The 70,013-nt window shown below is 43.4% G+C and overlaps 2 protein-coding genes across 5 annotated transcripts; one reads left to right on the forward strand and one right to left on the reverse strand.

Annotated features, from left to right (window-relative positions):
- The first annotated feature begins 16,263 nt into the window (after nt 1-16,263).
- On the forward strand, nt 16,264-19,590 carry LOC136528871 (NEP1-interacting protein-like 1). The gene is made up of 5 exons (XM_066521868.1): nt 16,264-16,812; nt 17,662-17,840; nt 18,519-18,602; nt 18,690-18,860; nt 18,982-19,590. Exons 1-5 carry the CDS (start codon nt 16,623-16,625, stop codon nt 19,102-19,104), a joined length of 747 nt encoding a protein of 248 aa, XP_066377965.1. The 5' UTR covers nt 16,264-16,622; the 3' UTR covers nt 19,105-19,590.
- Nucleotides 19,591-22,507: 2,917 nt separating this feature from the next.
- Nucleotides 22,508-27,182, reverse strand: LOC136527417 (probable protein phosphatase 2C 60). 4 transcript variants are annotated; one of them, XM_066520141.1, is made up of 6 exons: nt 27,023-27,182; nt 26,592-26,674; nt 25,731-26,095; nt 25,230-25,597; nt 23,976-24,212; nt 22,508-23,227 (listed from the first exon to the last, which is right to left on the reverse strand). In XM_066520141.1, the coding sequence occupies exons 3-6, from the start codon at nt 26,047-26,049 to the stop codon at nt 22,979-22,981; spliced, it is 1,173 nt and encodes a 390-aa protein (XP_066376238.1). In that variant the 5' UTR covers nt 26,050-26,095; nt 26,592-26,674; nt 27,023-27,182; the 3' UTR covers nt 22,508-22,978. The 4 variants fall into 4 exon arrangements, with proteins under 4 accessions (XP_066376238.1, XP_066376235.1, XP_066376239.1 ...); XM_066520138.1 differs by having other exon boundaries at nt 25,731-26,157; XM_066520142.1 differs by lacking the exon at nt 26,592-26,674 and having other exon boundaries at nt 27,023-27,181.
- Nucleotides 27,183-70,013: the final 42,831 nt, after the last annotated feature.

Below are 70,013 nucleotides of genomic sequence, written 5' to 3' on the forward strand. Positions count from 1 at the left end.
TTAGCTGATTTAATTACATCCCTTTCAAATGCCCAAAAAAATAAATAGATGTTATATCTATAGAATGTATAAAATTGCTTTGGGCGGCCTTGAAGGTACTAGTATAAGTCAGTATCATTGACCATATAGTCTTATCAATCTGTGTATTTTTTTTTAATAATTATGATAAAGCAAACGCTTATAGTTTTGACAAGTTCGTTTCAAAAGGCAGTTTTTTGTTTCGACCAAAGACTTTTGGAATGGGTTTTTAAAAAATGGAATTGTTTGATGTTGCCTTCCATTAGAATCAGAACTTTGGGCAAAGAAACAGTGGAGAGGCCCAAACTAACACGGCCTTATAGAATAAATAAAAATAGATAAATTGAGGTTCTAGGCAATATACCTATATTATAAACATTTGTGAGGAACGATTGACCACATATGTGACCTCATGGGAGGAGGTAATTAGGTCGCTTAAACTAACGTAGCGACAAAAAAACTATGCTCAATGATGATCTTATCCATTTTCATCTAGATGTGCAAATAACATTGATCTTGTGTTTTCCTCACCCACAAAACAAGTTATGCAACCAAGATCAACTAGCAACTAGCGTAACAAGGTCCTCTTAGAAAGGTAAACACACACATGCAAGTGTACATGCGGTAAGGTGATGATCAAGAGGATCGGACGCTCTCAAGACGAAGGATTTATTGTGTGGTAGAGGTGGACAAAAGCAACTCTTTTAGTCCATGTTTGAGCTCCACCAAAGATGTGCTCCCAATCATCAAGTCTCTTTAAATCAAGGCAGTGGACTCGTCATAGAGGTTCACGCCAAGCTGAATGAGCAGCTTGCCATAGAGGCAAACCCCACCTCAACCTCTTCCCCAGTTACCTTGACGTGATGTCTGCCCTAGAGTTTCTACACCAAGAAAGGAGTCTTCTCGTCCCCCAAACAAGTTGTTGTCGCCGCTCCACACCGAAGGGTCAATGAGCAAGCCACTGAGCCAACAAGTCTCGAACCATCCAGCACAAGTAGAATGGAATCTTGATGTCACATCTTGAACCAGTAGAGACTCAAGTTCACACTCTTCTCTAGACATTTAACACTAATCACACCTAGCTCTTGTGGTAATTTCATTGAACCATTTTTGAGCACTTTGGTGGCTAGGAGCTTCTCTCAAGTGTTTAACAATTGCCTTAAGTCTTAAGAAACTCTAGCAACCCCAAATGGATCAGGAGGTGGGGGTATAAACTGGTTTAATCACCAAGTTAGCCATTACAACTCGTTTGATAGAAAATAGTGGTTGAGATTCAATTCCAGCAATCCTCCTAGGCGTCGAGGTGTGGCCAGTCATCCTAGCACCATAACTCACACAGAGAACCTTCAAAACAGATTCTCTGGCCCTGTTTGGTTGAGTTGTGGCTTTTGCAAAAGCTGCTGTGAGCTGTGGCTTTTGAAAAAGCTACTGTGAAAAAGCTGCTGTAGAAAAGTTGAAAGCCTGTTTGGTCGATCAGTTGTGGCTTTTGGAAAAGCCTTTTTCACTTACGAGCGGACCCCACATGTCATAGACAGCAACCATTCATCTTCTTCTTTCTCTCGCCGACGAACAGAGAAGGAATCGGCCATGGAGGATGGAGGATGGGGGCACCATAACTCGGGCCGAGCTAGCCGCTAGGGGCTGGGGCGCTGCCGCATAGACCGCCGGAGCAAGGCCGCGGAGCCGCCGCCGGAGCCGTGCCCGCGTGGTCCGTGGGGTTAGATGCGAGGAAGACGATCCCACTCGGGAGAAAAACAGTCGCTCTGCGAGAAACAAAGAACCCAGCGAAGGGGTATGCTTCATAACTAGTGCAGGTGGGTAATTTTTGAACCTAAAAGTAGATGAAAGCAGGGAAGGCACTAGTAAAAAAGGACTTCTATTTCCGACTGCCAACCCCCTTTATTCCCGGTTACGCAACCGGAAATAGGAGTTCGGGAATAAAGGGTTAGTAGCCGGGAATAGAAGTGGACCTTTAGTCCCGGTTGGTGATACCAACCAGAACTAAAAAGGTAGCCACGCCAGCGCCTGGGCTGGCCCCTTTATTCCCGGTTGGTATTACCAACCGGGACTAAAGGGTCTTTTTTTTCTTTTCCTGCTTATTTCAATTGATGATTCTTTTTTGTTTTAATTTGGTTTTCGAATACGCATTATTCGCTGCAAAGTAATATATGTATACGCGCGCGTACTGTAAAGTTTTTGCTCGATCAATGCACGCAAGCAACACAAGTAAAAGTAAACTAAAACATAATATTACATTTCATCATCCCATGTAAAGTTTGCATTAATTGTACATTTCATCATCACATGTTCTTTGGATCAATATGAAATTTGGCTTTCATCATCACATATTTTGGTCATAGTAAAACTCGCCGCCGGGAGTTAAGACCTGATCATTCAGAAATCCACCTATTATCTCTTGGATTGCTTTGAGATGGTGTGTGTCCAGTGTTTTTTTCCTTCAACCAACGAGTCTTCAATTTGAGATATGAGATAAAGAAAAAGTATATTAGTATATATATATATATATATATATCAAGAATAATGATAAATAAATTGTATCTATCACGAATATATATATATATATATAAATATATGTATGAAGAATATATATATATATATATATATATATATATATGTGTGTGTGTGTGTGTGTGTGTGTGTGTGTGTGTACACTTACCCTTTTTTCCTCTAGACTAGTTCTTTTTAGCACACTCTCATGAACTCGCAAACATAGTATCCATAGAGATTGGTCCCCTGTGGCTGCCGTAGAACCCACTTTACGAGAAAAAGATTCGTCATCGTCCGAGCATAGGGAAATTGAACTAAGGTAGGTATATAGTACTTACTTTGTATAATACTACTTTCAGTGGCACTTTGCGTTTCATATGGTGTTCCTGACAAACCTTTTCCCAACAACTACCAAATAACATAAAAAATATTTGGACCATTAATTTGCATGCATAGAGACTATAATAGTTTTGCTAGTGAGACTACAATTACCTCTGAATAATATCTATCATCTCTTGGAACTCTTTTTGCTCTTTTCTCATCGAGTCCCAGATGCCTAGATGACCTTTCTCCAGATTGAGTTCCATCAATATCCAGTGTTCACTGCCATGTCCATTAACACTCATTAATTAGCTAACAGGTACAGTGAACATATATATATATACACATTAATTTTATACATGTATACATTAATTGATATATATATACACACACACATGCGAGGTGGGCGGCGTCGGGGCTACTCCGGCGAGGTGGGCGGGCGTCAGGGTGCCCTCCTGTGAGGAAGGCGGCGTCGGGGGTGGCCGGGAAGGCGAAATCGGTGGCGGCGTGGCGCGCGCATGGCGTCGGGGGCGGCTAGGGGCTCCTCGGTGAGGGGCGCGGTGTCGGGGCTACTCTGGCTAGGTGGGCAAGCCTCGGGGTGCCCTCCGGTGAGGAAGGCGACGTCAGGGGTGGCCGGGGAGGCGAATCGGCGGCGGCGGAGCTCTGGGGACATGCTGAAGACGAAGACGATCGATGAGGAGGAAGAGAGAAGAGAGGCGGCGTTATATAGGAAAGGGACCTTTAGTCCCGGCTCCATCCACCGCCCGGGACTAAAGCACCTTTAGTCCCGGCTCCTGCCACAGCCCAGGACTAAAGCACCTTTAGTCCCAGCTCCTTCCACCAGCGGGGACTAAAGGTCACCTTTAGTCACCTTTAGTCCCCGCTGGTGGAAGGAGCCGGGACTAAAGGATTTTTTGGTGGGCCGCCAAATGCAGCCCACCTTCAGTCCCAGCTGGTGGCAGGAGCCGGGACTAAAGGTGGGCTACATTTTCATTTCCCGTCAACTTTTTAGCAGATCAGTTTATTTTATATATGTTTTGTATTTAAATGTTTAAGTCTTATTATTTGTGCAGTAAATTCAATGCTAGGCATAAATTTTTTTAGAAAAAGTAATAAACTTTATTTTCATTTACTGCACAAAAAAAATATGTGACCTAAACTATTGTGTTTTTTTATTATAAATGTTGAACATAATGCAACTAATACTCACTATTTTCGTTAATGCAAAAATGTAGACTTTAATTGAAATTATTAAATTTATTGGTTTTCGACAGGAAATTAGTTTTCACATAATTGTAACGTAAATCTTTAGGTTCTTCATTAATCATTGTATAATTAATCGGTGAGTTCGGGCAGAAATTTAATTAAAGTTAAAACAGTACCAAACCACCTCAGAAAAATCTCAAAACTTGGTGGTGGCTACACATAAGGCATTTGTAGTCTTGAGAAAAAGTTTGAGACCAATCCGGCACTGGAAAGCAAATGGACTTCAGAGTCCCAGAGAACCTAGGTATATAGATAGGGTTCGACGAAAGGTTCTATATACCTCTGTGAAGCACATCGACTCCGCCTATGTCGAAAAAGTTTGAAAATTTTTTGGCAGTCATTTACACCCAAAATATGGCCCCACATAAGATCTTAGATTTTTCTGATAATTATTTTTATTATTACATTTTTCTTTGTGCCGCGTGAGACGAAATACGGTGAATTACATATTGAAAACAATATAATTTTGCATCAACCTCCACAAATATTTGTCTCCTAGGGCACAATAGACCATTTGGCAAAGTTTGGCACCATTCCGGATCATTTAGGGGGTGGACCCAGTTCAATGTATAATTAATCGGTGAATTCGCGCGAAAATTCAATTAAAGTGAAAAAAGTACCAAACCACCTCAGAAAAATCTCAAACTTGGTGGTGGCTACACATAAGGCATTTGAAGTCTTGAGAAAAAGTTTCAGTCCAATCCGACACTAGAAAGCACATGGACCTCAGAATCCTAGAGAACCTAGGTGTATAAATAGGGTTCGATAAAAGGTTCTATATACCTCTGTGAAGCACGTCGACTCCCCCTATGTCGAAATAGCTTAAAATTTTTTTGGCAGTCATTTACACCCAAAATATGGCCCCACACAAGATCTTAGGTTTTTCTGATAATTATTTTTATTATTACATTTTTCTTTGTGCCGCGTGAGACGAAATACGGCGAATTACATATTCAAAACAATATAATTTTGCATCAACCTCCACAAATATTTGTCTCCTAGGGCACAAGAGACCATTTGGCAAAGTTTGGCACCATTTCGGATCTTTTCGGGGGTAGACTCAGTTCAACGTATAATTAATCGGTGAAGTCGCGTGGAAATTCAATTAAAGTGAAAAAATTACCAAACCAATTCAGAAAAATCTCGAACTTGGTGCTGGCTTCACATTGGGCATTTGAAACCCAGATAAAAATTATGAGATCAATCAGGCACTAGAAAGCACATGGACCAGAAAATTCAAAGTATAGTTAACAAAAGAATATAATCAATTAAAGGGTCTTCTCTCTTATTAAATAAATGTTTGGGTGCTTTCTTGTCGAGAAAGTGACTTAGTTCAGATGGCTAGCTAGTGCGCTGCGGTTTGGACCTTGGCTATGAGGTCGTGGGTTCAATGCCTGGCTGCTCTAACTTTTTTGTCCAGCGCGACTATATTATTTTATCAAGAAAGATTTTATCCCGGTTATATCTCAGAGCCGGAACTAAAGGTCATCCTTTAGTCCTGGCTAGATCCTCACACCAGGAGTAAAGATTTATTCCCGGTTGGAGGGTACAGCCGGGACTAAAGGATAACCTTTAGTCCCGGCTCTGGGCTATAATCGGGACTAATTGTTACCTACCGTCGCCACACACTTGGGACATGAACTTTGTATCCTTGTTTGAGGATACAACCGGGACTAATAGTCCCTTTAGTCCCGAACACAAAAATACCGGGATTAAAGGCAAAAATAGAGGCGGGATGAAAGGTCTATTTTCTAGTAGTGAGGGTTGCTTTCAGTTTTGTATTAAATCAAAAGCAACTTTTGGTCTAAAGTAGCTGATGCTTTTAGACCCTTTGATTGACCTTTTGGCTTTTGGGGACAAAAGCCATAGACAAAAGCCCAACCAAACATGGCCTCTATTGTCTGCTCTATCTCTCAGTATTCTGATATGAAAATAGTGTTCGGAGATCCAATTTTGGGAAACCTTCAGGCAGACAGTGGCGACATTCAGGGCCAATGGGGAGTGCCAAGAAAAGAAAATGGTGCCAACACCGATAGGGTGTATCGACGATCCACATATCATTGCACGTGGATACCTCAATTTTTTTTTCCAAACACTGATAGATTGGGAGTTACATAAGGAGTTGTAGGAGTGGGTTTTTCCCATCATAGCAAAAACAAAAAAGATTGGGAGTGAGTTTATCAAACCGATAGAGATGCTTTTACATAGAATTTATGCCAGCTGATGCGGTAGGGTGCATGACTCCATGGAGGAAGGACACCTGCAATCAATCAAACATACAAAACTATTTTGCAAAATATATTTGAAGAAAACAAAAAAAATGTCGCAATGCGTGGGTCACACGGTGCTAGCGGTCCCATACTTTATAGTTAAACTCATAATAAACACAAACATAAATCCTTAGAGGACCTAGGATACACCGACGAAGGACATACAGGTCACCTCACGCCTATACACGGCCTACACTTGGCTCACATCCATTTGCAACTGTTTCATGTGCTTCTAATAAACGCTCCATGGACAAATTCTCTTTTGCCTTCCTACTTCCTAACCTGATTATCAGACGTGTTAAGTTCCCTTTGGATATATAACCGATTAGTTACTAGCTCAACTGATTGATGGTGACTGAAGGGCAACTGATTAGAAAGCTAGTAGTGTGTGCCATCAATTTGGAAGATTACCAGGCTAATCCCTGCTGTTCACAGCTAAGACGATAGTAACAACACATCCTCGTCACCTAAACAGATTTTCTCTTTTCAGTCTTGGCCCACCGAATGCCTGAATTGACATGAAATCGTCAATCCTGTACGTCGTCATGTCATTTTCGAAGCTGGCTGGCAGCGATACATATATAATTAATAACCACCTGTATATCCTATCCATAATCGGCGACCTGAATGAATCCAAGAGAAGAAAGGAAGCAGGCGGCTAATTGAGCTTTGCTGACAGCGACGATGGCCAGTGAGAGTGATCGATTGACCACTCATTAGCCTGTTGCTAATGGCAAATTGAATCACTATAGCTTTTAGTTATTACGGGCAGCGATCAATGGCCCGGACCTGCTCTTTCCCTCTTCAGCTACTCTTGGAGGGTACCCGCCTGTGTACCGTACGTGCGTTGCTTCAGATATTTTGACCTAGCCATTACTCCCTCCATTTCAATTTATAAATCATTTTGATTTTTTTGATACGTCGAATTTGCTATATATCTAGATATAACGTAGTCTAGTCTAGATATATAGCAAATTCGATGTACCAAAAAAATTAAAGCGACTTCAGAGAGGAAGTATTATTTAAGGCTTCTTTTCTGTTCAATGCACCTAATAGTAAGTATTAGCAAAGTTTTTCTTGTTATTTTTCCAAAGAAAGGTGAAGAGTCCGTTTGGATCCTAAGCTAATAGATTAGTTAGTGTCTTACCATCACTTAGCTCAACTAAAAATTAGTTGTTAGCTAGCTGGTTTATTCTAGCTAACACATAAAACTAGTATATAGTTATCTATGTTGATGATCTAAACAGGGCTTTACTAAAATTAGAGCTGGTCCGTATAATCCTCAAACCCCTTGGATTGGAGGGGATCGAAGAAGATTAAATTCTCTACAAGTCAAAGTCCTCCTTTAATCTCCTCCAATCCCTCTAATCCCTTTGGTTTGAAGATTAACCGAATGAGGTCTCTTAGTGTTTTCATATCTAGACTAGAGATACAACCGTGTTTTTTTCTATGAGCTTGCACATAAAGTGGTAGGAAATGAAAAGGCTATGGATCGATGCTTTTTTCCTACTGGAGTTCCATTTCTCCTGACACCACGCCAATTCTTGGCGAAGTAGCTATCCTACCTCTAAGGAGGTTAGGGTCTGTTGGGTACTTTTTCTTTGTTCCGGCTCCTAAGAGGTAACGTTGAGAAACTAGAAGAGCCACCGATGCCACAACTTTTGGGGGGCGTGCTTGCTTCTCTTGCCCAACCCTATATAGCTTCGTTTAATGAAAGGGCATCCGTTAATTGACAGAAAAAACTTGCTTTGCCAGGCAATCTCGATCAGTTTAGTAAGGATTTTCTTGTCCGGTGAGGCGAGCCAAATTGGCTCTCCTATCCGGACAAGCTCACTTGCCGCGTCCGAACCCCTGCTGCTGCTACTATACGACCAAGCAAACCAAAAACTGAATCATTATCGAGCTAGTTTATCATGTCTCTGTCATGTATGGTGACCCAACAAAGGTTCCCCTTGCTCTCCACCAGCTTCATTGCAGCACTAGAGCTATAGTCATAGGGAGCTAGGGCCGGCTCTAAGGGGAAAGAGGTGCAACCGCTTGGGGCCTACGCTGCTGGGGGGGGGGGGGGGGGGGGGCATGAGCATATATGTATGTAGTACATATATATTGGCCCATTGAAATGAGCCACTGAAGGACCATGTACTCGGGTCGAACAACTAAAAAACATTTGAAAAAAATTAATTTATTTTTTATTCAACTCGAAAAATCTAAAGTCCTTGGATGATATGCTAATCTACGTAAGTGTTGCACTACTTTGGTAGAATCTTCGTCTCATGACAACAAGTCTGGTTTTGAGTTAGATGATTTTTCCTGAAATAAAAGTGGTGCAAGTATCTTTGCCAGATGAATTGATGTCAGCACCTAAGATTCTTCAGTTTATTAATATCCGAATGTCTTTGTTGCATATAGGATTCTCTTAAGTGTGATCATGTGACAAGTAGCATCATCCGAAAGAAGTTTCTCCAAATTAAAACTATTGAAAAATTGTTTGAGGTCAAAACTATGTTAGAAAAAAAGTTTGAATAGCTCGGCTACGTGCAACATTGACTATCGAGAATGATGTTTCTGGACGACATTGATTCTGATATTGTTCTTGAAGATTTTGCATAAAAAATGCCTCAAAAGGTTTTTTTTACAAAGCACAGAAGCAGCATTGTTTCATTTGAAATAACTATAGTTGTTATTTTATTGTTTTAGTTTCTTTGTTGTATCTTATATATTATTCTTTTATAAACTAAATATATGCTGCAAGCCTGCAAGTTAACTCTTTTTTTTTTTGCGAATTACACAAGTATAGACGCAGATGCTCAACACGTAATTATATATTTTAATTGTCATAAAAAATTAGTTTAGTGGGCATTTTATTGTTTTAGTTTCTTTGTTGTATCTTATATATTATTCTTTTATAAACTAAATATATGCTGCAAGTTAACTCTTTTTTTTTTTTGCGAATTACATAAGTACATACGCAGACGCTCAACACGTAATTATATATTTTAATTGTCTTAAAAAATTAGTTTAGTGGGCACTTGCTGTCTTATATTTGTCCAAGAGCCCTTAATGTTGTAGAGCCGGCACTAGCTGGATGTAGAGGTAGGCCAAACAAACGCTTAGGATTAGCGGTTAATTACATTAGATTTTGGAGACGGCCGGCCATGTCGCAAGAATCTGATGGTGAGGATAGACGGAACACGACGTCAGCAGGGCATGCCTAATTAACATGTAGCACACCGTGGTTGACACGGCCGGTGAAGTTGCTTGCTGGCCAATTAGTCAGCAAATTCAAATTTGCTCACTGGAAAATGAAGTCAGAAAGCTCAAGCGCCGGTTGCTTTAGCGCCATTAATTTGCACGCCGAACATGTAGCACGGCGTGGTTGATGGATTCACTGGAAAATGAACACGTACTACTCTCGATCGACTCGATCTCCTGATGACTCGGCAGGCTCTGAGTACTGTGTACAGCTACAGAAATACGTATATGTGTAGTATTACGGTACATAGGTAAAAACCTGGGGAGGTGAACAACGGAAGGCAATAGGTAATTAAAGGTACGGAAGCGTAGACGACCGTGCTGTCGTGCGGGCCATGCTCATGCTCATGCACTGCACTGCACACATGCATGCACGTGGCGTTAAAGCGGCCAAAAATATCTACTACTCCGCCGCCTACACCACTACACGGTCGCAGTATTAGAGGCTTCTCTGGTGGCTTTTGAAAACCCGGTTACTCAACTAGCCGTTGTTTCATTACTGCACCTGCACGAGTAATTTCACAAAATACAAGCAGGTAGAAATGCTCCCTCCTCTCCGGTTCATAAAATACAAGCAATAGATAAATTGCTGACCCAGCCTATCTCACAAAACACAAACAGGTACACAAATCACCTCTCCTCTCCATTTGAGAGAACACAAGCCAAGTTTGTTGAACTCTTCAACCTCAAGCCTAGAACTTCAAGGACCACAATGTGACAACCAGCAGTATCAAAATATTTTTTTAATCACTATGAATCGCCTCATGTTTTTTAATCGACTCCTGACACCTAGCTTCCATGGGTTGGTGGTTCTCTAGTGGCCATGAGTCCGACTCATGGTCTGCCACCTCAGTCTATGAGTCGGTTTTCAAAAGCCACTGGAGAAGCCATAAGAAGTGTAGGTAAGAATTGTAAATCAACGTGAGACACATGGGAGGAGAACAACCCCGATCCAACTCCGTTTAGAAAGAATCGAGAAACTAGAGGAGCCATGTAAGCTACAATTTTAGGACTCATCAGCTTTGTTAAAGTTAGCACGGAAGGTAGAGCATCTTCAAGAATCTATTTTAAATTTATTCAAAATTATTATTCGGAGAGTTATTTTAAAAAATGTTCTCTATATCCTTTTTTTACCATGCGGTAATTTTTTTTATCTTTTGTGCGTACTTTAAAGAACTAGCCCATTCAACATTTTTAGTTAGCGAGAAATTCAAAATAGGAGATGACTATATCAAAAGATCTTATGAAAAAAGATATTAAAAAATATTTTATTTACTAAAATCCCTATTTTTATCGATTAGGAAGTATATAAAATGACTCGTCGATCTTTAGAATGGGCCATCTCGCAAGAATCTAGTGAGGGCAGACAAAACACGACATCAGCAGGGCACATACGTACGATGGTAGTGGTAGCGGTGGAAGTTGCAGCGAACTTCGAGATAAGATAATGCTTTCAACTTGCATGCATGTCTTTAGCCCATCGCTACCGCTCTCTATCCTTCCAACAGTTGACACATGAGTATCTATAGTTCATACTGACCCTTCGCTACCGCTTTCCTTCGACAAACTACTCCGCCTTGCCAACGCTGTCTTACCGCTTGCCAAAGGTTATTTTCTTTTTAGGATTTGCGATTAAAAAAATCCATAAACTTGGTCCAAACAAGCAACGGACTGAGAAACTAGCGCCAAAGCCATTACGCTAACGTGCATCCTCTCGCTTGCTTGGCTTGCTGAACACTACCCCAGAGCAGAAAATTCCTGACGGCCAGAAACCATCAGGAAAAGCCTAAAAACCATCAGGAATCTACACCGACAGGAACGACTCGATAGGAAAGATGAATATTTTCTAATGGTCAGCCGACAGGATACATTTCCTGATGGTTCTAGTTTGACCATTCAACCCCTGAAGCCTGACTGTAATGCCGTCGGGAATTCCCGACAGGAAATAGTAACAGACATGAATCCCTTAACTATTCTTGACATTCAACCGACAGGAAAAAAATGGTCAAGCCGACAGTAAGCTGATTTTGGTAGTATAAAATTCATATGCACCAAGGACATGATCTATCAATTCTACAAATTGATTTGTCCACTCACAAGACACAATACACGTTAAACCAACAAGTAACTAATAACTAACACAAGTAATCCATCAAGTAATTCATCGCATTCATGTGCCAAAATCCAAACACCAACATATCAGTACATATTAATTGTTTGCGACACTAGGAATACAACAATATGACAGCTAATAAACTGTGGATTCAGAGCAGTATGCAAGTCAACTACAAAGTAAGTCCAGTATGTACAGGATACCACCAGAAAAACGTCAGGCCCAATTTTTCATACCAATATGACCTCTTTCACATGTTTTGATGTAAATAGGGACACAAACAGGAACAAAGAACACAAGGGAGGGTATTTGTACTTTTAGTTCCACTTAAGTCAATTAATACAGCATAGATGTTTTTTTCTCATTAAAAATGTCATTGTGTGGTAAGTCATGCACCTGGTACTGTTTGTCTCTTGCTGCTAATTTCTCACTGATCATGCATCTTAGAGGTTTCTTGGTATGCAAGTCCTGCAAAACACTGTCAGCTCTCTGGACAACTTCATTTGGAACACCTGCCAACCAGGGAATGTGCTCAAAATAGTAAATTAGTTTATCATTTTACTGAAAAAGTAATCATGTTATCATGACATGCTAGGTGATTAGAAATTCGTCCAGGTGCATGACTTAAATTTCAAGAAGAAGCAAGTACTGTACGCAGTTTAGTTTAGACATCAATTTCAACTTAAATTTGAAGTAGCCTTTGAAGCCTGCTGCTAAAGACAACCGATGAAACTCCATACAGTGTACATAGGCAAATTTGGGGGAAAAAACAACCTGACCTATTAGTTTCCCGTAAGGGCATCAGGCAGAGGTCAAAAGAAACAATCCAGTTTCTCGAACCTAATGACAGAGAAAAGAATGTGCAAATGAGCAAGCACAGGAGTCACAAATTGCTATATTTGAAATTACTCGAACCCCGCTCCATTTTTCTGCAGCCTAGGAAACCAAACCTGCAATGAGACATAATGAATCGTAGTAGTAGTAGTTCAAAATTATGCATTTTCTCCTAAGATTGCATCTGTCTGCATGAAAGGACTGCGGATGCTCTGGTTTTTGGAAGATAGCATCAGGCAGAGACAACTGGGTGTGCCACTATTGGTCAGGCACATCTACAAGTATGCAAAGGTTTTTTATGCAGACCTTACAGAAAGATCTACACTCTTCAAATGACTCGTGGAGAAGAATTGTATTGTCATGGTTTCTTGTGCATACCAAAAGACAATTAATTTCTATACAAGCAAGCTACTACAGTAATGTAAGTAGTGCTGCTACACCATGCTGCCTAATTTCAGCATAAAGAAGGCATAACAAACAGTGCTAAATTTCACATCATAGTATAGGAACAATGTATTAGAAACAAGAAATAATATCTAGGAAAAACAATTACAAGCCTGTGTGAATTACAAGCAAAGCAACAATGTTTTAAAGCCAAATATGACTCCTACTGTACATTGAGTTGTTCTATGACAGAGCTATGAAAGGCCAATTGAATTATGATATATAGAGATAATATTTTCACCAATTGCAGGACTCTTGTTTGGTTATCATAACATGACCAAAATAGAAAAAGAATCTGTAGTGCAGAAATAAAAAGAAATAGGTTTCTTTACAAAGAATTGATCTTTTCAAATTAATTGTACAATTGCAGGATGTTAGTTTCATAGAAACATAATGGAAAAAATTGACCTGATTTTCGTTTTTTTATGCAGAATAAAGTAGACAGCAGCAAGGATATCAACACGACCATATTCCATTCTAAACTAAAACATCGATCTTGTCATTTTTATGCAACTGTGAACATAGATCCCTTGCAGGAATGGAAAGAGAGAGCAGATCTGAGAGGGAGATTGGGAGAGGGTGAGAGAGAGGGCACGTTGCGCAGGTTGGGACCTGGAGGGGATAGGGTGGCAGCGCGGGCATCGGGGAGCCCCATTGGGGAGCCCCTCGGGGCGGCGGCTATCGGTGGCGCGGGCGTCAGAGAGCGCACTCACGGTGGCGTAGGCGTAGGCGTTGGATTCCCTTGGGGGCGGCGACAACGCGGACATCGGGGAGGTACGGTGTGGGAGGAGCCCGGCGGCGGCAGGCATGGGAGTGGGAGGATAGAATGGGGCAGGTGTGTGGCTAGGGTTTCACGTTTTTATTTATGCCTCCACGTGGGACCCACAATACAGTATTAGTAGGCGCGTCTTTGAGTTTTTCGCCCGGGCCGCGCGGCGAGTAGTGGGCGCGTCCTCTAGTTTTTCTAGTGAGTCGCGCGCGCGAGCAAATCCCGTCGGTTTCGACTGGTCGTCAGGAGTCGTGAGTGCATTCCTGACGGTTTTTATGTTTCCCGTGGGTTTTCAAGAGCCGACAGTAATACTCGAGCTTATTCCTGTCGGTTTTTTAACAACCGACGGGAGTTACTGAAATTCTTGACGGTTTGAACGAAGGTGACACGAAAAATGAAAACCGACAGGAAAAACCCTGTGTCTGGTAGTGGAATCAGCATATGGATATGGATCACTTCATTGAATTTCTTGGCCCGAGCTCTTGCGATTGGTCTACTTGGAAGGTGGAATGGATCCTTAGCAGGTTCGTATGTTCCTTGTCTACGTAGCTCTTCTGTACTCAGCAAATTCAGATTTGCCCGTAGAGAAAACTGAAGTCAGAGAGCTCAGGCTAGTTGTTTTTGCGCCATTAATGAATTAGTTAGTTTGCACACCGAACAGTAGCACGGCGTGATTGACGGATTCAGATCGAATTAGTTAGCTTGCGTGGAGGAGATATCTCCGGACTAACTAAAATTTAGGAAGTATCATGTAAAGGTGTTGTATGGGGTGTTGAGATACTAATAAAAAATAAATTATAGAATCCGTCAGCACTCCCCGAGACGAATTTATTAAGACTAATTAGTTCATCATTAGCACATGTTTATCGTAGCCCTACATTGTCAAATCATGGACTAATTAGGCTTAAAAGATTGGTCTCGTAAATTAGTCGTAAACTATGCAATTAGTTTTATAATTAATCTATATTTAATACACCATGCATGTATCTAAACATCTGATGAGACAGCAACTAAAGCTTACGAGGAGAAAGCAAACACCCCTACCTACGCAGGCCAGGCTCTGAGCGGTGGTGTACTGTGTACTGTGTACGTCAACAGGTATACAATATACTACTACGTGTGTATAGTAAGGCACCCGTAATGGTTGGAATCAGTTACTACCTCTAAACCTCTCCTATAGTGGTCTAGCTTTTGTTCTTTTTTCTTTCATTTTTGTTCCTGAATTCTTTGGGACTTGTTTTGTTAGAGGCGGATCTATATAGTAACTTGTGGTTGTGAGTGCACCCACACAAAAATAAAAAAACAGTGATTATGGCTAAATTTTCACCGTACCTATATGATAAAAATTTATGTACCCATGAGGCAAGCATAGATCCTTCTTGAATTTGCTCTAGCTCTGTCCCTGTTTATACTGTAACCTTCATTCTCCTTTTTAATCCATTTCAGTAGGGACCAAAAACCCTCTCCTGTTCATTAAAAAAAATATAGTAGGCAAGAGGGATTACACCTTGTTTAAAATTAGGATATAAAGTCTTGGGGTGTCACATCGGATATTATATAGGGTGTCGTATGAGATGTTCGGATACTAATAAAAAAATAAATTACAGAATCCGTCAGTAATCTACGAGACGAATTTGTTAAGCCTAATTAATCCAGATTCGTCTCGTAAATTAGTCGCAAATTATATAATTAGGCCCGTTCACGTACCCTTAAACTCGGCTTGATCCGTTTATTTTTTCATCCGAAACAATGTTTTTCTCTCATAAATTCCTCCAGCATTCCTCCAAACAATCCAAATTCGTCCAGAATTCAGACAAACGAACAGACCCTTAGTTATTTTTTAGTCTATATTTAATACTCTGTGTGTATGTGTCCAAATATTTAATAGGATAGAGAGTAAAATTCAGGAGGCCTGGTACCGGGGCCTTGTTTAGATACCTCAAAATTCAAAGTTTTTTCACTCTCTCTCCATCACATCAATTTTTAGCCGTTTGCATGGAGCATTAAATGTAGGTAAAAAAATAACTAATTGCACAGTTTAGTTGGAAATCACGAGATGAATCTTTTGAGCTTAGTTGGTCCACGATTGGACAATATTTACCAAATAAGACGAAAGTATTACTATTCATCGGTTTGAAATTTTTTTCAATCTAAACAAGGCCCGGGGTAAGTACGGAATCGTAGGCGACTGTGCTGGCCGGGCCGGGCCGGGGCATGCACTGCACCCATGCACGTGGCGCCAAAGCGGCCAAAAATATCAACTCCTACTCGGCTACTCCTACACGGCCGCCTCGCAGTCGCGGCTACTCCGGCAGGGGCTCACCAGGGGGCAGCAGGCCAGCAGCGTAAGCAGGCGAGCCGCGTGAGGCGTGGTGACCCCGCAACGGCGCAACCTGCCTGCCGTGCTCTCTCCGGTCTCGTCGCGGCATAAATGCAGAGGCGACGGCTTGGTTGGCGCCATAAATTCTCGCCACCACCGCTCGACCTACCCGTCCTCCTTCCTTCCTTCCTAGCTCATCCCCCCTCCCCTTCCCCATTGCTTGCATCAGAGCAGCTGCTGCCTGCGCCGTCGCCACCTCAATTCCCTCGCTCGTCGTCCGTTCGTCACCTCGTCCAACTTCCCCTCAGTTCCCACCACCTCCTCAACCGCACCATCGTCGTCTAGCGGCCGGACTAGCGGAGATTGCTACGACCAGATCGGAGAGCTAGCTCAGCCAAACCCAGGAGCGGGAACAAGAAGAAGAAGAAGAAGAAGCTAGCGAAGCGGCAGGTGAGGTGGTCCTTGCTGCCGGCGCGCGGCTAGCTAGTTTAAGCTACCTGCTAGGCCATGGATCCGTCGGGCGGCGCGTTCCTGCCGCAGCTGCAGCAAGGGAGCTCCTCCTTCCCGCGGTCCTCCAGCAACACGTCGCTCGCCAGGAGCGGCAGCGGCGGCGCCGGGCGCGGGAGGGGCGGCACCAGGGGCAGGAAGATGATGCGCAGGGTCTGCCGCGGCGTCATCACCTTCATCTTCGCCATCGGTACGAATGACGTTGTCCGAACCAACCCCCACCCCCACGCGCTTTCGCCTTTCCTGCTCGTCCTTTTCTCCCCTGGTTCTTCCTTGCTCATCCTCCTCCTCCGATCGGTACCTTCCGCTCGATCCGAATTCCGATGCGCTCTCTCTGCTCTGCTCTCGTAAAATTGCATTTGCGGTGTGGCCGATTTGGGCGCGGCGCGTGCGAATTGCATGCGATGCGAATCTTGTTTACGTTTCTGCAGAAGGTTCCCCTTTCTTTCTTCTTTGGTTTCTGTTCCCATCCGCCAGCCTGATCCACTGCACAAAATTGGGGCTTTTTTTAATCAAAGTTCCTGATTATGGGCCTCTAAAGTTTTCACTTGATTCTGTTTATTTTTCCTTTCAATCCTAACAATTTTCTTCATGGTTTGGCTCTGTTTCGGCTTTCAAGTGTTTTGTACATCATAGGATTATTAATCGGTTGCAATTGCTCAAAGCTCACAACTTTCAAGTGTTCGTATTGTACTAACTCTGATGCCTGATCCCTAAAACAAGAAATACAGAATCAACCTTGTCTGACTGAAACATATTTGTTGAGCTATCTATGTTCTTCCCCACCACTAAAGCTACCAGATTTTTTGGGCTAGCTGCAACAAGATTTGATGGCTTCAATTTTTAAGTTCAATTTGGCAAACGATCTTTCTCTTTACTTTCTTTTTTGTTTCTTTGTTTTAAGGAAAACGATCTTTCTCTCTCTTTTTATGTATGTATCAACTTCACTTTTGCTTTGTTAAGCAAGACAAATATCTTTGCATGTCTGATGCTGCAAACTACTAATCTGAAAAGGCACTGGCTGCATGTATGCATGCAGCTGGGCTATTCCTGGGAGCGGTGACCGGCGGTCTGATCGGGCTGGCGACCGAGAGCGGGCTGTTCCGCGGCACTGGAATCGGCGCCATCACCGGCGCGCTCGTCTCCATCGAGGTCGTCGACTCCTCCATCCGGCTCTGGCAGGCGCGCCGCTCCGGGATCTGGAGCATCCTCTACGTGGTAAGCATAAGCACTCACCAGTCACCACTAAGCACTACTGCAGATCAGGATCAGCACTGGTGATCACAAATTCAGCAGTAGCTGGGAGTAGGACAACAACTCGCGACTGCATACCTGACTTGCTTTCTTGCGTGGACTTGCTTGCTTCTGTCTGCAATCTGCATGTCGGCTAGCTTCTGTTGCGGATCAGTCAGTTAGTAGTAGTTTATAAGTATATGCATGGATCATTAGTTATTTTAAGGCTGTGTGTTTCTTTCACAGTGCTTCACTGTTGAACCTGCAACTCAGCCAAGACCCGTTTGGACATTTTCCTCCTCAACAAAGAACAATTCCTGCCTGCAATTAAAATCCTTGTGGAAAATTTGTCTTGACTTAGCATTTCATACCTTACCAGCTACTAGTTAGTATATATACTAGACTACTGGTAAATAGCCGAATAGGATAGTTGCAACTTGCAATCTCTGGCTCTCTGCATCATCTTTTTTTGTAGCATATATACACATGATCCATACGCTTGCTCATCTATTGCTCATGAAAGAGGCATGGTGTTTTGTGAACATGATCTGAGACTGAAACGCGGCGTCTCTGAAGTCTGAACTGAACTTTAATCTGTTGTGCTGCTGCTGCTGCTGAATTTTCTCTTATCTTGCCTAACGGCCGCAAACGGTTGCAATGCAGCTGAACGTGATCTACAGCCTCCTGACGGGCAGGCTGGTGCGCGAGAAGGTCGACCCGGCGGTGCAGCGGGTGGTCCGGAGTCAGGTCGGTTGTTGATCCATGTGGGTCGATCGTTCATGCATCATGCATCTTGTTCGTGTGCTTCTCTCTGAACCTTAGCCATTATTGCAGATGAACGCGGTGGACTCGTCGCCGTTCAGGGAGTCGCCGGACCTGTTCGAGGTGGAGGCCACCAACGGCATGCCGCGGGCGTCCATCGACAAGCTCCCCGAGTCGTGGATCACCGAGGAGTACAGGCGCGACGCCGTCGGCGACCTCTCCGGATGCTCCGTCTGCCTCCAGGTACGGTCCAGATCGATCTTTGACGACGTCCATTTATTAATTTCAGACACAAGAAATCGCTACTGGGACCTGGGAGTTCTGAAAATAAATCTGGATGGATGGTGTTCGTAAATGGTTGCAGGATTTCCAGGTCGGGGAGAAGGTGCGGAGCCTGCCGGACTGCTGGCACGTGTTCCACGTGCCATGCATCGACGGCTGGCTCATCAAGCACGGCTCCTGCCCGCTCTGCAGGAGGAAGCTCTAGACCGTACGCCATGGATGCGTTCATGGCTTCATGCTCGCTGGATGATGTGCCCGTCGCTGCTAGGATCGGAGGAGGCTGGAGCTGGAGGAGGAAGAAGAGACTGACATCTATAGAACCCTTAATTTATAGAGAGCTTTTGTTTTTTGCTTTGCTGCTGCTGCTTGTACGTGTCCTACTACGTACGTACCTTTTGCATCTTTTTTGATCCCCGCCATGATCGATCTTCCTCGTCCATGCATCTATCTCCTCTCGGTTCGGTTCGGTTCCTTCTATCCTGAAGATCTCATGTAATGGACCGTTTTGTGCTTCGATCCATTCCATGCATCTCCGGACTGTGATCTGGTGTAATATATAAAAACTAGTACGTATGTCATCGCACTTTGGACACGCATGCTGATTGCCGATTTGCCGTTGCTGTACGCCTGGGCTCCTGGCAGTTTTGTTCTTCATAGCTTCTTCAGAGACGAACTCACTTCAACAGTTAAATTCTTGAAAAATTCTTGGCCTGAGGTACGAAAAATTCTTGGACTCGGTCAGATTAACTGGTCGGCCTGAGCTACAGATCGATATCGCAGTAACTGCAAGTGACCGACGCCATGATCGGCCTGTTCGTCGTGTGTTCGTATCACTGGCGATTGTACGCCGACCGCCGACAGAGGTCGCCGGCCTGGCGGCCGGGGATTGGATTGGATTGGATTGGTTCGGTCCGTAGGTTAGGTCAGATGATTCATGGCGTCGAATAGTCACCGTGTCCGGCTGCCACTGCGCATGCGTGATGCCTGCGTCTGCGTCGGCGACAGCGAGAGCCATGGCAATAAATACGGATCTCGACCATCTGTGTCACAATATAGCGGTGCTCAAAAGAAGACAGGCTATGGATCGGCAAACGTCAGTACCTGCACCGGTCGTTGCCATGTGCCACGCCATGCATGCGATGCAACGAGAGCGCGAGAGAGACACGGAGGCATGGAATTGAAAGGCGGCCGGGACGAACATGGGCGTCGTCGTGGTTTTCATGGTGGGTGAGAAGATCAATGCGTTCCTCACACAACCGACGAGACCCAGCTTCAGTTTTGAATAAGTTTGGTATCCATATCAATGAGCTATAGCATGTGGGGGATATTTGGTTGATAGTCACGTTCCGCCACACTTCGCCTTAGACGAATTTGACTAAGTTAGCTGGCTAGCAACTAAACTCGAATATAATTTTTCTAGCGGAAGGTCTAGCGTCCGGAAGTCCGAACGGGATGTCACGTGCGGACACGGCTCCCACACCTGCGTCCCGCATCCCGCCCATCACGGCGAAACCCTCGTCCGCATCCCGCCCAACGCCCCGCGTCCGCATCACGCCCAGCGCCCGTGCCCGTGTCCGTCGCAGGACCCGCGTCCCCGCGCCCACCCCGAGCCCGCACGGGGGAACCCACGTGGGTTATCCCACGGTTGCACCCCAGCAGCAGCGACAGGCGCCTGCAGTAGGCCGCTGTCCGTCAGCCATCGGCGCCATGCAACACCCCGATCTACTTTTGAAATATCCAGATAAAGCATTTGCAACATACATCTGAATTAGATGAAACCTGTGAAACATGCGCTTGAACACATGCATGTATAGGCATAGCAACATATACAACATGTAGATCTACTTTTACAACATCCAGAAAGGAACACTTGTAACATAAGTATGAAACACATGAAACACGTGAAATATACGCTTGAAACATGCGAGTAGAGCTATAACAACATATGCAACATTCAGATAGAACACTTAAACATACATCTAAAACACCTGAAACACTTGAAACATAGCCTTGCAATATGCGTACATTGTCATTGCAACATATGCAACGTCGCAGATCTACTTTTGCAACATTCAGATGAAACACTTGAAACACAACGTCGCTGGGGACCACGGCCTACCTGATGGGGAACCGCGGTAGCGAGCAAGCTTGAGTCTGGGGGACGTTGAGAGTTGCCCAGCGTATACCCAGGCGCAGGCCTCCCCTTCTTGCTGCGGTATCTTCGGCTAGCCGCGTTGCACACCATGGCCGTGACGACGCGAGGTGGATGGGGGCGCGGCGCGGAGCGCGGAGGAGCACGAGATGGGGGCCATAGGTGCGGCACACCTACGCTAGAGAAGGCTGCCGGACTAGAGAAGGCGAGGTAGAGAAGGCCGCCGGGCTGGAGAAGGCGCGAGGTGGATGGGGCGGCGATTGCATGCGTGCGGCTAGCGAGCAGCGGTCACATGCGTGCGGCGGTAGAGAAAGGAAAATGTCGCTATCTTTTTTTTTTCCGAAAAACCGTGAAACACTTAAGGTGGAGCGGAGCAGGCCTATTAGGCCGGATGGTTGCGCAGGCTCGAGAACAGGAGAGTCCGGACGGATATGCCGGGACAGACGACCTCACCAGAGAATTTCTGTGTTTTTTTTAGATTTTACGTCTTACTTGATTGGCTTCTAAAATTTGCCATGCTAAAGATTTGGCAAGCCAAAAGTTGGCAAAAAAATTGTCATAGATTTGGCAAGCCAAATATGAGAGTTTGACAAGTTTTGATAGAAAACCAAATACTAGTTAAAATCATGACTTGCAAATTTTTGGCATGGCAAATTTTGGAAGCAAATCTTTGGCTTGAAAAAAGTGTGGCAAGATTCTTTAGACATGATAAAATGTGGCATAAAATTTTCTAACCACATTTTTTTGAAACTTGTTACACTTATTAACTAAAGTTAGTCATGACAAATTATGGCTAGAACCAAACAACCCGTAACCTTCAGTTTTACTATCTATATCAACGGGTAGTAACCTAAATACTGCCTCCATTCTCATCATCAGTCCTAAAAAGAATCTAATTCTAGGCCTACTCAAAGTAAAAATTATTTTAAATTTAACTAAATATATAGAAAATATTATTAACATGTATGAAATAGATATATCATAAAAAAATATCTATATGACGATTCATCTAAAATGAATACAAAAGATGTAATTCTAGGCCTGGTCAAAGTTAAATTATTTTAAATTTCACTATATTTATATTAAAAAAAATATCAACATAAATGACTCCAAATAAATTTACTATAAAAATATATTTCTTGACGATCCATCCGAAGAAAAAAACTACAAATGATACCATTCTAGACCTGGTCAAAGTCAAATTATTTTAAATTTGATTAAGCTTATAGAAAATTATCAACATGAATGACTCCAAACATGTATGCTATAAAAATATACTTCATGACAAATCTAATAATACTCTTTTAGTACGATAAATATTAGTATATTTTTATAGAATTTTGTTAAATTTCAAATCATTTGATATAACACTATTAGAATTGCATGCTTTATGAGGAGGGACAGGGAGTAAGTACATACTAGGAACAGTCAAATCAGAAATACTGGGAACTGATAATAGTGAGACGAAATCAGCGATGTCACTTTACCAGCGGTCAATTAACAACAGTAGATGCAGTAGCAGTAAAAAACAGTACACATACAAAACATACATACACCTCACAGCATCAGTTAAATAAGTTACTTCTCCTTTTGGCTTATTATTATTTCATATATATATATGCACTAGGGTTAATTCCAGCACTGGAAGACATATTACTTGCTTTTCGGGTGGAAAGGATTCGAGCTTTCCACAGAGCATCATCAGAAGAACAGTGACGAGCTATCGGCTTGAGTCCACACCTTGACACCATTGAGAGCATTCAAAGACGCTGGGGAGGAGCTTCCGCGCCTCTCCTACTTCTTTACACCATTGAAGGGGGATGGATGATCTTGGCCGGTACAAGTACATATATAACACATTCGACACGAGGAAAGAAAACCTCCTCCAGTCAGGGGTGTAGCCTCCTCTCCACCAGGCACTTTATAGTCACGTTGGTGGAAGCGTGTTGCTGCGCCGGCCAGCGCTGGCACCACCGCCTCGCAGGGAAAGAGTGGGACCTCGGTGCGTGCTCGCCTTGCTTACGAGGCTGGAGTCAAGGAACACTACTATGACTGTTATGTCGTCGTGGAAGTGGCGGCGAACACCGCGATCGATCTTCTTGAGGTCCGAGTACCTCATCTCTCTTTTCTTGGCTGCCTCTTGCAGTGCCGCTCTTATCAGCCTCCTAGCACAGCCCTGCAAGACCAAACAGAGATGTGAAGCATTAGACGGTGCAGTTAGCAGCCAGATACCTCCTAACATCTAAACTTATCTTCTGTTTGGCTAAGAGCAGCAATACATGTACCGAAGTTTTCTTACTACCTCCAGTCAAGTATAGTTGATGTTTTGGACAAAAATATATATTTAACTAAATGCAGGTCAAAATAGCTGTCCAAGACGTCATTTGATTTCGACCAGAGGGACTACAGAAGAAATTACTGAAAAAAGGAAACTTTTTCTGCATTAGAGTGTTAAGAAAACCCCATTGTTTGGAGAGATTTCTAACATCTAAGCATGCTCCTTTGGCCAAACAAGGTAAAAAAGGCCATGATGCTAGGCTCCTGGGAGCTATAGGTCCAACTCTAAGTCAATCTGACAATCACAATTCTACAGCAGTGGTTCCGTTCTCTACCTTGCCTGAACTGCATTATTATTTGCCAAACATTTGACCCTTCTATTTTGTTTACACATATTTCGAAACAAACACGATGGTGCACATGCACAGTGCCCAAGGGTTATTATATTTCTGTTACTATGAAATAAATGATATTTGCAAAAGATATTTGCCTTTTCTAAAGGATGCAACTTTTTGTGTAGCAACAGTCAGCTATACAGTAGGCAAATTCATCATATTATCTTAATCACATAGTCCATGCCCCATCAACAGAAGCTTGTAGTGAGTATCCAAAGTAAAATGAAATACAACAGGGGGAAAACAACTTACACTGCAGGGGCTACTGTGAACAATATCAACAGCATCTTGGTTGGTTAAGTGCTCCCACAGTCCATCAGATGCAAATATGAGAAACTGGTCGTGTGGTTGTAGTGGTTGCACACTGATTGATGGTTCTGAACTTAGTATTGGCTTGTTAAAAGGTTCACGGAGGCGGAATTTTGCATATAGGGGTTCCCTGTTGAACTCTTGCTTTTTGAGATAAGCATCACCAATCGATCTACAAACCTGCAATGTAAGATGGAGAAAACTCAATAATTGATATACATGTGAAAACTTAGAAAGTATTTCCAAATTTGCTAGTTGTAACTCATAGAATAAAAAAAATCACAAACTTAACATCTTAGCATAGCAAGCCAGTTGGGTATGTTAGATACACGGGGATCACATTCAAGTCCTTCAGAATGCAGATTAACAGGCAATTAAACCATTAACAGATTGGGCATAATAACTGTAGAGAGTTAGGAAACACCTCACACCCAATTAGGGGGGGGTGACTTTCATATAGTCAAATACAACTTGGAGTACAAGTAACATGATATACATGTGTACATATCTCTAATAATAACTATCTATACAAACAAGTCTGAAGTTGAAGGGTAAGGGGGACTTGTGTATTTTCAGTAATAGAAAGTTAAGCTGATTGACGAATAAACATAAATGAACATGATATTCACCAAATAACACTTTAGCAGTAATAATAGTAACTAATGAGAAAGAGCTTAATGCCATTATATGCTTTAGGCACTAACAATTGATACAGAAAAAATAAAACCCAATACACATCCAATTCTAAAGCTCCCTGCACAAGAGAAATATGAATGGTGCCACAATCAATCATAACACAAAGTGAGTAAGAATATTTCTGACTTTCTGTTGTACTTCAAATAGCACCTACGAACCACTTTTTTTTTCATCCAAAGACCTATACAACTGGTGTCATTTAGTAACAGCATTAACAGATAGTTCAAGACGACCAAACATCAGGCTTGGCACAGCTCCAGACCCGAGATGGCGAGATTCATGCAGGGTTTGGAATTTGTAGAACAAAATAAAGTGGTTTAAACATGTGTTCAATCTAGAATAATAACAAAATTTTTCAACTAAATACTCTCAACATGCCCACAGCTCCAGTTCCAAGACTTTCTGGAGCTAGCGATGACCAGTTCCAAAAAATTCTTGGAGCTGGGGCTGTACCAAACAATCTGAACCCAACAAATCGGTTCTCAGATACAGAATACACACCTGAATTAGTCCTTTTACACGCCAAACATTGTGCTTGAGAACAACAATGTGCCTATCTTCTGGGTGCATTGACTGCAGTTCTTTCCTCACTGACTCAATACTTACATTATGCTCTGCAGACAGTTGGACAGCCAAAACTTCTCCAGTAGCTTTAACATGTCTTCCTAAAACGACACGGGAATCCCCAACATTGGCAACATAGAGCATGCCACCACAAATTACACCGACCAGGCAGCATGAGCCGACAGCTGCTATCTGAGGCTTTACAGGCCATTGTTTGGTAACAACAGAGAAGAATCCATCTTCTGTAGCTTCATACGCCTTCTTCAGTACATCAGCAGACATTGCATTCTGCTCAGATGCAAACCCTAAATACAAGCCACGAAAGAATGGATTGATCACTGGATCGCTCCTTTATGTGCAAACTGAAAGCCAAATGCAGATATAGTACTAAGAAATGGGAATAATGCTACTGCACAGTATTAAAGGTTAGCAAGTTACTTTTCAGATTCTGGAAGAGATGATCATTGATATAACAGGCTGTCTCTGGGCCACCATGTCCATCGTAAACGCCAACGAAAGTGCCATATGGTCCAGAATCTAGAAAACTCAGTGGGCCTGACTCGATCTGACACTGGTCCTCAAGTAAGTTATTGGCCTGAACAACAGCCATGGAGAACTCCCCATTGACATGCTGCCCGGCATCCTTGTACCAAAGAAGTCCATCCTGCCTACCGGTAACATCTGAGCCTGTTCGGGCATGCCGGTTCGATGATGGTCGCCAGCACGCCCGCAACAAGTTCATCAATGTCACTAGCATCCCTCATCAGTCATCTCTTGCACATACGCCTTCGAGCCCGCTTCATCTGTAGTCCAAGAAAACCACAGTTGGATTTGTCAGCGCGCCAATAGTTTTCTTCCCTGTGTCCTATAACAAAAACAACTGGAAATGAGCCAAACACAGCTATGGCTTATGAATGTTAGTGAGAACTGCGAAGTCTGTTGACTTTCGATCTGAAAGCACGATTCAATGATAAGTGGATGACGTTATTTCTTTTACTTCATATCAGTTAGCAAATAACATTACAGGTATCCTATCAATGTTGCCGTAACTGTTCTCTAAACCCCTTAGACCCCAGGAATCTCCTTCATAATAGCAGTAGAGTAGAAGTGCAAATAATCATGACATGTCCTTCCCACAATTGTTCAAAGCTAGCACTGGACTTAAAAATACTGAGAAGAGAATCCAATGACAAATGCAGAATTTTGTAGGACTCCTTCCACCAGATAAGCAGAAGAAAATATATCTAGTCTAGGCATGTAAATGACAATCAAAGCCAATCCCCCAGGAACTATAATTACGCAAAGCCGGCTCCTCCCCTCGCCAGGTAAATTGTTAAGCTCTCTCTGGGTCCTTATCCTTATTCCTTGGCGACGCGAATGAACTGCATCATCAAAGAGGAAACGAAAGATAAAATTGGGACACCGCAATTCACACATTAATTTCGCCGAAAAGCCTCCACCCCTTCTCCTCTGAAACGCTCACGCGCTTCCCGCACATGACAGGCACCCCGTCAATTGGAGAAACAAGACATGATTTTTCTTAGCCCACGAACGAAAAAAACCACAAAATTGGAACGATACCACGGCACGCCAGCGCCGAAAACTAATAGGACAAACCCGCTGATTCGGATCAAGAGGGAGGGTGCCTGTCACCGATCCTGGGGGCCGGGGCACGCGGCTCCAACCTCCAAGAGGGGGGGCAGCGGGAGGTAGGAGGGGGAAAATCGCACCTTTGCGTGGGCGGGGTGCCCAATTGGCGGGCTCGGATTGGGATTCAGCGAGTAGGGGCGAGGGGCCTCGATCAGGTCGCTCGATTTGGGCGTCGCCACGCTGCTGCTCCTCCTCTCCCCTGTGTCTCCCTCTCCTTCTGGTCTGGACGAAGAGGGAGAGAGAAAATAGCAGAGGAAAAAGGTTAAAAGGAGCCCGAGCAGCCGCGAAACGGGTCGGGTGGCGCGCTCTCGCCCGGCCCGGCCCGACCCGACCCACACGAGGTGACGCGGTGAAATGATGAGGGTGGGGGAGCACGGGAGGGGAAGCTTGGGTGGGGCGCGCGAGCGCGACCGGCTGAAGTCGGGGACGACGGGCGGCGAGGGTGAGCTGAAAAATGTCAGGCCTAACCATGTTCGGTTGGCTGGTTCGTATCATTGCTGTTTTGTGAAGAAGTACTGCTGGCTGGTTTGTGTGAGAGAAAAATACTATTCTGTCTAAAAATTTACGATCGTTTACGACACGCCACAGCCAAACGAACATGCTGGTCAGACCTGACATTTTTCACTGCCCATTTCGTTCAGAACAAGCTAAAATTCGTCAGAATCGATGTCGAATTCACCTCGCGAAACCGCCAGAAGATTCTTCCCCAGTCTCGATTTTATCTCTGACGACACTGAAATTAAAGAAAGAGAGAATCGTGTTCGGCTGTTCACTTGCACAGTGGATTTCGGATTATTTCGGATGATTAGTGCTCTGTGAAAGAATAAGGTGAGAAATGAACAGCCGAACACGTCAGCGTTATGTGAATGAATGACCATCTGATCTGTCAATGCGTTCACATGTGGATGCAGTTAGTTGGTCACACTTGGGAGATGACTGATGGCTCTGCCTGCCCTGGCAACGGCAGCTGCTTCACCTACCTGTCCACCAAGGTCGTCATCGGCATCTGCTGCCGGCTCCGTCGAAAAGCCACGAGCTTGCCAAAGATCACGGTCACGTTTTTGACCAAATTTGTTGGCTGCAACTGATCAGGCCACAGACTCTTGGACCCATATCTGACTGAATATTCATTTTTGCGGTTCCTAACTGGACAGAACTCTGAATATTTGCTTCTGAACTGTGAAAATTCAGCAGCTGGTATGCGACGACGACGGCCCGGTATGCCAACAGTGTGGTACCGCTGGTCTCCATCTCTTTTACTCCCTCTGTCGCAAATTATAAGTCATTTTAATTTATCTTAAGTCAAATTTATCTAATTTTAACAAAGTTTTTTTTAAAAAAATGTATATTAACACCTTATATAATTTTTAAAAATACACTGTCAAAATATAGTTTGATGTTGTAGAGATTTGCATATTTTATCTATAAATTTGATCAACTTAAAGATGTTTGACTTAAACAAAGCTAAAACAACTGATAATTTGGGATGGATGAAGTACTTATCTCTGCCAAACACAACACAAGCATGCCGAGCTGTCAAAGTCCATCTTTTTGCACTGCTTCTATATTGAAGCGTAGATAACAACACGAAGAAAAATGTGATGCAGGAGTATGAAGAGCCTGCACCAGCAAACACCCAACCCGCCGGCACCTAGGGCATGTTCGTTAGTTGGTTTCTGGGCTGGTTTGGACTGGCTGGTGCTGGTTTGTTGTGAGAGAAAAATACTGTTGGCTGGCTGGTTTGGGCTGGCTGAAACCAACAAGCGAACATGCTTATGTATCCACTGTACACATAGTGCACCAGTCCTTGCTTCACTGCATGGCTTTCATTCAGGCGTTCACACTGACCATGACTAGATCATGTCAAGGCAGATGATCAGCACTGACCAATTTATTAGAGTGAGAGGGTGTTCGTACGTTCAATAATAGCCTATCAATATAGTACATATCTCATTGATTAGTGATAGAGCAAGGTGGGTGGTAAAACCAGCCAATTCCGTTCTGAAAACAAAATGAGGTTGAGCCATACTTCGGAGCTAAGATAGGATGTTGATCCTATTGTTGGAATATGAGTGAACTCTCACAGGTTTATAAACGACTTTACAATTGAATTGGCTGGCGTATGTAGCTCAATATCTAACCCGTCACTCCAGTTATAATGAAACACGCCTCGTATTTGTTATTTTACCCTCCTAATGAAACACACGTCAATGGGCGTGTTCTTGGGGGAAAAAACTGAGCACAACTTTACCTAGTCGATAATCTAGTTATAATGCAATCCAAGCACAACTTTTATGCTATGCTTAACTAGAATTGCATGCCACATCTTCGTGGCATGTTACCATCCAACGAAATGTGTTGACTTATTGGTCTACACATGGTTATTCATGAATATTCTTTTCACACTTACTCTATCTTCATAAATATTCTTTTCACACTTGCTCCCTCTGTCACTGAGATTCAATTCTACAATAGCGCTAGATCAAATAATCTAAAGTTTGACCAAATTTAGATAGGAATATATCAATATTTAGAGTTAAATTCAGGAGCAGGGTGTTACTTTGATCCCTAACTCTTAAATTTTGATATTTGAATCTCTGAACTTGTACAATAGTGTCACTAGGTCCCCAAACTCGCAGAACAACACACAATTAGCATACCCGGTTAGCGTCATCTATGTATTGACGTGCAAGTTCTGGGTCCTAGATGACTTACAAGTTAGGGATCCAAATATAAAAATATGAGAGTTGGGGACTCGAGTGACACTGCAATACAACAATTTAGGGACGCAAATGTCACAAATCGAGATGACACCAACATGTAAGCTTAGGGCCTTGGCTTCACCTGGTCCCACTGGCTCTGTGAGAGGAGGAGAGGGGAGAGAGAAAAAAAGCTCCAGTGAACAGTGCATAAACAGTGAATGCGGCAAAGAAACTGGAGCCGGTAGGAGCCCTACCAAACGAGCCCTTAGAGACCGCTAGTGAATTCGCTCCGATATTTATTATACTCAATATGTATCATTAGATTTGTAGGGAAATATATTTTCATAGTATACTTCTTCAAAATCATACATGTTGATACTGTTTCATATAAAATGTAGCCAAATTTAAGATAGCTTGACTTTGACCAGACTTAGAATTGTATTTTTTTTTTACAAAAGTAGTAGCTAATTGGTGGTTTCATCGAGGCCTCTTGTTTACCCGTTCTATAGAAAGTTATTCTTGGTGCCTTATCCATGCAACTTCCCAGCCTAAGAAAGTATGCAAGACTTTTGTGGCCATTCTCTGCCAGTGCTGTTTAAAGAGCTAGTAGATAAAAATTAAGGGGAGTAACTATGTGCCATCTCTTCCTGTTGGGAGACCAATAATGCTTAAACTTTTCGGACTCGATCCAAGTTCTCATTGTGGCGAAGTTTCACGGAGAATGGCCAGCCATGGAAAAAAAAATAAGACTCATGTCTGTGCCGAACTTCGCTGAATTCCTTTATGCTCCAAACACTGCAGGCCATATCGATGAAGCCAGTGCTGTCAGGATCGACAACACTACATGTGAAACAAGAATGGCGTGGCTAATCCTTACAAAAGTCTTGCACACGATCGACAAATAGATACCGAAAAATATATAATATATAAGGGGAGTAACCATGTGCATTCCTTTCTCTATATATAAGGTACCATACCAAAGTTTGGATTTTTTAAAGGTAAAGTATATTTTTTAACCTTTAAGCTGCGCGTCAGTTAGATTTTCAACCATAAACTATGAAACTGGGTATCGGACACCTTTCAACTGTAAAAACGGTCCTCTGGCTGATTTCATAGGTGATTTTCTATTTTCTAAAATAATAAAAATATGATTCATCTCTTAAAATTCATAATTAATTAATTTTAAATTAGAAATATACCATTTTTCTAAAAATGTTATCTACATGTTTATGATCTATATATAGTTATTTGGAAACACTTTATTTCTGTTTCTATTTCTCTATTGCTGGTAGTCGTATTTATTATTTATTTATAAAACAAATAAGGTCTAAATAACTCTAGATAGAGCACCGATAGGTAAATAACATTTTTAGAAAAAAAACATGAACTAGTTTCATATTTTCTGGATTTAAAGTAATTTAATTATGAATTTAAGAGATCAAACTAGATTTTTATTATTTTTAGAAAATAGAAACCTACCTAAACCAGCCAAAGGACTAAGTTAATTTGTCCAGTTTCAACAGTTGAACGTGTAAGTTATCTGATTTCATAGTTTAGGGTTGCAAATTAGATTGACATGTAACTTTGAGATTGAAAAATATATTTTATCCTTTTTTATTTTTAAGGGTGGGGGAGTCTTCACTCTAACATAGTATCCAGGAGAATAAGGACGTGTTTAGTTTGCATCGAGAACATGCCGCCCCCAGGTCTAGCCTCACCAAAAGTTCGGCCAACAAAAATGACACTGATCTTTTGCTATCTTAGGCACATGAAATAAACTACAACTCAGTTAAAGACGAAATTGTCCCTATGTTTTTCTGTGTCCACATCGGACTTGACAAAAGTAAAGGCAACATGCTACACCCTGTTCGTTGATGCTGAAATTTGGCTTATGCTAATGCTTATGTTGAAATGTTATGAGAGAAAAATAATATTCTATGGCTGAAAAATAGTTCTGAATAAGCTCAAGCGAACAAGGTGCTAAGTGAACACCAATTAGCTAGATGGTCCAAACAACCCTAGCTAAGGTGGATCCAAACATGGCCTTAGACACGTTGAGTTGTGACAAACCTATGATGGATTCTGGTCATCAACCAAATACGCTCTCAATTACCGTCTTCCATCAAAGCAAGTTATTCGGTCTCAGTAAGCTTGGTCGTGCCTCTTAGTGAAAACGACATTTTTCTCTTGATGCTATTATGTGGTTTTTATATAGGAGTCTTGCACAAGATTCTTTTATATAAAGCACAATATATGCATGTTCTAGTCATCGACCAAACACTCTCTAAATTGTCATCTTCCATCGCAAGTCTAGAAAAAAAACAGCCTCGTTTTCACCCTGACGCTTCTTTGTGACGCTTAGTGAAAAAGTCATTTTTTATGGAATTACATATGAGTCTCACACAAGAATTTTTGTTATGAAACATATTATAGACGTGGACACATAACTAAAAATCAAGGGGAAGTAACAAAAGCTGTGCAGTCGTCCTTTCTCTATGAGATGTACCCGAGTTTGTACCAAAGTTTGGTTTTTTGTTTTGGGTGGTTGAGTAACAAGAGTCTTCACTCTGATGTAGCATCCGCGAGAATTGTCGTCGTCTATCAGAGCAAGTGCAGAGAAATTGGGCTCGTTTTTACCCCGTAGCTTGGTTGTTCCTCTCAGTGACAACATCCCCGTACCTTTTAGCTGAAGAATGAGAGGAATAAAGACCTTGTCGTCAAAGTCGCATGCAGCATCAAGCGCAAGCATGTACGGATGTTTAGAATGGAGGAAAAAAACTGATGAGTGATTGTAAAGCCTTCGTGTGTAGCCAACACCGTTGCTGTCAGTCTGAAATCTCGGTTGTCGGTTGTCACATTCTTAGCGGGCACACAGCTACAACTATTACACTGTGCATTGCTCGACATTGCAACTGACAGGCACTGATTCATATGTTTATATATGTATATATGTAGAGTTATCCGGAATGGCGAAGAACAAGAACAATGTATGTGTCATGATATTCAAACTTTGTGATCTTTGATGGACAATTTATTTACAGCTAATAATATGGTTGATTCTGTTCTTGAAAATGATAGTGTACGTGCCACTGTTGGTGTTGTGACTGAAAACGTTTACTCCCTTATCGTCAAATTTTGATGTTTGCTGATATTTGTTTGGCTTTAATAAGGAGTAATTAAGTACTCACAATATAAACTAATATATAAGCCTGAGTGATGGAATTATTCTACTGAAACGACGTGGAATGATGAATTTATTGTTATAACTCATGGTTACCAAGTGATGGGTCTAGAGCTCTTTTTATGGAATATGCAGGATATTCTAAATTGTAAGAAAAAGAGGAGAACCCTTACAAATCACACACCTCCAAGAAAAAAAAGAGATACAAAGAAAGGATAAGGATGCATCTGCAACCTAAAATACACACTTTACTCTGACGACTGGGCAAAAGAGTATGAAATACCTTTACCCTAGCCAAACCCCACAACTGGATTTCCCCATTAGCAAGCAATAAAGCTCTAGCCAAATAAGGAGGTGCATCATCAAAAACACATTTATTCTGGTGATTCTAAATGGCCAAAGCCCCAAAAATCACAAGAGAGTTAAGACCTTTCTACAATTATCCTCCAATAGCAAGAATAATGTTCTCCCACCAATCATCAAAGATCTCTTCTCCAATCTAAGGGGCAAGGATCTATAGGCCTACTCTTAAGAATAACTTGAACCAAAAATCAATGGCAAAGACACAAGAAAGAAAAAGATGATTTATGATTCCTTAGCTTGATCATAATGACGACACCTCTTTGGACGATGGAGCCCTCTGATAGACCTAAGACAGGATCACTAGCCATAGATCTAGCATGTCTACTTGCTTTTGAAATAAACAGTGAGTCCTAGAACATCTACTAGTACATGATTAATAGATAGAGTGAGAGAGAGAGTGGTGAAGGGGGTGCAAACCATCGGCCGCCTTTGAGGAAGACGGGCTGGCCATCGTGGTGCTTGGTGAAGACCCGGTGGCGACGATGTGTCGAAGGGCGGCGGTGCAGTGGCGGCGTTGGCCGGTGGCGGTGCTTCCCGTTACTGGTTACGCACCCTCTCTTAGATCGGATTAGGGTTGTGTCGGTGGGGCGACTGTAGCTCAGGTGAACCTCGTGATCTGAGCCGCCGGCCCCCACCTTTCTTTTATAGCGCAGTGTGACGGAGGCCCACGAACCATGTAGGGTTGGGCGCCCCCGATCAGGGCGCGGATCCAAGGGCCTGGGCCAATTGGATAGAGATCAACTAACATTCTCCCCTTTGATCTCACCTTATGACTTAAACTCAACTTACTTACTTTATCTTGTTCCTATTCCATCACAGATCAGTGTATAGAGCGTGCCTCATCGTCACGGTCAGTTGTCATTAGATTAAACAGCTACAATGCACCTTTCTGTTTTGAAACAGATTCTCAACTAGGCCCTTATTGTCCAGGAATCATAGGCTTTCCCTTAAACCCATATCGGCTAAGTGTTCTCTAAACATGCTGGGTGGTAAGCCTTTTGTAAGTGGATCCACGAGCATCTTTTCTGTTCTTATATGCTCAAGACTAATTATATGATCCCGAACTTTGTCTTTCACAACATAATACTTTATGTCAATGTGTTTGACAGCACCACTTGACTTATTGTTGTGAGCATAACATACTGCTGGATTATTATCGTAGTATAACTTGAGTGGTTTATGTATGTCGTCTACCACTTTCAACCTGGACATGAATTTCTTTAGCCAATTCACTTGCTATGTGGCCTCATAACATGCTACAAACTCGGCATACGCTGTGGACAATGTAGTGACGGTTTGCTTTGAGCTTTTCCACGATATAGCTCCTCCTGCGAGAGTGAATATGTATCCTGACGTGGACTTTCTTTTATCTTCCGCATAATCAGAATCTGTATACCCCTCTATGTGTAGGGAATCAGACCTTCTGTACGTTAGCATGAGACCCTTCGTACCTCGCAGGTAACGCAAAACTTTTTTTACTAATTTCCAGTGTTCTATTCCTGGATTACTCTGATATCTACCAAGCAACCCGGTAACAAACACTAAGTCAGGGCGAGTACACACTTGAGAATAATGTAAACTTCCGACATCTGAACTATATGGAACTACTTTCATTTGATCGATCTCATATTGGTTCCTAGGATATTGAAATTCTCCATATCTGTTGCCCTTGACTATGGGAGCAAGTGATGACTTACAATTTTGCATATTGTATTTCTTTAGAATCTTTTCTAAGTATGCCTTTTGTGATAATCCTAAAACCCCATTTTCTCTATCTCGGTGAATCTCTATTCCTAGGACGAACGAAGCTTCACCGAGATCCTTCATATCAAACTTTGAGGACATGAACTTCTTTGTTTCTAGTAGTAGATTAACATCACTGCTAGCGAGCAAGATGCCATCCACATACAAGACTAGGAAAATGTATTTCCCATTCTTGAACTTTGCATAAACACAATTGTCCTCTATATTTTTTTGAAACCTAAACTTTCTTATTGTACTATCAAACTTCAAATACCACTATCTTAAAGCTTGTTTTAATCCGTAAATGGATTTCTTTATGCGGCATCCCATATGTTCTTTTCCTTCCACAACAAAACCTTTCGGTTGTGCCATGTAAATGTTTTCCTCCAAATCCCCGTGTAAGAACGCTGTCTTTACATCCATCTGATGTAATTCTAAGTCGTAATGTGCTACAAGCGCCATTATGATTCTAAAAGAATCCTTATATGAGACTGGAGAAAATGTCTCATTGTAATCTATGCCTTCTCTTTGCGTGAAACCTTTCACCACAAGTTGTGCTTTAAACCTTTCTATATTCCCTTTGGAGTCATGTTTAGTTTTGTAGACCCATTTACAACCTACTGTCTTGGCTCCTTTAGGAATTGTTTCTAAGTTCCAAACTCCGTTGGTTTCCATTGATTTTATTTCATCTTCCATGGCTTCAAGCCACTTGGATGAGTGAGCGCTTCTCATGGCTTCTTCAAATGAGGTGGGATCACCCTCTATTTGAAATTCCTCACATTCATAAACTTCATAATCATCAGGAATGGCTGATCTCCTGACTCTTTGAGACCTTCTAGGGGCCTCGTTAGATGATGTTTGTTCTACATGAGGCTATTGTTGCTCTCCCTCATGGGTGACAACGGGTTCTTGGGGATCCTGAAGGATAGGTTCCTCATGTTCATTCATTGTTGCCACAGGAGAACTAACAACAGGTGCTGTTACTACAGTATCTTGCACCGTTGGTACAGCAACAATAGGTAGCGTGAAGAATGGTTCCTAAACCATAGGAGTGGGCACGTATACCCGCTTCTCTTCAAAACTAATTTCTCGCGCTACCATGCTCCCCCTGATCATATTATCCTCTAAGAAGACAGCATGTCTTATTTCTACAAACTTTGTTTGTCTGTCAGGACAATAGAAGTGATAACCTTTTGACTTTTCTAGATAGCCAATAAAATGGCAGCTAACTGTCTTGGAGTCCAGCTTCCCTATGTTTGGGTTAAATACTTTTGCCTCAGCTGGACAATCCCACACACGTAAATAGTTTAGTGAGGGTTCCTTTCCTGTCCACAACTCATACGGTGTTTTGGGCACCGACTTATTTGGCACTCGATTAAGTATATGAATGGCGGTTTTTAACGCCTCCATCCATAAACTTATCAACAAGGTAGAGTAACTTATCATGCTTCTCACCATATCCATTAAGGTACGGTTATGTCTTTTAGCTACTTCATTCTGCTGAGGCTCGTCCGTTGTAGAATACTAGGCTACTATGCCATTTTCCTGTAAGAACCTTGCAAAAGGTCTAGGAACTTGGCCATATGGGGTGTGTCGATCGTAGTACTCTCCCCCACGGTCGGACCTTACTACCTTAATCTTTAAGTTGTGCTGATTTTCTACTTTAGCCTTAAATATCTTAAATTTATCCAATGCTTCTAATCTTTCTTTAATTGGATAAATATAGCCAAAACGAGAATAGTCATCTATGAATGTTATAAATGAATCATAACCATCCACACTCTTCACAGAAAAAGGACCATAGATGTATGTGTAAACTATTTCTAAAATTTATGTACTTCGTTTGACATCTTTCTTTATTTTCTTAACATACTTTTCTTTTATGCAATCTATGCATTGTTCTAAATATGAAAATTCTAAAGGCGGAAGAATTGATTTCTTAATCAATCGCTCTATTCTCCCCCTCGAAATATGTCCTAAACGATAGTGTCATAATTTCAAAGATACATCATGCACTCTCTTCCGCTTATTTGTTGCATTCATAGATGAGGAAACATTCTCATTCTTAGTACTTACATCATTCACATTCTCATAAATTGATAATAAATAAAGCTTGTCTTGTCGGAAGGCAAGACCAACACTTTTATTATTATAAACAATCTGACAGTTGCCATTACCAAAATGGTAATCATATCCATCGTCATCTAAACGTGAAACACTTATTAAGTTTCTTCGCAAAGAGGGTATAAATAGAACATCTGAAAGCTTAAGTAGAAACCATCACCTAATTCTAGAGAAAGATCTCTAATGGCTTCAACTCGAGCTTCAACTCCATTTGCTACTTTAATTCTTCTTTCTCCTCTTTGTAGGGTCCTCCTCGTACGAAATCTCTGTAATGAATTTGCAACATGAATAGTTGCACCTGAATCAATCCACCAAGTAGATTTTGCATAACTTAAATACAAGGATTCATCTATGAATGTAATAAAATCCTCACATCTCTTCAGCAAGCTGTTTAGAAAGTCTGGATAATCCCTCTGGTAGTGTCCATGCTTCTTGCACCATTGGCACTAATCCTTCTCAACTTGAGCATTGTTGTTCTTCTGATGATGCTCAGTCTGAGGGGCTTTCCCTTGAGGTTTGGCATTCTTATTGAACTTCTTTTTCTTATCCTTCATAAGGTTAGCAGAGTCACCCTATAAGGACTTCAGTCTTTCCTCTTCTTGAACACACATTGCGATTTGCTCCTCTATGTCCCACACTATCGGGCTGTATGTTGTAGTTAACAACAAAGGTTTCATATTCATTTGGCAAGGAAACAAAAACCAAATGAATTAGGAACTCATCCATGAGCCCCAAATCCATTGGCTTCAGCTTCGAAGCCATGTTACTCATCTTCAATATGTGCTCTCTGATACTGCCACTAGTATATTTTTCATTGAACAATTTCTTGATCAATGTACTAGCATAAGCCTTTGAAGAGTTAGTGAACTGACTCTCCACCTTCTTTAGGTACTCCGTGGTGGTATCACAATCTGGGATAGACCCCCTTATAGCATATGAAATTGTGGACTTAGCCACCATCAAGCACTTGTGGTTTGATATGTCCCATTTTTTGTGTTCGAGATCATACTTCATCCGCACTTCTGCATGATCTCACTGCCGAGCAGTGAAATTAGCATCAGACTCGTTTTCTTCCCTCATCGGGTCCACTGGCTCAGTAGGACATGGGGAGGTTAGCGCTAAGTCATTCTCGGACAGCGCAAGTGCGAGCTCATACTTCTCTCGCCATACTCTGTAATTGCCCCTTCTAGAGGTGGTATGTGCGAGATGAATGTCCTTGGGTTGAGTCTAAAAAACACCGTTAGAGATAGTGAGAAAATATGACATCATAATTACATGCTTTAATTTAACGTTAGTCAAAATTAAAATATACAACATTCTTATACACTAATTCTACATCACTGTTGGGCAGAAATAGAATTAATGCATGGAAAACTTATGAATAAACATTATAATATTGTTATTATCAACGTTGGTCAGAAAAAAATAATATTATAATTTATTGACTAAAAATGACTACTCTTCAAATTAAATTCTCCCGTTGGTTCGAATTTAATTATAAGATAATAAACTATTATATTACAGCGGAAACATGAAAAATTATTTATTTACTTTTTAGAAGCATTTATTGTACTAATCTACTCTCTGAAAAAATTATCCCGTTGGTTCAAATTTTGACAAAGATTTAAACTGGACAAAATTCATCAAAATCTGCTTCTGAAAATAATAAAACAAAAACTGAAAACGTTACTGTGCATTGAGGCCCAGCAGCGCGCGCGACCAGCATAGCGCCAGTGTAGCCTAGGCCCAACTTACGCACGCATGCGCTCGTGGCGCCTCCCCCGCGCCCAGGCCGCAACCTGGGCCTGGGCCGAGAATTCAACTTCCCGCCTGGGCCAATTTCGGTCCAATGATTGGTGACCGTCGGATCGCATCCGACGGCTACGCACATGGATCGGGGATACAAAAGCCAACGCTGCGGCGACCCCTAGGAAACCCTAGCCATTCGAGTCTTGCCTTTCTCTCTCTTCACCACGCCCCTCTCTTCTCCTTCTCAGCCCTGCGACAACACCGAGTGAGGCGAGGCGATGACGGCGCCGTCGACGGCCCTCTCGCTGGCACGCGCTCCACAGCGGGTGAGAACGCCGCCGTCGAGCGGCCTAGCCACGGCGCCCTTGGCCAGAGCACGCGCCCGCTCAATGTGCAGCGGCGGCTCGACCCTTCTTCTCACGCGCCGACGAGGCGACAGCGCGGTGCAGTGGCGAAGTAGGCCTATTCCCCTTCCCATTTTCTTCTCTGATTGAATTTTTCTTTCTTTTCTTCTCGGATCTATCCGATTTAGGGTTGGGGATGGGGTTAGGATCGAGATTAGGGTTAGGGTTTCCTTACTGTTCATCTTCCTCGAGCGGTTTGCACGGGTTAGGGTTAGGGTTTGAGTTGCTTTTCCAAAACAAAGACCCTTCTCTTACTTCTTTTCTTCACCCGAATTAGGTTTAGGGTTTGATGACCCCTCTATTTAGATCCCTAAATGAATCTATCACCTCCTTCTAGATGTTGCTACTCGGTTTTCTTTTCCGATAGGCTAGATCTACACCTAGGTGACTAATACCATTGATAGACCTAAGACAGGATCACTAGCCATAGATCTAGCGTGTCTACTTGCTTTTGGAATAAACAGTGAGTCATAGAACATCTACTAGTACAAGATTAATAGATAGAGTGAGAGAGAGAGGGGTGAAGGGGGGGGGGGTGCAAACCATCGGACGCCTTCGAGGAAGACGGGCTGGCCATCGCGGTGCTTGGTGAAGACCCGGTGGTGGCGCTGTGTCGAAGGGCGGCGGTGCAGTGGCGGCGTTGGCCGGTGGCGTTGCTTCCCGTCACTGGCTGCGCACCATCTCTTAGATCAGATTAGGGTTGTCTCGGTGGGGCGACTGTAGCTCAGGTGAACCTCGTGACCTGAGTCGTTGGCTCTCACCTTTCTTTTATAACATAGTGTGACGGGGGCCCACCAATCATGTAGGGTAAGGCGCCCCCGATCAGGACGCGGATCCAAGGACCCAATTGGCCAGATAGAGATCAACTAACACCCTCTTCTCGCCAGTCGATCGACTGTCCAACACCTGTCATGAGCTACCAGCCATAGGAACAATTTACACTTGCTAGGAGCCAAATATCTCCAAATCTTAAGGTAAGTCTGAAAGGAGTGCATCCCTTGGAAGAAATTCATATATGCTGACCTTGCCAAATACTGGTCATTTGAAGGCGCCAAGTCTGGATGTTGGGAACACCATACTGCAAGACCACCTCCCTGATGATGTCCGAGAGAATAAGCTATTTTGATTTTTACTCCCATGCTCATGGTGCCCTGAATGTCAGAAACCCACGAGTGACTTGTGATCGAGGGCATTCTAAACTGTCCTCTTCTTAGCTATTCTTTTTCAAACCAATGCACAAACTTAGGGTGCAAGGTCAACAATCCTTTGGCCAAGCAACCATATCCATCAATCCAAAAAAGGGTGTTTCTTCCTCCATCCCAAACCTCAGTCAAGATTGCCATAGGGAAAAGAGCCTGGGGGCAGCTATGGACTGAGTGTCCATCTAAGATTTTGGACATTAGCAACACCAAGCCCCCAAGTTCTTTGGGAATGCACACTTTAGTCCAAACAACACAACAATGACTACCTTTCACACCCCTTCTTCAAAGAAAGACATATGCGTGGTTTAGACCCTGCTTAGATCCCTTAGTCTAAAGTTCAAGCACTAAACTTTAGGCCACTTTAACTCTTGAGGCTCCAAACAGATGATCTAAAGTTTAGCCAACCTCATAAGAAGACCATTATTTTGTTAGACCACACAAGTTAGCCTTATTAAATGAAACCTAGACCATGGGATCGATCCAAACAGGGTCTTAGTATAAATGTAACAACCTGTGTTATATTATATAGTTCTTCGAAGAAAGACATAAACCTGTTCGGCTGGTATTAAAGACGACTGATAAGTCGGCTGAATTGAAGCTGATTTGTTGTGAGAGAAAAATACTGTAGATTCTAGCTGATAAGTTTAAGCGAACAAGCCTTGTTTATAACCAGTTAACCTTCTCCTATCTGGTTTCAGAAGGGGATGGATCGGTGGAGGATGCAGATGAAACTAAGACCAAATTATTGGAAGCTATAGGAGCTGACTTGTAGCAGGCCGATCGACTAGCTTAGCCAATAATAGCTAAGCCATGATCCAACACATGCTGCTGAGCAGCTGAGGGCATTGCATGCATGCATGCATGAGGCAGCTTCCGTGCTGCTTCTCTACACGATGAGGTACGTAACGTACGGAGGTTACGTTGTACTCTAGTCTCTGGGGATCACTACGTAAAAAATGATTTTTAGCAACGGTTCGATTTTTTGTAGGGGTGGCTGGTGATGGAGCCACCCCTACAGTGGCGTGCTCGGATGCCTAGACACCAGCCGCCCCTACAAATAGAACAGCAGGGGCGGCTGGTGTTACGAGCCGCCCCTACAAATGGGGTCTGATTTATAGGGGTAGCTCAATCACCAGCCACCCCTGAAAATGCTATTTGTAGGGGCGGCTGGTGATTGAGCTGCCCCTACAAATGGCCCCGTATTTATAGCACCAATTTATAGGGGCGGCTCAATCACCAGCCGCCCCTACAAATGCCCTCATATAAAACAGATGCAGCACATTCTCTCTCCTCGGGTCACTCACTCCAACCCGTGAAAAAAAGGTGGGGAGGCCTTGGGCACCTCCCAAAAATTGTTCTACTAAGGGGGAATGTTTTGATCTCAAATCCTTTGATGGAGAGATTGTAGAAGGTAAGAAAATGATATTCCATACTTATTTTTAAGTTTTAATAGTTGGTTAGTGAGTAATTAGAGTTTTGTTTTTCTCTCTCTTCTATGGTGCTTGAGCTATTTATGAAGCAAATTAGAACCAACTTTTAAATGTACTAGGGTAAATTAGGGAGGGGAACAAGATTATACCCTTATTTGGTCCATGTTTCTTGATTTTATTGAACAATTAGTTAGTTTTATGGATGTTTCATGTGCATGTAGATCTAGATCTAGGGTTTGGTTTTTTTATTAATTTTGTTTTTGTAAATTTATGTTTGATGAAATTAGACTAGAGTTTGTATGAAAGATATTGGGTAAAGTATAAATCTTTCTAATTGTTGTCTTTGAAATTATTTATTATAATCAATAAATATGTATTTTAATTATTTATGGATAAATGGGCCATTAATTAATTTTCTTTTACCATGGTGTGTTTGTATGCTTCATATAATTATATTAGATTTATATTCATATATATCTGAAGTATATACAATTATTCTCAAGTAATTATTAATTTGTTTCACTTTTATATATATCTAAATAAGTACTCCTTTAATGTTTGTTTTGTTGTTGTTGTAAAAGATGGAGTACAGGAACTCTTGGATGTATGATTCGTTAAGGTTTAAGGCAGGTTTCCGTGAAGAGGTGGATAAATTTATTGAAGCCGCAAAGAAGCATGCAATGACATTGAAAGAGAATAAGGATACAATTATTTGCCCATATAAAGATTGCAAGAACCGTATGGCATGGACAGATGTGACTATCATCAGATCACATTTGATTATGCGAGGATTTGTTGAGGACTACACAGTGTGGATTCATCATAGTGAAACGGTTATTGTTAATGACGAGGATGAGGAGGAATACGATGACAAAACCATAGAATCCCTGTCTCAATATTCAATAGAGCTTGATGCACGAATGGATTTCGAGTTTGGCAATGAACAAGGTGGTGATGCTGGTGGTTGGGATGGTAACGACGAAGGTGGTGCCAATAATGATGGTGGAGCATGTGTCGGGGATGAAGATGATTTGGAGGACATGATTCGAGCCCTTAGACCAGAGATTTTACTAAATAGCCCGAAAGGTCTAGAAAATTTGGAAAGGGTGACAAAAGCATCGAAGGAGACTGTGTATGGTGTTGAAAAGGGTTATCCGATACATTGGACATTGCTACGTTTTGTGCTTGAGCTGCTCATCCTAAAGGCTAACTGTGGCTGGTCAGACTGTAGTTTCAATGATCTATTGCATCTCCTGTCATGGGTGCTGCCACAACCAAACTCAGTTCCCACCAACACATACCAAGCGAAGAAGGTTGTAAGTCCATTGGCAATGGGGGTTGAAAAAATCCATGCATGCCCCAACCACTATATACTTTTTCGTGGCGAAATGTTTAAGTCACTGAATAAATGTCCCCGGTGTGGGGCCAGCCGGTACAAGAACAATGACCTTTACGGTGGAGATGAAGCCTCCACGGGGAAAAGGAGGAATAAGAAGGGTACTAAAAAGGTGGTATAAGAATCTCAGCCCCCAGAGGATACTCCATTAGGCAACGATGCATAGCAGAGAAGAATTCCTGCCCTAGTAATGTGGTACCTGCCAGTGATCGACCGCTTGAGACTTATCTTCGTAAACCCTAAAGAAGCCGCACTCATGACATGGTGGGATGATGAGCGCAAGGTGGATGATGATAAGATTGCACACCCGACTGATTGTAGTCAGTGGTAAAGGTTTGATGAGAAGCACAAAGAATTCAACGATGACCCAAGGAATGTACGGTTTGGCTTGAGCACTGATGGAATGAATCCCTTCAATGAGAGGATGAGCGACCACAGCACATGGCCAGTGATCTTGACCATGTACAACATCCCAACATGGCTGTGTCAAAAGAGAAAGCACCTTCTCCTCACTATTCTTATTTCTGGCCCTAAACAACCAGGCATTGATATAGACATGTTCCTCGAACCCTTGATGCAAGAAATGGAGAGGCTATGGAGGCATGGGGAGCAGATGTACGATGTGTTCCGAAAGGAGGACTTTATATGTAGAGCAATAATATTTGTTACTACCAATAATTACTCCGCGCTGTTTGCTTTGTCTGGACAGATCAAAGGGAAGATGGGATGCTTGGTTTGCTTGGATGGTACTACATGGGTGTACCTGGATGCATCCAAGAAGATAGTTTACCTAAGGAACCGACGCTTCTTAAAGATAAGTCACAAGTACCGCAACAAATTGTTCTTTAGATTTTATGACAATGCCCCAGAGATTGAACCCCCTCTGGAGAGACGTCATAACGGAGAACACGTGTACAGAATGGTGAAAAACATACGCGTCGTCTATGGAAAGAAGAATCCAGATGGGATGAACAGAGATAGAAGCACACCTCCTATCGAAGGCGTACCTTTTAAGAAACAATCGATCTTTTTTCAGTATCTGCCTTATTGGCCAGACTTAGAGGTCCCCCATGCCATTGATGCTATGCACGTGCAGAAGAATATCTTTGAGAGTCTCATTGCTATCTTGATGGACACAGGCAAGTCAAAGGATAGTCTAAAAGCACGGAAAGACATGGTGCAGCTAAACATGATGCCACAGCTTCACCCGGTACCTGAGGCTAATGGAAAATACACTCTGCCCACGGCGTGCTTCAACCTAACACCAGACAAGAAGAGAGCTATATGCACTTTCCTGAGAGGGATCAAAGCCCCGACTGGGTTTTCAGCAAATGTGAAGAAGCTAGTGTCGATGAAGGACTTGTCAATAACACACTACAAGGCTCACGATTGCTATGTGATGTTGACAATATTTTTACTTATTGCAATCAGGGCTATAAAGCCAGAGTTCTTGAAAATGGCCATCACCTACATGTGCTACTTCTTTTCGAAGATCTCACAGAAGACGATTGGCAAGGAAGAGCTGAGTGACCTACATGAATTTATGGTGGAGACACAAAACCAACTGGAGATGTGTTTACCTCTTGCTTTTTTGATATAATGCCACATCTCTTGATTCATATGGTTCATCAAATATAGGTGCTTGGCCCTTGCTACTTGCATGAAATGTGGTCCTATGAGCGGTTCATGTCAGTTCTAAGTTGATACGTGCATAATCGAACATACCCAGAGGGCTCCATGATAGAGGGTTATAGTACTGAAGAAGTCATCGAGTGCTGTCAAGAGTACCTAAAAGTACAGAAAGGGATTGGTAAACTCGATTCTAGTCACAAGGGTAGGCTGGCTGGAAAGGGCACCAGTGGTAGAAAAGTGTTCATCGACCATGATTACAAAGAGGTGAGTCGGGCGCATTACAGTGTCTTGCAGAGTACACAACTGATGCAACCGTATATTGATGAACACTTGGCTATCATTATGGCGGAGAGAAATGGCTGTTCGGATGATTGGGTCATGAAACAACACAAGCAACAACTAACTACATGGTTGAAGGACCAAAACATACCGCCTGGAGAAACCATAGACTCTATTACCATCAGTAGGTTGGCGGAGGGGCCATCGAGACAAGTGACATCTTGGAATGCTTATGACATCAATGGGTATACATACTATACCCACGCAAATGATAGTAAATATGTGAACCAAAACAACGGCGTTCGAATAGAGGCTCTTGATGGATTAGGGTGAAAGATCCAATACTTTGGCATCATTGAAGAGATATGAGAACTTGACTATGAAAGGGATATAACGGTGGCCCTGTTTCGATGTCGCTGGATCAAACAACACCAATTGAACGAGATCGGATTGAGAGTCATGGACCTCGAGAATCTAGGCTACCAAGATGACCCTTGGGTGCTCGCTTCACGTGTCGCATAAGTTTTCTATATGTCTGACCCACAAAGTAACCTCCCCCCGAAGAAGAAGACAAAGCACGTGGTTGCCTTCGAAAAACAGCACATTATTGGAGTTGATGACGTGGACGATGTTGAAGCTTACAATAACTACGATGAGATGCCGCTATTCATAGACTTTCCTAAGAAGATTAGTGTTGTGGAAAAGAACATCCCCAAAGACATATTGCTATAGGAACGAAAAGGTGTCAAGGGGAAAGTCGTTACACTGGGCTAGCTAGTTGTTGAACGTGGAGTGTTTGTGTAAGTGTGTGTTTGTAAGACTTTATTTATGCATGCGTGTGAGACTATATATTTATGTATGTGTGTAAGACTATATATTTTTGTATGTGTATGAGACTACATTTATGCATATGTGTGAGACTACCCTTTGCAACATACAGATGACTCTATTTGAACATCCACTCTATTATTACTAAAACTTTATGAAATCACTTAACACTTTATGAAATGGAGAAATGACCAAAATAAAAGTAGAAGATCTTGATGAGTTATACAACTCTTATATTCATCACCTTTACAGCTGAAATCATTTTGTGTTTGAAAATTAGGTTTGAAGCTGTCATTTTCTGAAATTTAAAATTTGAATTGTTCAAAATTAGTGACAAAGATAGATGACTAGATTAAAATGATAGAGCATGATTTTAGAAAATTTTAGGGAAAAAACCCATCACATTTGGAGTTAGTATGAAGGAGAAAAACTAGTTATAAGTTTCAGCCTCAGATTAAAAAGAGAAATCACACTTGTTCATCATTGATCATCATGAACAGCTGTGATTTTTCTTTTTAATCTCTGGGTAAAATTTGTAACTAGTTTTTCTCCCTTATACTAGCTCTAAATGTGATGATTTTTTCCTAAAATTTTCTAAAATCTTGCCCTATCAAGTTTGTGTGTTGATTTGGTCATTCTTTTCATTTGACAAAGTTTGAACACTTCAAATTTTCAAATTTAAAAAATGACAAGTTCGAACGAGATTTTTAACCATTAAATGATTTTAGCTGAAAAAGTGATGAATACCAAAGTTGTATAACTCATCAAGATCTACAACTTTTATTTTGATCATTTCTTCATCTGATAAAGTGATAGTAAACATTGTTCACAAATCAATATGTTTCTCATATAGTTCATGAAACTATGAGTCATATGTGAATTTATGAACAATATTTACTAATACTTTGTCACATGAAGAAGTGACCAAAATAAAAGTTGTAGATAGTGAGGAGTTCAACAACTTTTATGTTTACGACTTTTATTGTTGAAATCATTTAAGGTTTCAAAATCTTGTTTGAAGTTGCCATTTAGTGAAATTCAAAATTTCAACTATTAAAATTTGGTCAAATGAAAATATGATCAAAATAAAAGTTGTACATATTGATGAGTTCTACAACTTTGGTATTCATAAGTTTTTCATCTGAAATCATTTACTCTTTCAAAATATTGTTTCAAGTTCAAATTGTTTGAATTTCAAAATTTAAATCGTTCAAACAAAGTCACATGACAAGATGACCAAAATAAAAGTTGTACATGTTGATGAGTTATACAACTTTTATGTTTACAACATTTTCATTTTATTTCATTTAATATCATAAAATTATAGTCGAAGTTTTAAAATTCAAATTTTTAATTTTTGTTTTTTTTTGTTTTCTATATTGTTTTGACTACAATTGTTTATATATATATTTCTTCATATATATAATAATACAAAATATTATATTTGTGCATATACACAATTATTTTTATATTACTTTGTGTTTTTATGATATAAAAAATACAGAATTAATAATTTTTAAAAAATAGAAATGCATTTGTAGGGGTGGCTGGATCAGGAACCGCCCCTAGAAATGCATTTGTAGGGGCGGCTGGATCAGGAACCACCCCTAAAAATGTATTTATAGGGGCGGCTAGATCAGGAACCGCCCCTAGAAATCATCTCGAGTATAAATTGAAGGGCGCACGGGTGTTAGCCTGTTGGGCGCTCTCTTCTTCCTCCGACGCCGTCAGGCTGCCCCATCTCCGCACCCGTGCGCCCTCCCCGCACCCGCGTGCCTGCTCCCCGCCCTAGGGTTTCCGGCCGGCCGGCGGTGTCCCGACGCCGCCCGCGCCCCCTCCCCACACCCGCACGCCCCCTCTCCGCACCCGCGCGCCCCCTTCCCGCACCCGCACGCCTGCTCCCCGCCCTAGGGTTTCTGACCGGCCGGCGGCGCTAGGGTTTCCGACCGGCCAGTGGCACGAAGATGAGGGCCACATCCCCACGCTCGGCCACGGCCGTGGCGCGACTCCGCCGCCTGGGTACGGCCACGGTACTGGAGGAGAGCGGCCGTGGTACTAGAGGAGAGCGGCTCGGCCAATAGCTAAATAATCTTGCCGAGGTACGTCTCCTGCTACCCACCTCTGTAGTTTCGCCATGGTCTACTGAATCCATGCCGCTGTCTGGTCCAATTTGGTTGTATATATTTTGTATTGTAGCTTTGCCTCTATCAAAACTGATGGTTTGATATGTGTATATACTTGATTTACTGGTTGACAAACTAAACTAACAGTTTCTACTTGTAGTCAATCATGTGTATATTTTTATTATGTGTATATACTTGCTTTACTGGTTAACAAAGATAGATAATGCACACTAGCTTAATTATCTATGAATTACTGTGGGAGACCTACACTTGCCAAAGAACTGAAGAAACTGTCACTTGACATGAGCCACAAAACAGGAACCCGCTTTGATTTCCATAAGGAGTACTTCTGATGGAAAAAAGAATTAGTCCTGATTTCTTTAGTACTAGAATATACAGAAAAAAATCACAAATTTTGCATAGAAGCAAACTGATCCTCCTCATAATATGTCCTGTGCTTTCAGACAGCCATTGGTTACTGCAGATATACACGTATAGATCATAGCTATTCATTGTATGCTAAGCATACAAGAGACTGAGGCCAACAATCTGAATGCATATCATTCAATTAACTGGTCGTGTTTACTTGATTACTAACAGTGGCATTGTGCAGAAATCATATATGATCATTCTTCATTTATGCCTCAACTGTTGAAGCAACTAGCATGCTGGGACTGATATGAATTAGGTTAGACAGTTTGGAGGCAGATATGAAACACTGTGTCATATGAAAATATACCAAGAATCAGTACTTGTTATTATTAACTAATAATCACATACAGTTTACCATGAGTTAATGTACAATACATCTACTATATATATTATATTTAAAGCTAGAACAGACAAAACTTAGTCGTAGAGAACAGCGAATCTATGGACTTGATTAATCAAGAGAAAAATGACTTGTTCAAGAAAAAGCAAATGGTGGAAACTGTCTGGTTTCCTGGAATCGAGTCAAAATGCCACTACAATATGGAGGGCTTGGTATTCATGATCTGGAGTATTTAGGAGATGTCCATATATAAGCTAGTGTGCATTATCTATCCGGTGAGTGTGCTGATGCTTTCTTCCAGCTCTTTGCACTGTTTTTTCCTTCAGTGGCTCAATCAGCAGCAGTGACCTCTCATCATCATGGCTAGTGAGCTCTTTGCACTCTTTGTATATGAGTGCTGCGGCAAGTTGCATTGGCTAGTGTTTTGGATCAGTTGCATTTGTGAAATCAAATTGTTGTAGTGTGCTTAAAACCCAATTCTACCAATGTTTAATTGAAAACCCATTGCGCAGCATCTGATTTCATGATTTATAGTAGCTAGCTGAGTTTAGTGTGGTTTTCATTTCCTATGCAATGTCATTTTCATGATACAACAATCTACCTTTATAATTTGTTCCATGCTTAGCTGTTGTGTTTTTTTGTAGCTGTTTGTTTCTTATATTAGTCTCTTTTTAGCTTGAACTGCATGGATGCTTGGCCCATTGGTGGATGGTTAGCTGTAGGTTAGTTTCATATCAATGTTTTGGTGGTTAGTAATTGAGCCTTTCAGTTTTAAATATTTGAGAAGTGAATAAAATAGGTTTCTAAATAGGCCATTTGACATTGCTAACAACATTGCAAGTGAATCATACATATTCGAATCAGATTGTTATATGGCAATAAAATAAGCTCATATTTATCAAGTGCAAGCAGTCGATTCTTACTACATATTCAAATCAGTAGTAGCTAGCCATTTCAGGTTCCAGATCTTGACTGTAGCATTTCACTTATATGATTGGTTGTAGCATTTCACTACATACCTGCTACTGCTATACTACTATCCTACTGTACTACTCTCTACTGTACTGAACTACTACTACTCTACTTGCTACTGCTAGCTACTCCTACTCCTACTAGCTGGCTGCTACTCTACTCTCTTCCCTTGCTGCTGGCTGCTACTCTACTACTATACTGTCCTCTTGCTCTTCTCCAACTACTCTACCACTCCTCTTCTACTACTACTCTCCTCTACTCCACTCTACTCCTCTCCTCTCCTAAGCAGTTGTTGCTTTTTTGCTACTTCTACTACTTCTACTACTTCCTTACTACTACTGTTTACTACTTCTACTTTTGTCTTCTATCAACTACTTGTACTTCTATCAACTACTTATACTACTTTCCTACTACTACTGTCTACTACTTCTGATTGTCCGATCTGTCTATCAGGTTTGGAAGATATTAAGCATATGATGTTAAGTCAGTATGGCAGCTGTTGGTTTTTTTGGGAAGCAGCACCTGCTTTTTTTGTCAAATCTCCCCTCTCCTCTATTTTTGCCACCTTTCCTATCCTCTATGTTTGGGAAGCAGCAGCTGCTTTTTTTACACCTTTTCCTCTCTATGTTTGTTAAGCAGCTATTGCTTTTTTGCCAAATCTTCCCTCTCCTCTCCTCTCCTTTGTTTTGCCGATAATGAAATTGTCCAAGTCCATACATTATATGGAATATGAGCTGATGATCAAGAACTTGTGAGGAACTTGGCATCATTAGCAGCCGCCCCTATATTACCTTCTCCTCTCTTCTCTGTTATGATGCCTTGATGCTCCAAGTTCAAGATCAGATGCTGTTTGACATGTTTTTGAGGCCTCTACCACTGCTACTTCTTGTTTTTTATATATTGTTGTTTTATTGGACTACTTTGGTTTATAGACCTTTTTGATTTCTTATACCTTCTTGCGTACCTAAAGCACACTTTCTTGCATCTATTAGAACAAAACGCGAAATAATGTCGCGGACACCAGACAGTGCAGCCTGATGCCCCAAGCATGATGAGCAGCCAACCCTTGAGGAGCAAGCACTAGAGGACCAGCTTACTCAGGAACAGTTCAATAAGGAGGTACAAAATGATCTAGAAGTGATGCTTACTCAGGAGCAGTGTGATGAGGAGGAAGGCTCCGAAGGAGAGGCTGTTGAAGGCGAAGAAGAAGAGGATGATGCTGATGATGACTCAGAAGAGGGATATGTAAGTCCCGAGGATCGTTTCCCACATGAAGCCAGAAGGAGGCCAATGGAGGAAGATTTGGACAAGGACTTTGACCCGAACGAGGAGGTAGGGAGAAAGCCTTAGCTTGTAAATTTTGCTAAAGCTTTGGCTGTGTTACCTCTACTAACACTTTGACCTGTCGTATATACAGGTCCCTCCTGAAACTCAAAAAAGACAACGTCGACGTCCGCGACGTCTCGCTGGACAAGACGGAGTAGAGGAAAGGAGAGCAGATGCAACAGCCATAGTGACGGATCACGATGCCTCTGCTCTACAACCTGAAGACACAACCACGACTACCAAGCCTAAGAAGAAATGAGGGGATAGAAAAGGAAATCTATATCCAGATAAGGCATGCTATGTGATAACAGAGGTCGGACCAGCAGGAGAGGTCCTTGAGCCGAAGGAATTAAGAGGACAATTCCATAATGCGATCGGGGCCCTAGTAAGAGATAAATTGAATCCAACAATCCCTAACTAGAAAGAGGTACCAGAGAACAAAAAGAATGAACTATGGGATAGGCACCTGAGGGTCAATTTTAGATTTCCAGAGGGTAAGCACGAACTGGTAAAAAAATGCTTTTGGGATGATGGGAGAGGTATTCCGACGTTGGAGGTCGGAGCTCAACATGAAGTATATCCAAAAGGGGTTAACTTCCTTCAAAGAGTTCGGCAAAATAACTACTAGTCAATGGGAGGAGCTCGTGGCTCAAAAGACTTCACCAGAGGCATTGGAGCTCAGTGTCCATAACACCGAGCTGGAGAAGAGAAACAAACACCACCATCATCTAGGCCCCGATGGCTACTATGCCAAGGAAGAGCAGTTTAGGAAGATGGATGAAGAGGCCGTAGCTGCTGGGAATATCGATGTGACGAATCTGAAGGTACGCTCAAGGAACTGGATATATGCGAGGAGTACAGAAACATCCAACAGTAATCTTAAGTTTGATAAGCCGGAGACCCAAGAGGCGGTATCAAGGATACTGAAATATGCTGAAGACAAGGAGAAGGGCTCCTTCAATCCTTCCAGAGAGAGGGACGAGCTTAGCCTTGGCTTGAGAAACAAGGAGCACACAGGCCGCACCAGGGGGCTAGGGAAAAGGACGATCTGGAAGCAAGGATTCGAAGAGGACAGGCACATGTACAAGAAACATGGCCAAGACCGAGAGACTAGTCTTGAGCTCCAAGTGAAGGCTCTAGTTGCGAAGGCGTTAGAGGAGCAAGGACTGTCTACAGAGCCATGGATGTTAGTGATGTCGTTAGGAGAACTAGCATTAGTTGACAGCCCTCCGAAAGTTCCTAGCAGCCAAGGTTCCACTGCAGCCTCAACCCCCGTCAATCGCATACGGGAACCAACTAGTTGCACCTTGGTGTTTCTAAGCGGCTGACAGAACACTGTAATGGAGGTGGCAACAGGTGTGGCACATCCTCCCGGTGGCTTACACCACAATAATAAGATACCGCCGGACTACACTAGGGTCGAGGTGCATACCGTAAAGCCCGAGTTCATGCAGTGGAGGATAGACTATGCAACTCCCGAGGGGCTGGTGTTACTCAGAGACGTTATTGGGCAGTTCATCCTCTGTCACAAACGGGACATTATATTGACTGCTTCTTCGCCGCCTCCCCCTCTCCCAAATTTGGAGCGAGTTGTTGAGGTTGGGGAGATATTTTCATCATCTCATGACCACCACGTACCTGAGATGCCACATTCTTCCCTGCCTCCTAGCGAGCATGTGCCTGATGAGATGCCACAACCTTCTTCAGCTCGTACCAAGCAAGTGCATGATGAGATGCCACAGTCTTCTCAACAAGCACAGCCGATACATAAACAACGAGTGCCTAGAAGGTGATGCACAAGAAGATGAGGACGTGCCTGAATGGGAACTTCGAAAGAAGATTCCAATCAACATAAGGCCAATTTATGTTCCGGTGAAAGATGTCTCGTCGGTGTCCAAGTGGTATTCACATGACCAGTTCAAGCCTGAGAACCAAGTTAAACAAGTCCCAGAACGGGGTTCTGAGGAGGCCGTAACTAGCAAACTCCACCAAATTGCAAAGCAGTATCCAAATGTTGATGACATCAAATGGTCAAAGGATTGCCCGAAAACATATGAAAGAGGCAAGCCCTTTATACCAAACCAGGACATCCGGCGCCTACCACTTGGAATGAGAAGGTTCCATGATTGGTACTTGCGTGTTCTCCCAACGAGCATAGATCTCGTACAAGCATGCTTCCTCACCGGCACATTTGGAAGCCCAGCCAGGAAAATTGTCTTTGACTTCAATGACATGCACACATGCTTTCACCTGGGAGAAATGGAGATGAATCTAATTCGCATGTGGTGCTTATAAGTCCTTGTCCTCCCGATATGATATGAATGTAATCTTTGAATTTTGTTATAACTAACCAACGCCGTGATTTGTAGAATGCAAGTGCACATTGTCAAACAAATGCCAAGTCTAAAAGCTGGGTATATAGACCCTCAAGCTATAGCCCAACCAAATTTTAATTACCCTAAACAGTGGACACTGGATGCCAAAGAGCTAGCTGTTGCAAAGACTCTTCGGGAGAAAGAGCGCATCCGTATGGCGAAACTAAAGGAAGAGTCCCTTAAGGTTGCGGCATACATTGCTCTGGCTTTCAAAAATCTACAACAACACTCTACTATATGGCTACCATACAACTTCGAGTAAGTTCAACTATATACTTAAAGCTTTGTTCGATATATTTTATTCGATGCAAAAGAGCTTATCTAGTTCTATGATTAAATCCATGCAGCAACCACTAGATTTGTATAACCGTCGATGTCGGGAGGAGCATGGCATGGGTCTTTGATTCAATAGATAAGGACCCGGCGACATACAAAGACTTCATATCGATTCTCAAGACGTATACATATCGACAATCCTCATTAGCTTATATGTTTGTATACATACTTGTAACGCTCACTTATGGATACTAACAAGTTGTATTTGCTAAAATAATTTGAATAGGCATTTAGGTTCTATGTCACTCATCATCACGGAAGGCATGATCCAGCGAGGAAGGAAAAGCTGGCTATAAAAACACTATGTGCGGTAAGTGTAACTTACTTCTTCAGTACTCCGTTACATGGCTGTCAAAAGCATTACCTAACATTTTCATATGCAAAACACACAATGCCCCAAGCAGAGGCCTGGGAGTGTACATTGTGGATACTATATATGTTCTATGATGAGTAACACCAGTGCCTACAGGAGACACCTTTTAAGGGTAAGTTTGAGCATCTTCATCAGTAGTATAAAAACTTCGTACATGGTATGAAATATTAAACCGAAACTTATTCTCTTGTAGTGGAGAGAAGAGAAAGGAATGAAAAAAGACCCATACAAGGATGACCAACTCTTAGAGCTCGTCGGCGACCTTTGTAACTTCATATTGGACCAGATTGTACACGTCAAAGGCGTCTACCATGACCGAGAGTCTGACTTAGGTACAAATCCTCAGTACCAACACCTTCGTGAGACTGAAAGGCTAGCTCTAGGACGTTGATAACAATGTTTATGGAATTTGTATATTAAATGATGGATTGTATATATCCTTACAAATTAGACTTGTAATTGTAGTTTATATAATACTATTGTGCTGGTAGTCGCGTTCGGAATGTTGGTCGCGGGGCGTTCGGCAACGCGAACGCTGTTCGGAACGTTGGTCGCGGAGCGTTCAGCAATGCGAACGCTGGATGGAATACGCGGAAACAAACAGTTCTGGTCGAATTTGAATTGTAAATTTGAATTTTTTTTACGGGAAAACATACTGTATGGGCGGTTCTGGATTGAACCGCCCCTACAAACAGGTATTATAGAGGCGACTGGCACTACAGCCGCGCCCTACAAATAGATTTGTAGGGGCGGCCTGAGAACCACCCCTACAAATACATGATTTGTAGAGACGGTTTGGTAGGGGCGGCTGGCCAAATCGTCTCTACAAAGAGTTATCGGCCGCCTCTAAAAATAGTTTGTGTAGTAGTGGATGGATTAGATCATCAGACACAATAGAAGCTACTAGCTAGCTGGAGCTGGCGATCGGATCACGCATGCTTGTCCCCTGCATGCTGTAAATCCTTCACCTCATTCATCTCCACCAGTCCCCACTTGAAGCTAGGTAGCTAGGTGCTTCCGTTGCAGTGCTTGCATTTCCCATCTATCAGTGAGATTGCTTTTCAGTTCAGAGTTGATAGAGACCCTTTTTTCGGCTGGCTTCTGCGTGGATGTACATGGGCTACAACTTTGGCCCATGTGATATTGGAAAGATGCATTGGGCCTTATTTTGATTTTCGGGCTCTTTTATATGGGTAAAGCGAAAAGACTTGGTCTGTCCAGATAAAACTAACCGGTCTTTTCTTCTTCCTCCAAAGTCCAAACAGAAACAAAAAGAGGGCACCAGCTGCAGTACAAACGATTCATAACCAGGAGTACTGCTTCCAGACACCTAAAATAAATCCAGGAAAATACGAACATCTGTGTAGTCGAGGACTTTGAACCTAGATGAACAAGTTCCACCACAAGAAACTTAACCATAGTGTCCAACAACAAATCATCCATGATTTTATAATGGTACTCAGCCAATTCAAATTTTAGCGGTTTGGACCAACCAATACCACACAAGTTTGATATGCCATATTAAATAAAAAAAGTTAAGTAGTATGATTTTTTACTTTAATCATTAATGATTAAGTTAATTTTTAACATAAGACAAGCTTACATGAACATGTATTTGTGATAAGAGCACTAAAAGTGCTTACCTAACACCCCACCTCTCTCTTTCTCCATTGTCATCAAGAAAGAAATAACGGGAAATGGAAAGAGTTTGGCGCCTGAGGCTATAATCATACATGCCTAGAGATGGCAATGGGTAAATCCCCATCGGCTATTGATACCCCATACTCCCAGTGCCGGCCCTGGAGAGGTGCCAGAGGTGCGTCGGCCGAGGGCTCAGGGGAGGGAGGGGCCTAGGCCCACGTACACTGTAGACCCTAGCCCTATAGTCTGATGGCACTTGATAGGCAGCCCGAGACGTTCAGGATCAGGAGCACCGAGCGCTTGCTTCCCCAGTCCGCGAGTCTGCTACGTACGCGAGCGCCTAGGGCGAAGGGTCACGGTCTCAGAGAGTCACGGAGAGTCAGAGACGGAGCCGCGCCGCGCTGCCACCGGCCACCGCGGAGAGGCGGAAACATGGAAACGGCGCACTCACAGGCTCGACTCGACGACGACGCGATCATGCGGATTAGCCGATCATCGGTTTACATTTTGAGAGAAATGGAGTTTACAGGCCACTCCTGAGCTGTTTTAGTTTACATTGTTCCTCGATAACTATCAAACATGTTAAATTAAAAAATATATCACTGGATTTGTTTTCGTTTTACAACAAAAATTAGCGCCTATATATTATAAGATTTTATATGTGGTCTAGATGTCTTTCGTGACGAGTTCGCCAGAGGGCCCTCAAAATTCTAGGACCGGCACTGCATACTCCTCCCCACCATAATAACCTAATACCACAAAAAATCCCTGCACCTAGCTACTGTTAGGGAATTTTCCCCAGACCCATACCTAGCTAGGGAAACTAGACCTAGCAGGTCATTCGTATCCACCAATAGTGGAAGGGTGCAGGAGGTTCTCTCGTGAGCGGTGGGTAGTGGCCTGTGGTTGGGCGGCTAGAAAGAAGGCGTGAGCTATGGGTGGTGGGCCGGTGGCGTGAGGCAGGGGTGAGGGATTGGCCAATTGAGAGGGGAGGGGTTAAATACTTAGGGTTTCCACTTATTTGGGCTAGGCTACTTTGATTTGGGGCCAAGGGAGGTGGAATGTCTATGTGGGTTAACGGGTACGGTGATCACTAGAACATTTGGGGCTACAAAGCTACAACAAATCGGTTGTTGGCGTTCTTGCGGATGGTTATTCATTTCAGGAATATTCGATTCAAATGGAAGTCTCAGACTACGAAGCTAAACAATGGCTCAAGATGAATTCATTTTTCCGCCAACGTTTCTCTCTTTTCTCTGAAGGCTCTTCAAATCGCTCCATCATTTCGCGAACATACAAGGCTCAGGCTCGGCTACAACAAAGCGACATGATTTTCATCTTCACAGACTGGAACATGGTCTCGTCTTCTTAATGCAACTGGTGTTCATCTCCAAAATACTTCAGCTCAGTTTTTGCTCTGCATATCGCGTCGAAGCAAGCTATAGCTTGCAAACATCTTCATCCGGTGAAGAGCTATATATTGTTTTTCATCATGGATCTCTAAAGGGTCTTTATTTTCGCATACGTACAGTGTACAGATGTCCCTCCGGCTGGTTTTCACGGAGTGACTTGATGATTGGTTTTCATTTTACTGTCCAGGTTTTCCTCTTGGAGGGGACGGGTATCCATTCATTTTGGATATTCCGGAGCATTGGCTTTCCCATGGAGGGTTTTATTAGGACTCTCTCTTCTGGCTTTCGTTCTCCCGAAGCAGAGGGTGATTCGAGCAAAGTAGCTGTGAAGTCACCCTGGTTTTCTATTGGTCAAGCCAAGCACTACCAGTACAAAGTACAAACACATATCTTTTTGGAGCATGGATTCCCTCCCGGCCTCGCTCGTCAGCCAAATATCAAGCATCCTGAACATCTCGGCCTCAACATATTTTTTTTCAATCACACAAAAGGTTTGCACGTCTTTGTATTAAGATAAAGAAAATATTTATTACAACACGCCTTAGAGGCGCCCTAGGGGGTCAATAAAGTTTTACATGGACGCTCAGATCCTCTCTAGTGTACTAAAGCATTGGACATTGAACAACCCAAATTTATGGCACTGGCAAGGAGGCCTATGTCCGGGATACTGGGCGGCGGCGCTACTTGCGCGCGCCTACCTCGCCATTCGCAAGGAACAACTCACGTTACGCCTGCATATGAGCGGGGTCACCGTTGAAGATATCATCGTACGCCATCTTGGTCCATGTCAACGAAGATGGCCTCTCACTGGATAGTCCCAGGCGCTTCATGACAAGGTACTCACCTTGCTTAGCTGCCGGAATATGAGCTATGCTCTGCGCCGCTATCCGCCTGCTTCGCTTGGGGAGCGAGGGTGGTGCACGTTTGCCGAGGGTCGTATCATCTCTAGGCAGCTCCGAAAGTGGTGGTTGTCTCCTCTCTGTGATTCGCTTCATGAAGCGCTTGAGGCGTCTGTTGGCCAAGGTCGTCTGAGGTGAAGGAGTGCGGTTGATGTCGTCCATCGCAGCCATGATCATCGTGTCTCGTAGGGTGGTTATCTCGACATTGGCCATCGCTGGGCTCATGGTCCGAGGAGGGGTGGCTGCGTCCGCGCCTGGGGGCATGTCGCTGGTCTTTCCTCCCCGTGGCGGCGTGGCCGGTGGCTGCCCCTGCACAGGCAACAATGGAGGCATGTTCGTCTTCCTCTAGGCTACCTGAGCGACGGTGGATGGATTAGATGGGCACCCCGGTGCTGTTGCTCTTGCTGTCCAGCTCACAACGAGCGAGGCGGCGAGCTTGTCCAGCATTGGGTCGACCCACGCTAGAAGGCCCACGGTGGTGCATAGCTCCAAAATAGCTAGTCCACCCTACGCGCGGCTATAGGATTTGGCAACCAAACAGATGCACCATGTGGCTAAGATGTATATGCATACATGAACCAATCATCAAGCCCTTGCAAGGAGTGAGCCTGACCAACACGGGCCTAGCTCTTGGCTATAGTCCAAGTTTAGCACAAACGCTACCAATCTGGCCAAAATCAAATAGCTGAGGGGCTACCATTGGGGGTGTGGCATATGTTAGGAATGTCTATTGCTGTGTAAGAAGGTCCAATTACTAAGCCTAAGAGCTTGTTTGAGTTTACATCCTAGTTGTAATTTATAGAGACTCATTTGTAACTGCGAGCCCTACTAGGGGAAGGAATGAAAGCCTCCACCTCTCACATCCCCTATAAAAGCAGGGAAGGGCAAGGTGGAGGGGACACTTGGTCACTATCTCAAATGTCTCTCTCCCTCACTCTTAACTACAACTCCCTTGTCCGGTCCTCGAACGCCCTTCAACCAAGTAGGATTATATCTTGATGACAGAGAACTATACCTAGGAGATATGGGCGAGTATGGCTAAGTTTATGAAGAAACTAGATTCATTGGGATGTAAATTGGGCGGATGAAAGGGAGCTACTTCAATTGAGTAGGCAATTACTACAAGCTAATTCATAGACTTCTCAAGATTTGATGAGAGCTTCCACAAAAATCGAGTAGTAACATGAGCATTCAATGTTTCCCATTAGAAAAGCTACCAACATCAATATATGTTCAACTACTTTCCATTAGAATAGGAGCTACCATTTACCATTACAACAACTACATAACAAAAGACATCAACATTCAACTGCTTAGAGGCGAAGGCCGTGCGGGTGGCGGCGGCGGAATTCTCTCTGGCCGTGCGAAGGACGATGGCGGCGGCCTTCTCCTGGGTTGTAAGCACCATATTGTCTACTTTCTTCGAACCTCCGGCAGCCTCAATGGTCGTGGTGCGGCAGCCCAGCTGGTTGAGAACCTGCGCCACGAAGGTGTCCACTGAGCGGTCCGGAATGTAGAAGGTCCTCATGATCTGCACGACCGTGTTGTAGTCCTCTCATAAGCATCCTTTGCACTCATCTCCGCTTCCCTGAACGGAGAATCAGACACATCCTCGCAGATATGCTCACACGTTCTTGTACTCCCCGGCGATGGCAGTTAGGAGCTCCATCTTCTCCACAGCACATTCTGTCAGTTATTAGAAGCACCATCGGAGTATCAGAAGCACCATCGGAGTAGTGGAAACAGAAGGGCAACACATGCTTGGGGAAGGTATATCCTGTGACCAGGAACACTGTCGATCTGGCCATGCTTTCGCGGTGGCGGTGCTGGTGGCGGCCTAGGGTTAGGTGCGGTGGTGACGGCAGCTGGGAGGCTTAGGTTAGGTGAGGAACGATGTGACCAACCTACTTATACAAAAATGAATAGTGGGGCCATTTGTTGAGCCGGAGGCTAGCTCCCCTGAGGTAGCTAGACCGGCGACCTCTGGACCGACGGCTGCAGTTGTTGGGCCAGCAACCACTAGCCTGTGTAGCGACTCAGCTAGATTGGTCGGAGCAGCCTAGAGCCGCCAGTCAATCAGCTAGCCCAGTTGCCCCTAGATCCGTCAATCCGCCAGCCCAGTCACCACCAACTACTTGTAGAGACAATCCGGTGCATCGGCCGACAAAAAACAAGAATAATGTAGTCATACCTCTCCTTGGTGAATTCCCTTGCATTAGGCCATGTTTGGCCGGGCTCTCTTCTGCATGCGCTCCACTGTCGGAGCCAGCGCCTATATAGCAAAACAGACTCCGGCTCTGTGATTTCACGGCCAAAAACGATGCTCCTCCATGCGTTAGGGCGTTTGGTGCGGCTACACTCTCTGGGTGTAAAGCCGTACCAAACGGACCCTTAACCATGCCGGTGTCTCTAGCCAACGGCGGCATGGGAGAGAAGGGCTGGACATGTATGCCGCACCTCCCTACCGAGGCAGCAGGGGAGGAACGACACACACACACACACCGAGCTAAACGAGATGTATGTTTGCAATTAGCACACGGAGAACAAACAAGGCCTCTGGGTTTATTCATCTATGCCTGTCTAATATTAAAGAGCCAAAATTTCTTCCATTTTTTTTCTATGGCCTCTCCTAACTGTCGTGGGATCAGTATGGCATTTGAATTATTTATATTGTAATTTATGAATATTTTCAATTCAATCTTCTAAGTTAAGACTTATTGTGTTATTTGGTGCATGTACACTGGATTATATTAGAATTTTTTTATAATTGTTACCAAACTGCTAAATGGTTTTATCAAATTGAATGTAAATTTTTTTAGCGACATACCCTTAGATACAATCCTAGATTCGCCGGTAAACCTGAGTTGGAGATTTTTTTTTTTTTTTGAGTGGATGACCCTGAGTAGGAGATGCAAGCTCAAGATGACCGCAAGATGATTCCTTATATGTTCAATAGTTGTGAGGGTAGCAACTGTTTGTAGCTGGTTGGGACTGAGGTCGTATGAAAACTTGTCTGTGGGTGGTTTTCTAGTAGTTGGTGCTTTGACATTGTTCGTTGGGTTGGTAGATGTTCATTTTACGAGGCTGATCTCTCGGTGATCAGAATTATGGATGCGTCGTTATGTAGTAATGAAATTCGGTTTCGACCAATGTGGAAAAAAATAAATGGAACATAAAATTTCTATCTCTACATCTAAAAAGACTTTAAAATAATCATGTATCCGGTGATACCAAATCTCGCTACCCGTATAGCATCCGGTGATACGTACGAAGTCCTGCCCCGATACGAAGTCTATATTTATAGTCACTACCAGAGTCCTCAAATTTGTCGAGTGTTTTTATGTTTGCCGAGTGTATTCCCTCGGGCACTCGACGAACAAGTTCTTTGCCGAGTGCCGCGCTAAAAACACTCGGCAAAAAAAAAACACACTCGGCAAACAGGGCATTTTGCCGAGTGTCAAAAAAACACTCGGCAAAGAGGTGGTTTGCCGAGTGTTAAAAAAACACTCGGCAAAGAAATAAAATCTTTTTTCTGGAAAAGAAGGAGAAGAAAAAAAATAATTTTTTTTGCCGAGTGCTCAGATCTAGAACACTCGGCAAAAAAAAGAAGGAGAAGAAAAAAAAGAATTTTTTTTGCCGAGTGCTTAGATCTAGAACACTCGGCAAAAAAAGAAGGAGAAGAAAAGAATGAAAAAAAACTTTGCCGAGTGTACCATCTTAGGACACTCGGCAAACAAAAAAAAATATCCTACTTAACCGCGTCCCCAGCACCCCACCCCTTCTCTCTCCTCCCGGCCCCCCAGCGCCCCCTCTCCTCCCGACGGCGCCGCCTCCCTCCCCTACCTTCTTTCCCGGCGCGGCCCCTCCCCTCCCTCTTCCCGGTACCGCCTCCCCACCGGCGAGATCCGGCGGCCGGTGCCGCCCCCTCCCTCCCTCCCCCCTTCCACCGGTGGCCGGCCCCTCTCCTCATTCCCCTTCTTCTTCCCCGCCGGCGGCCGGCCCCTCCCCTCCCTCCCCTTCTTCTTCCCCGCCGGCGGCCAGCCCCTCCCCTTCTTCTTCTCCGCAGGATCCGGCCCCTCCCCTCCCTCCACTTCTTCTTCCCCACCGGATCCGGCCCCTCCCCTCCCCTCCTCCCTTCTTCCCCGCCGGATCCGGGCCCACCCTTCTTCCCCGGTTCCCCCCCTCTCCTACCTTCTTCCCCGGCGCGGCCTCCCCATCGGTGAGATCCGGCGGCCGGTGCCGCCCCCTCCCTCCCTCCCTCCCCCAATGGCGAGATCCAGGGAGGGGGCCTGGCATTGCGGGCACGGCACGGCGGCGTAGCTTTGTGGGTGGGGCGGGGCATGGCGTGGCGTGGCGTGGCGTGGCGTGGCGTGGCGTGGCGCAGTGGAGCTGCCTCTCACCCTCGCGGCGCCCGGATCCATGGCGTGGCGTGGCGCGGCCTCTCTTCCTCACCGGTGCTCAGATCCACGGTGGCAGCGGGCGGAGGCGGTGGCCGGCGAGCACAGGTCCTCGCGGCAGCTGTCTCCCGCGACGCGGATCCAGGGCGGGCCGGCCCCCACCAGCATCGGCGTTGCAGATCCATGGCGGGGCGACCCCCACCCACGAAGGCGGCGGCCAGCGCCGGTGCGAGTGGGGTGGCCGGATCTAGCTCCGTCCCTCGTTCGCTCAGCATGGCGGCGTGGATCCAAGGCAGAGAAGGTGGCCGCGGATCCAGGGCAGGGAAGGCGGCCACGCCGTCGCTCAGCACGGCAGCGTGGGCCCAGACTCCCTCCCTCGCTCGGTGGCGGCGCGGATCTGGCTTGGTGGCTTTGACAACAGTGGACACGGCGGGATCCAGCACGGGAGCGGCAGATCCAGCATAGGATCCAGCACGATTTATTAACATTTATGTAGTAACAATAATTGACTACAAATAGAATATTACAAATGTCACACTAAAAAATGGTTTTATTTGGCTATGGTACAACATACGTGCGAACTATAATTATCATGTTCTTAGTTATTTTTGTCGCCGTTGCGGCGCACATGCATTTATCTAGTCTACTTCAAAAAATAAAGACCGAAGTTCATTTTTTTATTTTTTTTGGAGACATCACCTTGCTTTTATACAAATAGTAAAAACTAAGGATTTAAAAATATATTATATAAAAAATAAATATATTTATTCAGAAATGCGAATGCTCAGCTGGTTGTTTTGGAGAATCAAAACAACCGATTTTGGACCGTGCGATTCGAAGCTTGCGGCCCGATACGCAGCGCCTCTACTCCCTCCATCGCACAGCTTCCTTCGCGGCGGAGCCCGACCTTCTGCTGACGGAAGGACTTCATGTCGCCTCCGCCACCCCCTCGTCATGCCTCCTGCGATCTCTCTCCTGCATAGCTGGTGGTGGCGTTGGGATGAATGGGGGATTGGAATACAGTGGCAGAGGAATAGAGAACGATGGGGATGACCGTATGATGAGAGGGGTTGAGGGAAGGGAAGAGAAGGGTAGGGATAAGGTTGAGGGTGGGTCCGACCACAATTTGTGAATAATTTTTATTTGAAATTTGTGAAGAATTTATGAATAATTGAACGTATATTTCTCTGAAAAATTTAGCACATGTTTGTGTTATTCCTAAATTTCATCGCTCTGTCTAATAAATTACATTAAAAAATCATTATAAATATAATAATAAGACGATATAAATATAGCTACAAGACAGTGTAAATGCATAGGAAAAATCTGGTTGTCAGGAGGAGCTAAAACAACCAGATGTTGGCTCGCCCTATCCTTTATTTGACTTAAAAAGTCCGACGGTTCTAATTCGATTTCGACTTGGACTCCGACTCCGACTCCAATTGCGGACGGGCCCTCCGGATCTGGGCCATATATATACGCGAGCGGCGGCCTCTTTCGCTTCGTTGCTTGCTGGTTCCCCCACCCAGTGCGACAATGACTGCTGTGACTCGATTGCGGGCGGGGAGACGAAAATTACAATCCGCAACTGTGTGGTCGCAAAGCTTATCTAAGGGGGTGTTTGATCCAGCTACTAAAATTTAGGAGGTGTGTTGGGAGGATGTTGCATGGGGTATTTGGATACTAATAAAAAAATAAATTATATAATCCGTCAGTTCTCCACGAGACAATTTTTTAAGCCTAATTAATCCGTAATTAACACATGTTTACTGTAGCAAACATTATCAAATCATAGACTAATTAGACTCAAAAGATTCGTCTCGCAAATTAGTCGCAAACTATGTAATTAGTTTCATAATTAGTCTATATTTAATACTCCATGCATATGTCCAAACATCCGATGGAACAGCGACTAAAATTTAGGAGGACAACCAAACACCCCCTGAATCTGTGACCGTGTTCGTCCATTCACAGGATTCTTTCACAGCGCGCCACCTGTCTCATTCCAGTTCAGGGTCGTTTCCGCCTTCGCAGGCGAGTTTCTCATCTAGCTTCTCGCGTTATCTCCTCATGCGTCTTTTCTCGTTTCCGTCCATTGCCGTATGTTTTGTTTATTATATTCACTCAACGGTACAATCCCCATCCCTCCATATGCTTCTCTCTCCCTCCTCCCTTTCTTTCCGAAACCCTAATATCCCGTTTGGATGTAGATATTAGAGCCTGGAATTAGGAATTGGAATCATGTTTCCCAAATTTTGGTGTTTGGATGTCCATGGCATTGAGATTTAGAATTGCACCCCCAATGCCTTAGTATTGGACCAGAACTAGGAGTGACCTCTCCCAATACAGAGGGGTAAGGCTCTGTATTGGGTGGAATTGGGTCGAGCGGTTCCTTGCCCGAGTCCCCGACGCTTCCCTTTCGTTGCTCCGACATTTTCCTCTCGCGCCCCCGCCGGTCAACCTCGCCGGCCCGACGTTCCCTCGCCGGGCGCCCTCGCTGCCCCGACCCCTCCCCCGCCGGCTCACCGGCCCGATGCCTCCCCCGTCAAGCGCCCTCGTCGCCCCGACCCCTCCCCCACCGGTCAAGCTCGCCGCCCTCTCCTTCCCCATGTCCGATGAGGTGTGGGATCCTCTCCTTCTTCCCAAGCTCGACAATGGATCTAGGAGGCCGAGTGGTTCTTCCTCGAGTCCGACCACGTCGCATATGAGGAACTCTGTCGAGGACGAGCGCTTCTTCCTCACGGCCACCACTGAGGTGCCCGGATCCCCACCGCCGGCGGTCTGCAGCCGGGGATCTAGGATCCCCTTCTTCCTCTCTGTCACCAGCGAGCCAGGTCTTGCATCTCCGGGGCAGCGCGCCGCGTCCGAGGACATCGTCGGTGGGGAAGAAGGCGAGTCGATTCAATTCGACGAGATATGTACATCCAAACATTTATTTGGTATTTGCCATGTCCTTGATTCCAAATAGCAATTTCATCTACATCCAAACATCTTATTTGGTATTGTGGCTCATTTTCAATACTAAGCTGATTTGGTATTGGTACCTAATTCAATGCCAGTCATCCAATATTACATCCAAACGAACCTAAAACATTTCTCGAAGAACATGTCGTATTCTCAGCATCAAGACACCCACCTCGACCTTGCTCTTCGCCATGGTGAGATTTTTTCCCAACATGTCTTTGACTAATTTTACCCGTTCTTCTAATCTATCTTGTTCTCATTCCGCACAGCTCCCTCGGATGATGCCGGATCTTGGTCTGAAGTTTCATCCCCGTTTGATAACTCCGCGTGCAGATCACTGATAGCAAACTCTCCACCTGATCTCATGTGCGGATGTGGTAGGCCCGCACTTAGGGGCACAGCAGGAACTGCGAAGAACAATGGCCGGATCTTCCGCACATGCCCGGTTTGTTCTTCTTTATTTCCGTCCCAACTCCCTTTTGTCTGTTTTGTTTTTGTAACAGCACATTTTCTAGTGTTTAAACTAACCATTTGCTTCTAACAATCGGAGCTGGTTGTTACCTATATCATTTTTATGTTTTGTTTGTACCTTTCGGCTATGCATTTTACAATTTGTCAGTGCCTGACAACATTTTCTTCAACTACACAGATGTGCAAATTATGGATTTGGGGAGGACTTGCTGAACAACTACGTGGATGCAATGATACGCTTCTTTCGTGATGCCACCATTGCTTCCCTTCAGGCCGAGCTCCAAGCCAACCAGTTATCAATTTCTGACAAGCAGGCACAGATTGCTCGCTTAGAGCAACAATTGCAGACGTTACAGAAACTCATCCAGCAACATCCTGATGAAGACCGTAGCCCCGCCCAAACCTCCAGTCTTAGATTAGTTTATTTCCTGAAGGTCCTTTGTCTGCTCGCATTTCTAGCTTGGCTTGTAAAATCTGCCTGTTCGGTGTAGGCAATCTGAGCTACGTGCAATCCTTTTTTTCCCCTGTTATACACTTATGTTAAACGTAGCTGGACCCTGATGCTTAGGTTATCATCTTTGTCATTTGTGTCATAAGATTACCTAGTAGCACCTGTTGGCAAACTAAATCATGTTTTTCTATGCAGTCGCTTGCAATTGATGTATGTGCACTCTTTTTAACCTGTTAGTGATGCCTTAGCTGTCTGTTAGTTGGTGTCTCTGCCCAACGGCTACTGCGGCAGGCTTTTGCTGCAGGGAACCTTTAGTCCCGGTTGGAGCTACCAACCGGGACTAAAGGTTCACTTTTACTCCTGGTTTGTACCTCCAACCGGGAGTAAAAGTCTACTCCCGGCTGGAGACTCTGTCCGGGACTAGAAATGGACATTTAGTCCTGGTTTCTGTATACAACCGGAACTAAAGTTCCCCTCCTATATACCCCTTGTTCCTCCCCGAGTCTGAGCCACTTTGAGCTCAGTGTTCTTACTTCATCGTCGGCCTCTCTTCTTTGGTGATCATAGGATTTTTTCCATTCCTCCATCGATTCTTCGGTTCTAAAGGTTACCAACTTTATACTCTTATATTTCATCAGTAGCTTATTTCATTTTATGGACTAGATATATGTGGTTTTTTATGGTAGATTTTTTTTTATTTGTAAGCCATTTAAGCTCAAAATCACTTTAAAGTTTGCATATTTGGACGAAGAAAGGTTAAAGTAGTTATTCAAAACTAGTATTCAGCTTTCATTTCTAGCATGCATAGCCCACTTCATGCTTTAGAGATATAGAGAATTTTAGAGTTTTTTTAATTTTATTTGTTTATAAAATGAGAAATTTATATTATATTAAAAATGAGTATAGAGAGTAGATGACAACTGCTTCCGGGTCCTCGGCCTCTCATCGTGTTACAAAGCGACTGAGGTCGGACCTCCCTCTCATTGCATGCGGCAAATGTGAGGAGAAGATTGTGATGGAGTACCGGGTGAGGAAGGAGTGTCCCAACAAGGGCCGTATCTTCTACAAGTGTTCGGATCGCAAAGTGAGTTATTTTGTCGCATTTGATGATTATGGTTAATTTATACTTATTTTTATGATGCTTGTGATTAAAGTTCTAATTTTTTGTTTTAATTTTAGTGGGACGGCACTGGATGTTCAGGCTGGTACTGGGAGGAAGAGTATGTTGAACACGTGCAAAACTCTCTTGCACAAGCGGTTACGGCGGCTGATGAGGCAGTGATCCTGCGGAAGAAGCCCATAGATATTGAACAAACGCATGATCTGTCTGTTTTAGTTGGGATTAATTGCGAAATCCTTATGCTGCTGAAGTACATTTTAGCTTTAGTTTTTTTAGTGATAGTTAGGATTGTCTACATTGTAGCGAGACTTTCATAAATTAATACCTTGCGTGGTGACATGCATGTCATATAATTAACTAATTATGTTCTAGGTTTTAATATGGTATGTATGTCATGTAATGCAGATGAGACGGTATTGGATGTACAATGCTGATCGTCGCTCCCAAGAGTTCAGTGAGGACATGCATTCTTTTTTACGTGTGGCCGAGGCAAACAAACACGATGGTTTCATGTGCTGCCCATGTGTCATATGTAAGAATTTGAAGGAATATGCTAGCTCAAGGAGTCTTCATTCACACTTGTTGAAGTCGGGTTTCATGCCAAACTATATTTATTGGACGAAGCACGGAGAAACCAGAGTTGTAATGAAAGAAGATAAAGAAGAACAATGGGACGATGATGACATTATTGCTGAATATGGGGCCTTCAATGATACTGCAATGGGGGAAGCTGAAGAAGAGGTAGGGGCAGAAGATGAGCCCGTTGATGATCTTGGTCAGGCCATTCATGGCGCACAAAGAGAATGCGAAAGTGAAAAGGAGAAGATCAAGTTCGAGCGCATGCTAGAGGATCATAAGAAATTGCTATACCCAACTTGTGATGCGGGGCAGAAAAAGTTGGGTACCACACTGGAATTGCTACAATGGAAGGCAAAGAATGGTGTATCTGACAAGGGATTTGGGGAGTTACTGAAAATCCAAAAGAAGATGCTTCCGAAGGATAACGAATTGCCCGCCACTACGTACGAAGCAAAATAGGTAGTCTGCCCTTTGGGATTAGAAATCCAGAAGATACATGCATGTCCTAATGACTGCATCCTCTACTGTGGCGAGGAGTACGAGAAGTTAGATGCATGCCCGGTATGTCATGCATCGCGGTATAAGATCAGGCGAGATGACCCTGGTGATGTTGAGGACAAACGTCCCACGAAGAAAATCCCTGCCAAGATTATGTGGTATGCTCCTATAATACCACGCTTGAAACGTCTGTTCAGAAATAAAGACCATGCAAAGTTGTTGCGATGGCACAAAGAAGACCATAAGGTAGACAATATGTTGAGACACCCTGCTGATGGGTCCCAGTGGAGAGCAATCGATAGAGAATTTCTAGAGTTTGCAAATGACGCAAGAAACTTAAGGTTTGCTTTAAGTATGAATAGTATGAATCCTTTCGGGGAGCAGAGCAGTAGTCATAGCACTTGGCCTGTTACTCTATGTATCTACAACCTTCCTCCCTGGTTATGCATGAAGCGTAAGTTTATTATGATGCCAGTGCTCATCCAAGGCCCAAGGCAACCTGGCAACGACATCGATGTGTACCTGAGGCCACTAGTTGAAGAACTTCTACTTTTGTGGAATAGACCAGGTGTACGTGTGTGGGATGAGCACAAACAGGAGCACTTTGACCTACGAGCATTGTTGCTTATAACAATCAATGATTGACCTGCTCTAAGTAATCTTTCAGGACAATCAAACAAAGGATATAATGCGTGCACGTACTGTTTCGATGACATTAAAGGTATATTCTTGAAAAAATGTCAAAAAGTCGTGTACCTTGGCCATCGTCGATTTCTTCCTGTGAATCACCCCCTAAGAAAAAAGGCAAGCATTTTAAAGGTAAGGCAGACCACCAGACCAAGCCGGGCAACCGAACTGGTGAGGATGTACTCAATATGGTCAAGGATGTGAAAGTAGTATTTAAAAAGGCACATGGCAGCGAACCTGTTCCGAATGACGCCGACAGTCATGCACCCATATGGAAGAAGAAGTCCATATTTTGGGAGCTACCCTATTGGCAAGTCCTAGAGGTCCGTAGCGCGATCGATGTGATGCACCTGACGAAGAATCTTTGTGTAAACCTGTTAGGCTTCATGGGTGTGTATGGGAAGCCTAAGGACACACTTGAAGCACGACAGGACCAGCGGTGTTTGAAAGAACGAGACAACCTGCATCTAGAAAAGACAGATGATGGACGCCATTACTTAAGTCCTACCAGCTACACTCTTAGCAAAGAAGAGAAGGAAAGCATGTTTGAATGCCTAGCAAGCATCAAGGTACCATCTGAATATAAAGGGTATAATAAATGTGCCAGAGAAGAAATTCCTAAACTTAAAGTCCCATGACTGC

This window comes from Miscanthus floridulus, chromosome 19, assembly GCF_019320115.1.
Source record: "Miscanthus floridulus cultivar M001 chromosome 19, ASM1932011v1, whole genome shotgun sequence".
NCBI lineage: Eukaryota > Viridiplantae > Streptophyta > Magnoliopsida > Poales > Poaceae > Miscanthus > Miscanthus floridulus.

What these genes read in the sequence shown, in the direction of transcription:
- LOC136528871 (XM_066521868.1), top strand. Translation starts at nt 16,623, where the DNA reads ATGGATCCGTCGGGCGGCGCGTTCCTGCCGCAGCTGCAGCAAGGGAGC. An exon ending in CACCTTCATCTTCGCCATCG is followed by an intron (nt 16,813 to 17,661) that starts GTACGAATGACG and finishes GTATGCATGCAG; the next exon opens with CTGGGCTATTCCTGGGAGCG. An exon ending in GATGCTCCGTCTGCCTCCAG is followed by an intron (nt 18,861 to 18,981) that starts GTACGGTCCAGA and finishes AAATGGTTGCAG; the next exon opens with GATTTCCAGGTCGGGGAGAA.
- LOC136527417 (XM_066520141.1), bottom strand. Translation starts at nt 26,049, where the DNA reads ATGCTAGTGACATTGATGAACTTGTTGCGGGCGTGCTGGCGACCATCA. An exon ending in TCTCTTCCAGAATCTGAAAA is followed by an intron (nt 25,598 to 25,730) that starts GTAACTTGCTAA and finishes GCTTGTATTTAG; the next exon opens with GGTTTGCATCTGAGCAGAAT. An exon ending in GTGTAAAAGGACTAATTCAG is followed by an intron (nt 24,213 to 25,229) that starts GTGTGTATTCTG and finishes CTTACATTGCAG; the next exon opens with GTTTGTAGATCGATTGGTGA.